Source organism: Myodes glareolus, chromosome 12 (assembly GCF_982192425.1).
Source record: "Myodes glareolus chromosome 12, mMyoGla1.1, whole genome shotgun sequence".
Taxonomy (NCBI): domain Eukaryota; kingdom Metazoa; phylum Chordata; class Mammalia; order Rodentia; family Cricetidae; genus Myodes; species Myodes glareolus.
Genome location: NC_142037.1, coordinates 15,453,263 through 15,525,351, shown reverse-complemented (window position 1 = coordinate 15,525,351; position 72,089 = coordinate 15,453,263). Strand labels below are relative to the sequence as shown.

General features: G+C 39.3%; 1 protein-coding gene across 1 annotated transcript; it reads left to right on the top strand.

Annotated features, from left to right (window-relative positions):
- The first annotated feature begins 17,793 nt into the window (after positions 1 to 17,793).
- LOC148120145 (uncharacterized) lies at positions 17,794 to 42,948 on the top strand. The gene is made up of 9 exons (XM_087912018.1): positions 17,794 to 18,070; positions 20,160 to 20,277; positions 21,012 to 21,185; positions 22,526 to 22,632; positions 32,351 to 32,425; positions 33,004 to 33,065; positions 36,608 to 36,641; positions 38,427 to 38,493; positions 42,593 to 42,948. The coding sequence occupies exons 1-9, from the start codon at positions 17,817 to 17,819 to the stop codon at positions 42,923 to 42,925; spliced, it is 1,224 nt and encodes a 407-aa protein (XP_087768144.1). The 5' UTR covers positions 17,794 to 17,816; the 3' UTR covers positions 42,926 to 42,948.
- The last annotated feature ends 29,141 nt before the right edge of the window (positions 42,949 to 72,089 follow it).

Genomic DNA, 72,089 nt, shown 5'->3' with positions numbered 1-72,089 from the left:
ATGTCTCTGTCTTTATGCCAATACCAATCTCTTTTCATTACTGTAGCTCTGTAATAGAGTTTAAAGTCAGTTCAGAGATGGCAATGCTTCCGGAAATACCTTTATTGTATAGGATTTTTTTTTTGGCTATCCTGGGTTTTTTTGTTTTTCCATATAAAGTTGATTATTGTTCTCTCAAGGTCTGCAGAGAATTTTGTTGGGATTTTGATGGGGATTGCATTGCATCTATAGATTGCCTTTGGTAGAATTGCCATTTTTACAATGTTGATTCTACCAATCCAAGAGCAAGGGAGATCATTTCATTTTCTGGTGTCCTCTTCAGATTCTTTCTTCAAAGCCTTATAGTTCTTGTCAAATAGATCTTTCACTTCTTTGGTTAGAATTACTCCAAGATACTTTATGCTAATTGTGGCTATTGTGAAAGGTGATGTTTCTCTGATTTCCCTCTCTGATTCTCTATTCTTTGTGTATAAGAGGGCAACTGATATTTTTGAGTTGATCTTGTGTTCTGCCACATCACTGAAGGTATTTATCAACTGTAGGAGTTCTTTGGTAGCGTTTTTGGGGTCACAGATATACACTGTCATATCATCTACAAATAACGAAAGTTTGACTTCTTCCTTTCCAATTCAAATCCTCTTGATCTCCTTATGTTTTCTTATTGCTGTTGCTAGAACTTCAAACACCATGTTCAAGAGCCTTGTCTTGCTCCTGATTTTAGTGGAATGGCTTTGAGTTTCTCTCCATTTAATTTGATGTTAGCTGTTGGCTTCCTGTATATTGCTTTTATTATATTTAGGTATGGTCTTTGTATCCCTAATCTCTCCAAGACCTTTATCATAATGGGGTGTTATATTTCGTCAAATTCTGTTTCAGCATCTAATGAAATGATCATATGGTTTTTTCTTTCAGTTTATTTATATGATGAATTACATTGATAGATTTTTGTATGTTGAACCAGTCCTGCATCTCTTCGATGAAGCCTACTTGATCATAATGGATAATTTTTTCATGTGTTCTTGTATTTTATTGAGAACTTTTGCATCAATGTGCATGAGAAAGATTGGTCTGTAATTCTCTTTCTTGGTTGTGTCTTTTTGTGGTTTTGGTATCAAGCTAACTGTAGCTTCATAAGAAGAGTTTGGCCATGACTCTTTTGTTTCTATTATGTGAAACACATTAAGGAGTATAGGTATCAGCTCTTCTTGGAAGTTCTGGTAGATTTATGTATTAAAATCATCTGGTCCTGGACTTTTTTAGGTTAGGGTTTTTTTTATGACAGCTTCTATTTCCTCATGACTTATAAGTCTATTTAAATTCTTCCCCTGGTCTTGATTTAATTTTGCTATATAGTACTTATCTGAAAACAAGTCCATTTGTTTTACATTTTCCAACTTTGTGACATAGAGGCTTTTGTAGTAAGACCTAATGATTCTCTGAATTTCCTCAGTATCTGCTGTTATGTCCACCTTTTCATTTCTGATCTTGTTAATTTGCGTGTTCTCTCTCTGCCTTTTGATTAGTTTGGATAGGGGTTTGTCAATCTTACTGATTTTCTCAAAGAACTAGCTCTTTGTTTCATTGATTCTTTGGATTGTTTTCTGTGTTTCTACTTTGTTGATTTCAGCCCTCAGTTTGATTATTTTCAGACTTCTACTCCTCCTGGGTGTGTCTGCTTCTTTTTTTCTAGAGCTTTCAGCTGTGCTGTTAAGTCTCTAATGTGAGCTTTCTCCATTTTTCTTAATGTGGGCACTTACTGCTATGAACTTTCCTCTTAGCACTGCTTTTATAGTGTCCCATAGGTTTAGGTATATTGTGTCTTTATTTTTGTTGAATTCAATGAATACTTTAATTTCTTTCTTTCTTTCTTTTTTGACCCAGGGGTTGTTCAGTAGTTGACTGTTCAGTTTCCATGAGTTTGTAGGCTTTCTGGGGGTAGAATTGTTGTTAAATTCTAACTTTATTCTATAGTGATCCAATTAGACACAGGTAGTTACTAAAAATTTTTGTATCTGTGGGTGTTTGCTTTGTACCAAATATGTGACCAATTTTCGAGAAGTTTTCATGAGATGCTGAGAAGAAGGTATATTCTTTCCTATTTGGGTGGAATGTTATATAGATTTCTGTGAAGTCCATTTGATTCATTACCTCTTTTAGTTCTCTTCTTTCTCTGTTAAGTTTTTGTCTGGTTAACCTGTCCATTGGGAGAGAGGAGTGTTGAAATCTCCTACTATTAGTGTGTGGGGTTTGATGTATGCTTTGAGTTCTAGTAATGTTTCTTTTACATATGTAGGTGCTTTTATATTAGGGGCGTAGATATTTAGGTTTGAGACTTCATCCTGATGAATTGTTCCTTCTCCATCTCTTCTGATTGATTTTAGTTTGAAGTCAATCTTGTTAGATATTAGAATAGCCACACCCGCTTGTTTCTTAGGTCCATTTGATTGAAAAATCTTTTCCCAACCCTTTACTCTGAGGTAATGTCTGTCTTTATTGTTGACATGTGTTTCTTGTAAGCAGCAGAATGTTGGATCCTGTTTTCGTATCCATTCTCTTAGTCTGTGCCTTTTTATAGGTGAATTGAGTCATTGATATAAGTGATATTAATGACCAGTGGTTGTTAACTCTGGTTAGTATTTTTTTTTTTGTGGTGGTAGAGTTTGTGTGTTTCCTTTCTTTGAGTTGTGCTGGTGGAGGGTTGTTAGATGTTAATAACTATAATGTTAACTATTGTTGTTAAACAATATTAATAAAATTTATTTTATCAATAACATTAATAAAATCAATGAAATATTAATAAAATATTATTAATATTAACAAAATATTAATAAAATTAATAAACATAATAAAATTATGTTAACTATTGTTAAAGATGTTGCTAAATATTATGGGTGTTGTTGGCTTCCTTGGGTTGTGGTTTTCCTTCTAGTACTTTCTGTAAGGCTGAGTTTGAGGGTACTTATTGTTTAAATTTGTTTTTCTCATGGAATATCTTGTTTTCTCCATCAGTGGTGAAAGAAAACTTTTCTGGGTATACTAGTCTGGGCTTGCATCCATGGTCTCTTAGTGTCTGCAGCACATCTATCCAAAACCTTCTGGCTTTCAAGGTTTCCATAGAGAAGTCAGGTGTAATTCTGATCGATTTACCTTTACGTGTTACTTTACCTTTTTCCCTTGCAGCTCTTAATATTCTTTCTTTATTCTGTATATTTTATGTTTTGATTATTATATGGCAAGGGGATGTATTTTTTTTTCCAATCTATTTGGTGTTCTGTATGCTTTGTGTGTGTGTGTGTTTGAGACATTTAGTTTAATTTTTTCTTTTTTTACAATTCTTTATTTACTTATTTATTAAAAATTTCCACCTCTTCCCCATTTCCCATTTACCTTCCTCTCTACCCAATCCGTCTCACCTCAGTCCCCCTCCCCCTCCCTCTTCAGTCTATAAGAGCAGTAGGGTTCCCTGCCCTTTGGGAAGTACAACGTCCTCCCCCCTCCATCCAGGTCTGTGAAGGTGAGCATCCAAAAGAACCAGGCTCCCACAAAGCCAGTCCCTGCAGTAGAATCAAAACCCAGTGCCATTGTCCTTGGACTCTCAGTCAACTTTCATTGACAGCCACATTCAGAGTGTCCATTTTGATCACATGCTCCATCACTCCCAGTCCAGCTGGCCTTGGTGAGCTCCCATTAGATCAGTCCCACCGTCTCAGTGAGTGGGCACACACTTCGTGGTCCTGACTTCCTTGCTCATGTTCTCCATCCTTCTGCTCCTCATTTGGACCTTGGGAGCTCAGTCCAGAGCTCCAATGTGGGTCTCGGTCTCTATCTCCATCCATCGCCAGATGAAGGTTCTATGGTGATATGCAAGATATTCATCAGTGTGCTTATAGGACAAGGCCAGTTCAGGCACCTTCGCCTCTGCTGCCCAAGGAACAAGCTGGGGACATCTCCTTGGACACCTGGGAACCCCTCTAGAATCAAGTCTCTTGCAAACCCTAAAATGGCTCCCTTAATTAAGATATTTACTTCTCTGCTCCCTTATGCACCCTTCCTCCATCCCATCCATCCCATTCCCCCAAACTCTCCTGGATCCTCTCCTTCTCCCTTCTTTCTACCAATGTCCTCTTACATCCACCCTGACACCCCTGTGCACCTAAGCTTTCCCTGGCAATTTTGACTACTTCCAATATCCAAGTGGATAACTATATGATTTTCTTTGGGTTCACCTTCTTGTTTAGCTTCTCTAGGATCATGAATTAAAGGCTTAATGTCCTTTAATTATGGCTAGAATCCACTTATGAGTGAGTACATAACATATTCCTCTTTTGGGGTCTGGGTTATCTCACTCAGTAAAGTGTTTTCTATTTCCATCCATTTGCATGCAAAATTCAAGATGTCATTGTTTTTTTACCGCTGAGTAAAACTCTAATGTGTATATGTTCCATACCTTCTTTACCCATTCTTCTATTGAGGGGCACCTAGGTTGTTTCCAGGTTCTGACTATTACAAATAGTGCTGCTATGAACGTAGATGAACAAATGCTTTTGTAGTATGATAGGGCATCTCTTGGGTATATTCCCAAGAGTGGAATTGCTAGGTCCTGATGTAGGTTGACTCCCAGTTTCATGAGAACCCGCCACACTGATTTCCACAGTGGCTACACAAGTTTACATTCCCACTAATAATGGATGAGTGTTCCCCTTTCTCTACATCCTCTCCAGCATAGGATCTCATTGGTGCTTTTGATTTTAGCTATTCTGACAGGCATAAGATGTTATTTCAAAGTTGTTTTGATTTGCATTTCCCTGATCCCTAAGGAGGTTGAGCATGACCTTAATTGTCTTTTGGCCATTCGATGTTCTTCTGTTGAGAATTTTCTGTTCAGTTCAATACCCCATTTTTTAATTGGTTTAATTAGAGTTTTATTGTCTAGTTTCTTGTGTTCTTTGTATGTTTTGGAGATCAGACCTTTGTCTGATGAGGGGTTGGTGAAGATCTTCTCCCAGTCAGAAGGTAGTCTTTTTGTCTTAATGACAGTGTCCTTTGCTTTACAGAGTCTTCTCAGTTTCAGGAGGTCCCATTGATTCATTGTTGCTCTTATTGTTTGTGCTACTAAGGTTCTACCTAGGAAGTGGTCTGTTGTGCCCATGTTTTATAGACTACTTCCCACTTTCTCTTCTATCAGGTTCAATGTGTTCAGATTAATATTGAGGTCTTTAATCCATTTGGACTTGAGTTTTGTGCATGGTGATAGATATGGATCTACTTTCATTCTTTTACAGGTTGACATCCAGTTATGCCAGCACCATTTGTTAAAGATGCTTTCTTTTCTTCCATTGTATACTTTTAGATCCTTTGTCGAAAATCAGGTGTTCATAAGCTTGTGGTTTAATATCAAGGTCTTCTATTCAATTCCATAGGTCGAGTTCTCTGTTTTTATACCAATACCAAGCTGTTTTCAATACTGTAGCTCTGTAATAGAGTTTGAAGTCAGAGATGGTAATGCCTCCAGAAGTTCTTTTATTATATAATATTGTTTTGGCTATCCTGGGATTTTTTGTTTTTCCATATAAAGTTGATTATTATTCTCTCAAGGTTTGTGAAGAACACTGATGGAATTTTAATGGGGATTGCATTGAATCTATAGATTGCTTATGGTAGAATTACCATTTTTCCTATGTTGATCCTCCCAATCCAATATCAAGGGAGATCCTTCCATTTTCTGGTATCCTCTTCAATTTTTTTCTTCAAAGACTTAAAGTTCTTGTCAAATGGATCTTTCACTTCGTTGGTTAGAGTTACTTCCAGATACTTTATGCTATTTGTGGCTATTGTGAATGGTGATGTTTCCCTGATTTCCCTCTCTGCCTCTTTATCCTTTCTGTATAGGAGGGCAACTGATCTTTTGGAGTTGATCTTGTATGCTGCCACATTACTGAAGGTGTTTATCAGCTGTAGGAGTTCTTTGGTAGAGTTTTTGGGGTCGCTTATGTACACTATCATATCATCTGCAAATAACAAAAGTTTAACATATTCCTTTCCAATTTGAATCCCCTTAATCCCCTTATGTTGTCTTATTGCTATTGCTAGAACTTCAAGCACTATATTGAAGAGGTATGGAGAGAGTGAACAGCCTTGTCGTGCAACTGATTTTAGTGGAATGGCTTTGAGTTTCTCTCCATATAATTTGATGTTAGCTGTTGGCTTGCTGTAAATAGCTTTTATTATATTTAGGTATGAACCTTGTATCCCTAATCTCTCCAACACCTTTATCATAAAGGGATATTGAATTTTGTCAAATGCTTTTTCAGCATCTAATGAAATGATCATATGGTTTTTTTCTTTCTGTTTATGTATTTGATGGATTACATTGATAGATTTGCGTGTGTTTAACCAGTCGTTTATCTCTGGGATGAAGTCTACTTGATCATAATGGATAATTTTTCTATTGTGTTTTTGGATTCGGTTTGCCAGTATTTAATTGAGAATTTTTGCGTCAATGTTCATTAGTGAGACTGGCCTGTAATTCTCCTTTTTGTTTGTGTTTTTCTGTGGTTTTGGTATCAGGGTAACTATAGCTTCATAAAAAGGATTTGGCAATGACTCTTCTGTTTCTATATTGTGAAATTCATGGAGGAGTATAGGTATTAGCCCTTCTTGAAATTTCTGGTAGAATTCTGCATTGAATCCATCTGGTCCTGGGCTTTTTTTGATAGGGAGGTTTTTGATAAGAGCTTCTAATTCTTCGCGACTAACAGGTCTATTTAGATTGTTTACCTGATTTTGGTTCAACTTTGGTATATGGTACTTATCTAAAAAACATGTCCATTTATTTTACATTTTCAAAGTTTGTGGCATACAGGCTTTTGTAGTATGATCTAATGATTCTCTGAATTTCCTCTGTGTCTGTGGTTATGTGCTTCTTTTCATTTCTGATCTTATTAATTTGCGTGTTCTCTCTCTGCCATTTGATTAGTTTCGATAGGGGTTTGTCAATGTTATCTGCCAATTTTCGCTCCTTTGAGTACCCTTTTGGGTTAGTCCCTGCAGGTAGCAGTGTTTGGTTACATAAAGAGCTAGTACAGCATCTCTTTAGAATCTCCTTAGCTTGTTGCCATGTAATGGAAAACTCTTTCTTTAAACCTTTGTTATTGATGTGATGTTTTTAATGATATCCTGAGGCCTGTAACATGCTTCCAATCAATAATTGATCACTTTCTGCTTTCCCTTGTGCTAGAGGACCTGGCAGATCCATATGGGATCAGATGTGTGTTATGTACATCAGACAAAGCCTATTCCTGATCATATCTTGTACCTGAACAAACAATGAAGTCAGTTCTGTATCATCTGGTATAAATTCAGCAGTTTTAATATGCAAGATTACTCTTTCTGCATATTGTGAATCAGTAACTATATTAAGAGGCTCTTTAAAATCCCTTAACACCATAAGAATGAAATATAATTCTGCCTTCTGGACAGAATTATAAGGTATTGTTCCACCTACTCATTTCGTCTGATTTGTAACCTGCCTTCCCTGATTTATTTCCATCAGTATAAAATGTACTGGCTCCAGTTATTGGAGCATCACATACAATTCGAGGAAGAATCCAAGAAGCTCCCTTTATTAGGTTGAATCTATCGCTTTTGGGATCATTGCTATTAATTTCTCACAGAAAATTAGCACAAGCCCTTTTCCATGGTTCATTGTCTTTTCATACTTTCTTTATTTCATCAGTAGTGAAAGGCACTATAATATCTGCTGGGTCTACACCTGCTACTTGATGAAGTCTCAGTTTGCCTTTTATAATTATTTCAGAGACCTTTTCTACATAAGTTGTTAATTTTTATTTGGTTTGTGTGATCAAAAGTTCCATTCAATAAATAATATGGTACCTCTGCATTAAAATTCCCATAGGAGATATTCTGGAAAGCAATATAACTAGAAAAAAATAAGATTTGGATTCACCCTATATACATGTGCCTCCTGTAATTTTTCCTCATCCATTGTCAGTTCCTTTTCTGCTTCAGTTGATAATTCTCTGGTACTATTCAAATCTTTGTCACCATCTAAGGTTTTGTTTAAATGAATTAGTAGATCAGGTGTTATCCCAACATCCTGTTGTAGACTGGAAATGTCTCCTAACAATCTTTGAAAGTCATTAAGAGTCTGTAACCAGTTTCTCTTAATTTGTGCCTTTTGTGTTCTAATTTTCTGTAAACCTCTTCTGTAACCTAAGTAATTAACAGAATCTCCTCTTTGAATCTTTTCAGGAGCAATTTGTAATCCCCATTTAGGCAAAACTATCTTAACTTCCTCAAACATTCTTTCTAAAGAATCTATGTTTGAATCAGCTAGCAAATATCATCCATGTAATGGTAAATTATAGACTTAGGGAATTGCTTACATCATCATTTCCAATGCCTGACTTACAAAGTAATGACACAGGCTGGGGCTATTGAGCATTCCCTGTGGTAGGAAAGTCCACTGGTATCTCCTAGTAGGCTGAGAATTACTATAAGTCAGCACTGTGAAGGCAACTTTTTCTCTATCCTTTTCTTGTAAAAGTATAAGGGAAGAAGCAATGCTTCAAATCAATAACTATAAGAGGCCATCCTTTGAGTACCAGAGAAAGCAGAGGAATTCCAGACTGTAGAGGGCCCATAGGTTGAATTATCTTGTTGACAGCCCTTAGATCTGTCATCATTGTACATTTACCAGATTTCTTTTGTTCTTTATTAAAAATTTTCACCTCCTCCCCTCCTCCCATTTCTCTCCTACTCCCTCCACTCTCCCTCTTCAGTCTTAAGAGCAGTCAGGGTTTTCTGCCCTGTGGGAAGTCCAATGTTCTCCCCCCTTCATCCAGGTCTAGGAAGGTGAGCATCCAAACAGACTAGGCTCCCATAAAGCCATTCTATGCAGTAGAATCAAAACTCAGTGCCATTGTTCTTGTCTTCTCAGTCAGCCTCATTGTGAGCCACATTCAGAGAGTGTGGTTTAATCACATGATTGTCAGCCCCAGTCCACCTGGCCTTGGTGAGCTCTTATTAGATCAGTCCCACCATCTCTGTGGATGGACACACCTCTCGCGATCCTGACTTTTTTTACTCCTGTTCTCCCTCCTTCTGCTCTTCATTTGAATCTTGGAAGCTAGGTCCAGTGTTCCAATGTGAATCTCTGTCTCTATCTACATCGATTGCCAGATAAAGGTTTTATGGTGATATGTAAGATATTCAACAGTGTGGCTATGGCATAAGGCCAGTTCAGATACCCTCTCCTCTGCTGCCCAAGGAACAAGCTGGGGACATTTGCTTGGAATCCCTCTAGAGTCAAGTCTCTTGCCAACCCTAAAATGGAATTCTTAATTAAGATATCTACTTCCTTGCTCCCATATCCACCCTTCCTCCATCACAACCATCCCATTTTCCCAGCTCTCCCCAATTCTCCCCTTCTCCCTTCCCTTTCCTCATCTCCCTTTACCCCTACCCCACCCCAAATCCCCGTGCTCCCACCTTTTGCCTGGCAATCTTGTCTACTTCCAATATACGGGAGGATAACTATATGGTTTTCTTTGCGTTCATCTTCTTATTAGCTTCTCTAGGACCAAGAATTATAGGCTCAATGTCCTTTGTTTATGGCTAGAATCCACCTATGAGTGAGTGCATACCATATTCATCTTCTTGGGTCTAAGTTATCTCATTCAGTAAAGCGTTTTCTATTTCCATCCATTTGCATGCAAAATTCAAGATGTCATTTTTTTTTACCACTGAGCAAAATGCTAAAGTGTATATGTTCCACACCTTCTTTATCCATTCTTCTATTGAGGGGCACCTAGATTGTTCCAGGTTATGGCTATTACAATCAGTGTTGCTATGAACATAGTTGAACAAATGCTTTTGTAGTGTGATTGGGCATCTCTTGGGTATATTCCCAAGAGTAGAAATGCTGGGTCCTGAGGTAGGTTGATTCCCAGTTTCCTGAGAAATCACCACACTGATTTCCAAAGTGGTTGCACAAGTTTGCATTCCTACCAACAATGGATGAGTCTTCCCCTTACTCTACATCCTCTCCAGCACAGACTATCATTGGTGTTTTTGATTTTAGCTATTCTGATAGGTGTAAGTTGGTATCTCAATGTTGTTTTGATTTGCATTTCCCTGATCACTAAGGAGGTTGAGCATGACCTTCAGTATCTTTTGGCCATTTGAACTGTTGAGAATTCTCTGTTCAGTTCAGTTCAGTTTTTTTAATTAGGTTAATTAAGTTTTAATGTCTAGTTTCTTGAGTTATTTATTTATTAAAAATTTCCACCTCCTTCTCGCCTCCCCTTTTCCTCCCCCTTCCCACCTTTCCCTCCCTCTCTAGTCCTAAGAGCAGTCAGGGTTCCCTGCCCCGTGTGAATTCCAAGGTCCTCCCCACTCCAAGGGTACCCAGTTTTCTTTTTAACCTTATAATGACTCCCATTACTTGTACCAGCTGCTAATAAATATACTCAGTGTTGTATTAGAATAAAAATTAATGAGCAGAGCAGAGTCACCTTCACGAATACAAGTGCCAAAATACTAAGAAAATAGTCAAGCAATAGAACTTACAGATTCTCCCAAATATCTTAGATTAAGTATAACCAAGAAATTGAATGACTTGTACAATGAAAACTCTAAACTTCATGAAAGGAAATAGAAAAAGATACAATAACCTAGAAAGCCTTCATGGTTTTGGATTGGCAGGAATAATATGGTGGAGACGGCCATTCTAAAAAAATTAATCTAGACACTCTATTCAATCCCAACAATTCTTCACAGGATTTAGAAATCAATCTTAAATTTCATATTTTAATACAAAAGACACAGATTAGTCAAAGCAATCATGAACAGCAATAATATTGCCTGAGGTATTACCATCTCAAATTTCCAGTTATACTACAAAGATATAGGAATATAAAGAGTATGACATTGTCATTCAAATATCATTGCCTAATGAAATATTAGTAAGAATCTATACATAAATTTGTACTCATATATCTATATATCATTTAACTAAAGAGAACACAGTGCAATTCAAGGAATTGACAGCAGTTTTACAAATCATGCAGATCAATTCAAATAAGTATAATGAGAAGAATGAATCTCATTCCTTTATGTAGACCCAGTGCAGAAGTCATCTCGATAAGCATCAAGGGCCAGAACCTAAAACCTAATACCATGAATTTGACAGAGAAGAATATAGGGAATAGGCATGACCTCTTTGATAAAGGAAAGGAATTTCTGAACAGGATCCCACAGACTTTGAAAACAAAAACTTAATAAATCAGACCTTGTGAAATTAAAGTTTATGTATAGCGAAGAACACCATTACTTGAGTTAAGAGGAAGATACCAGCATGCCTAAAATCTCACCAGCTCCATATCAGAGAAAGAGATAATACCTAGAATGTAAAGGCAATTAAAGTATTATCTATATAAAAAAACAAAAATAAGGGGTTGGATAGATGACTCAGCAGTTAAGAGCACTGACTGTTCTTGCACAGGACCGAGGTTCAATGCACAGCACCCACATGACTGCTCACAACTGTCTGTAACTTTACTTTCCAGAACACAACACCCATGGCCAAACACCAATGCACATAAAATTCAAACAGAAAAATAAAACAAAAACCAGAAAGTAGGGGGAAGAAAGTTGAGCTGGTGCCTAACTAGAAACTTCAGCAGTACTCACTGTGTTCATGATATGCACAGTATGTGCATGTGCATCAGAAGAGAAAGGTAAACACTAATATCAACAAACTGTAAGTACTGCGACTGAAAGTAATGACTTGCCTGTAAGATATTCTGGTACAACAGTGGCACGAATGTTATTGAAGTAACTAACCAGTCTGATTGTATTTAAGGAGACTTCATGAAAAGGAACACATGCCTGACACTGCTAACATAGCCAAGATCCCAAGAACAGATAAGTCATGAGCCTAATGGAAGACCCAATACTATTATTCTGCCAAAGTAGCAAGCCAATAAAATGACTGTCATACCCATTGATCTGTGCTTCAGTCAGCCCTCCTTAGAGAAGCATCTTCCTGAAGGAGATGGAAACTAACACAGAGACCCAAAAGTGTAAATGTACAGAGTAAATGTGCGCCCATATTTAAGTGGGATGTCTTCTGCAAAGCCTTCCCCTTAAGCCAGAGTTATCTCCATATTAAAGGAGCACAAGGATTGTAAAGCCAGGGGTGATGCATTACTCCAGTGAAAGAGTGTCTTCCAGAAAGGACACTACATAGAAGAAATATTTTACAATCAACTTTCCAGGGAAAAAGAAAAGGAAAATAGTACAGAATATGTGAAATAATATGAAGGAACCAATAGGATCTAAGTCAATAAAGAATTACCCATTTAGAAACAAAAATTGCAAAGTTAAAAATGTCCAAAATACATTTAAAGTGATCTTGCTTTTTCTGGGATGAAAAGAATACATCAAATGTTTTCTTCACTAGCAATTCTGCAGAAGCATCCCCATCCTAAAGGGGAAAATACTCTAGCCGAAAATGATCCTGCAGCTCCAGATTCTGGAAACAAGAACAGATTGCAGCCAGAGTCACTGGATAGAAATAATAAAAGATGGTCAAGGTCAATATAGCCACTTTAGAGCAATCAGAACAAGGGTGATATTAACAATATAGCCAGTACCCTGTGTACTACACAGGATTTCTCTTTACTCAAAGTTTTCAAAACTCAATATGCAAGTGTCAATTCAGGTATTTTATTACTGCATTTTTTGCATCTAAGTAAGTATGAAATATTAGTCACTTCACAAGACAGATTTATATTTGACTTACACTGACACTAGATGTATGGCAGGATCTACTCTGACTTTACTGTGTCAACTGTACAACTGCAGGATGCCCTGTGCACTCACTGGGTTTTGGTGAACAGACTCTAGGTGTGAAGAGAAGTATAACATGTCATGCATTCCCCAGGAGGTGCAATACAGAGACTTGGAACTTGAGCGGGGATAATCCACTAAAAGCATACATGTTTCTGTGTGACCACAAAATCCTGAAACTAAACCATTTTTCTTTTAGAAGTTAGGCAGATAACAGGCTTGTAACAGCAATATATATGTATATATATGCATACATATACATATTCAATGTAATCTTCAGTAGTATTCAGATGACATTTTCCAGAGATAGATGGCACAACAAAGCTACAGCTATGTGCAACATCAAATCTCTCCTGGAAGACAGCACTATGAAAATTAGACCACATTTGGAGAGATCACAATGAATGGAGTCTGCATATGCTTTAAAGTTGTCAAATAAAGCCACCACAGCACTGTCGGAAGACTGCCTGTCCAAGGAGAGCAAGGGATCCAGATGTGAAACAATGGAGCTAGAAGCCCAGGATCTCAGCAAAGGTAAAAGTTGCATTGTTGAGGTAGTAGCTTGTCACCCTTTGCCCAAAAATCAAAAAGCACTTGAACCCATGTCACCTCTTTGCTCTTCCCTCAGAAAAGTGTGTTTTCTCGACCTGAACTAACCCATCCTTATCAATTAATTTTTCCAGTTATTCATCCTCACCTATCCCTTCTCTGTAGCTTTTCACCAGATGTGTGCTTTCTCACCTCTGGCTGTTTGCAGGTACTGCCTCTCTCTGTCTTTCTGGCTTGCTTTGTCTTCACTGTTCTCCACCTTAGAGCCTATAGTGCTGGCCCAAGTCTAACACATAAGCCTTCTGTGTGCTCCAGTAGTTCCCTGTACTACACGTGCATAGAATGTGACCAGTGTGGACATTCTGTCCATCTGATTTGGGAGGGTTATATCATATGGTTGCTGAATAGTGACTCTTGTCATGAGTCTACTGCTTGTCCTAGTACATGGTTGTTGACTAGATAACAAAGGGAAACTATCTGGCATTTAGCTAGCTTATAATAAAGTCTGGATGCAACCATAAGCATATTGCATTCTTCTCGTTTTGTAATGTAGGGGTACATACATCATTTTATTCTCAACTGTGAGTGGTGCTCTCAATCTGCCTTACTGACTTATGCTAACTTAATTCTAAAGTCTTTGAGATTGAGCATATTACTCTTGCTTTTGTGTCTAGGTTCTGCTTGAGTACATCCTTGTTCCTTTTAAGCTCCCCCTTAAGAATCAGTATGCTGACATTCACAATCTACGTCAGGAAGAATGGAAACCATATAGAAATTTTAAAGAAAAGCATTTTCTGAACGATGACAAAAATTTACTGAAGTGTTTGCATATTTAAGAGTTTTCTATTAAAACGCACTAATTTGAAATCATTCATTTAAAGCTCTTTATGGTATCAGTAGCTTTTTGGTGGATTTTAAAAGTGACAACCAGTCCTTCTGCCCAAGTGCTACCCCCTTAAATATTATTCATATCACTAAATATTTTGGTAGAGAGCAAAAACAGTTGAGTAATGGTTTACCTGCATTTTTCTCATCTGTAAAACTTTCATGCTGATCTCTCACCTACCCTCCATTAACTTCTCATAGCCAATAAGCAGTGATCCTCCTTGCCCCCCCCTCTCTCTCTCTCTCTGTGTGTGTGTGTGTGTGTGTGTGTGTGTGTGTGTGTGTAAGACAAGGGAGATATGTAGAGGTCAGAGGACACCATCTGGGAGTAGGTTTAATTCTCCTATCATGAATTCCAGGAATGGAATTCAGGTTATCAGGCTTGTATGGAAAATGGTCTTAGGTGCTGAGCCATTTCAATGGCCATTTTCCTATGTTTTCTTTCCATTAAAAAATAAAAACAGAAGTGTTTCTAATATTCCTCTCCCTCCATAAATAAGCAAATGTTTGTACAATGCTAGCTAGTAGTGAAAACATAGGACTGTGCATGCAGTTTGGGGGTAGTGTGAGTTTGCCTCATACATGTAAGGCTTCAGGTTCCCTCTCTAACAATGAAAAAAGCAACAACATTTTAAAGTAACTAAATATTTTTTCAGTACAGTCAGTAATTGTATAATGCACAAGGACCTGATGATCAAGTCCATGCCTTTCTTATTTCTTTGGGCCCAGAAGAAATCAATATATATCCCCTGCTCTTTGATTTATTCCCATGTGTTGTGTGTAGTCATATATAGGCCTATAAGGAATTTTCTTCAGAATGTATAGATTTCTTATAACTCAACACTAGAATGACAGCCCAGTGACACAGAGGGCAATAAATGGATCTGAAGAGAAATTGTGTTAGTATTCAGACACACCCTGTCACAGCACCTCACACCATCTGCATGGCTGCATAGCAAATGGTATCTTGTCCCCTTAAGAGACCGTCTGCTTACCCCCAGTCTCTCTAGTGCTCTCCCTCCCTCCCTCCCTCCCTCCTTCCCTCCCTCCCTCCCTCCTTCCCTCCCTCCCTCCCTCCTTTTCCCCTTCACTCTTTTTCTCTTTTTCCCCCACTGAGGCAAGCAGATCTCAGCCTCTTTTCCTTCTACCTCCTCCCTCTCTGTCTTTCTCTGTCCCTTCCTCCCATCCCTTCCTCCCCACTACACCTCCTCTTTTAATAAAATTTTGCACTCAATCTCCATCTACATGGCATATTTGTCTGTCCCTTACCAGCCGCAGTTTGAACCTCACCCACATGCCACGTGACCTGGAAAGATTTCCAAATGTCCCACTGGCACACTGGAAGATGTTCAACACCATCAGCCATCAAGTGTTGCAAATCAAATTTTAATGAGAAGATACTTGATATCATCGAGATGGTAAAAATACAAAAGATAAGTCAATCCTGGTGATACAGCTCTGCAATCCCTGAACTTGGTAGAGGAGTGTGTGTGTGTATGTGTGTGTGTATGTGTGTGTGTGTGTGTGTGTGTGTGTGTGTCATATGAGGTTGAAGCTGGACAGCAAAATAGGGTCTAGCAATTGAAAAGCAGATGTAGCATGCTTTGGATATAAGTCACAGGTAAAGCACTTGTCTAGCATGCACAGGTGCTGGGGCACATGTTGGGGTGTAAAGATACCAGAGAACAGGAACCTACTACATTACTGTTGGAATGTAAATTAAAATGGTGCAGTCACTAGCACCTGAGCTTTTATATAAGAAAAAAGAGAGAAACCCCTATTACCTACTGCTTGATGAGTAGGTAAACAAAGGGTGGTGTGTTAATACAGTGGTCTAGTTTCTAGTCATGGAAAGAAGTAGAGAATTGATACATCGTATAACATGAATAAATATCACAAACATTAAGCTCAGTTGAAAGTAGCCAAAGTACTGAAGAATAGGACACTTCTTTATCAGATTATTTGATTTCTCTTATATACCCAGAATGAGACACTTGAAACAGAAAGTTAGATTGGTAACTAATAGGTGGTGGGGGTCTGGAGAAATGAAGAGTAACTACTAATGAATAAAGGGTTTTTTCTCGAATGACAAAAATATTTTAAAAGTAAATAGAATGATGGTTGCATAATTTTAAGAACATAGTAAAAAAAACATACTGGGTTATATACTTGAAAAGAGTGAACTTACTACATAAATGTATTACTTCTCAATATCTATAGATCACATTTATTTCATGTCTATGTATGTTTTGTCTGCATACATGTGTGTTCACTCTGTGCATGTCTGGTGCCTGCAAAGAGACAAGAGGGTTTTGGATTCTCTAGATATAAATTTACAGGTATCTGTGAGCTTCCTTACATTTGGGTGTGATTGTAGGTTGAAGGGTTTGTGCTGAGAGGTATTGAGGACTATTTTTCTCCTCCTGGAGCGTGCAGAGTACCTTCCAGTACAGTGAACTGTGGTTAGTAGGTAAATAATGTAGTTAGACATCAGCTCAACTTCTCCATATTCAGTGACAGAAGTGTTACCTCCAGAAACAAGACCTTAACAGCAGGTTGTGTGAGCAACCAAGAGCCTTGGCAATAGCCTGTGCTATTTGGTGGTTTCCATGGGTCCCTTTGGTTAATGACTCAAGAGGCTGTAACCTGTTCCTGGCACTGGAGGTTTAATTTGGTGGCACATGATATCTAGTTGAAGTCTTCTCTCCCCTGTTGTTTTTGTCTCCTTGTGGGTTCCTTTCACATGTGTACAGGAAGCTTCTGAGGGTAGTTGCTGTCCATATAGATTTTTAAAGACCTTCAATATTTGTTGTCCCTCTCCATTTCCCCTCCTTTACCTTTCTGTTCCATCTCCCTTTCATTAAACCACCCAACTCTAGTTTTTCTCTATAGCTACATAACACTATAGATTTTTTTCCTTTCCTTGAGAGATAGTGTCCTCCCTTCTGGTCCCTTACTAGGTTCCATACCTCTGTGGGTATTCAGAATTGAGGTTCCCATATCAGAACCAAAACACCCTTAAAAGAGAAAACATAACAATATTTGTCTACATGTACTGAGTACTGTATGCTTTTGTCACTGGAGTCTGACCTGGGCATGCACAGAACACACACATGGTGCTCAGTTGCTGAGTACCATTGTGAGCTCACAGTGCATCACTATGCCCATAGAATTGTGTTGCTAAGAATGAAGCAGAGTTCAGCTCACACTGAACCAAGGATCTGCCCAAGCAGGACGCTTATTTGGTTCAGTGGGGATAGTTAGTCATTGTTTTGGAACATTTACTGTTGGGTTTGTGAGGGTGTGGGTGGCTAAAGGGGAAGGCAGGGAGGGACAGTAGGGCCAGGAGGGCTGGGAGGGCCAGGAGGGCTGGGAAGGCAGGGAGGGCCAGGAGGGCAGGGAGGGCTGGGAGGGCAGGGAGGCCTGGGAGGGCAGGGAGGGCCGGGAGGACAGGGAGGGAAGGGAGGGCAGGGAGGGCCAGGAGGGCCTGTGGAGCCTTGAGGCTCAACATGTGGGAGGATTTTGAATATGATGCTTTTACAGTTAGAATCCCTCAGCGGACTCCTTGGTACACCCGCCTGTGGCCTGCCTGCCTGGCTTGTGGGTGCTTGGGTCAGAGAAGGCAGCATTTTCCCCTTAATTTAATTGGTTATGATCCCGTGGGGAGGTTTCAAAGGGCGGCCAGTGTGGGTGATGTTGCTCTAGTGGAGCGATACATGAATGGCAGAAAACATCATGTCAATGAATGCGACCGAAGGGGCAGGTAAGGGGGCCTGGGGAAGGGGGAGGGCCAGGGGGCAGAAGGGGCAGAAACTGTAGGGGACAGTCAGGGTATACCAGGGAGAAACATACCTTCCAGATCTGCAGCCTGAGGGAGGGCAGATGTCATGCTTAAGGCTCTTCTTTCATGGAGACCTCTGGGTTTTATACCTGCTTTAGGCTCCTAGGCACCTGAAACCTGCGCACCTTGGAAGGGCAGCTCCTAGGCTTTCTTTAAGAGAAGCAAAACAAAGAACTTCAGTTAGTTTACAAATCCTTTTACATTGTCTCTTTTAGAGCACTTTATTGGGGGCTTTAAAGGAATTTAGCTAAGAAAAACACATACATCTTTTTATGTGTACACTTACAATTTTTAGGTTTGAGTGTTTTGCCTGCATGTATTTTCAGTGTACTGCGCAAGTATAGGAAGAGGGTGTTGGATCTCCAGGAACTGGAACCATGGACAGTTGTGATCTGCTTTGTGGGTGCTAGGAATCAAACCCAGGTCCTCTGCAGGAAAAACTAGCACTTGTAAATGCCAAGCCATCTCTCCAGCCCTTATGTATATGGTTTTAATGCTGTTATATGCAACACAGAAAATTGTGTCATAAGATAAATTTTCGCATATTAAGTCAACTCAAAATCAAAGAAACCCACAAAGAATCACCAAGAAATCTTATGTCTGTTTCATGCTTGCTGAGGAATCTCATAAGGAAAATTTCAACTTGAACTATAACTCTATCCCCCAGCCCCTTATATACATGTTGTGTGTGTTTGGGTACATATGTGAAGGCTAGCGGTTGACATTCTCTTTGAAAATTTCTTTTCATCCTATTAAAAAAAATCACATGTGTGTGTTCACTTGTGGCTCACACATGCCCACCAAGTGTGTGAAGGTCAGAAGAGAACTATTGACAGCTGTGTTCTGCCACCTTGTGGATTCTGGGCATTGAATGTAGGCCATTGGTTCTGCCAGTAGGTGGCCTCACGTGATGAACCACCCTGTGGTTCCTCCACCTCAGCTTTTTAGACAGATTCTCTCACCCAAATCCCCACTGTGTTGGACTGGTTGTCTTGGAGTATACTGATTGACCTAGACTTGCTGGCAAGCACGCTTTGGATATCCTCCTGTATCCACATCTCCAGCACCAGTTTCTCAAGGTGCTGGGGGTTCTGAAGTTGGGGTATCAGGCTTGCAGGGCGAGTGATTTCCCAACTGAGTTTTAACTAACACTGCAGCCCTCTTTCCTTGTCCTTGTTTCTTATTTCTCAATAGATTATAGGCAGGAAACAATGACCCTCAACCGTAGATTCTCCATAAGAAGTTATTTAGTCTATCGTTATTCAGTCTTCCAAATTAGAGCTTCATACAAATAATAGAACAGTAAATTATTGTTTCAAAGTATTTTTGCTTAATAACTGTATTCTAAATAACTGTATTTCTAAAAAAAACACTGAATTTTCCAGCTGTATTTATCCATTCTGCCAGTCCACTTATTCCCTGCATGTAACTTAAATATCTACTGTACAGCATACAAATCTACTAGCTCTCAAGACCCTCTCATTCTTAAAATATTACATTTGTCCAGTCAGCTTTCCTGACGTTCTATAAATTTAAATATTGAAAACAATGAACGATGCTCAGTTGAATCCCTAGTAATTTTTGTCTTAAAGCTTTTTGAAAATCAAAGCAAGGGAGCTATGATACCATAGGTTATCTCCTTCTGGACAGATTTGCTCAGTTTTTTTAAAGTTACTTATTTATTTATTTATAAAAATTTCCACTTCCTCTCCTCCTCCCAATACCCTCACACTCCACCCACTCCCTCTCCTCCTCCCTCTCCAGTCCTAAGAGCAGTCAGGTTTTCCTGCCCTGTGGGAAGTTCAAGTTCCTCCCCCCATCCCTCCAGGTCTAGGAAGGTGAGCATCCAAACAGACTAGATGAACACCTGAGAAAAGAAATAAATAAATAAGAAAATTTTAGTTTCTTCTCTTACATCAGAAGGAAATGCACATTGGTGTCTACTATTTACACTTGAGTGTGCCTTTACATAATAATCTGTAATTTCCTAAAATGTCCTCTCAATTTGTAGGAGTCCACTACATTACGCCTCTGCCCATAATCATCCAAACGTGGTAGAGTTGCTATTATCCAACATCTGTATCAATATTAATATGAAGGATGATGAAGGCCGAACACCATTAATTAAGGTAGCTATCGGGAAACACTTTTCGTATAAAATGGATTAGAAATTATCCTTGTTTGTTTTTTGTTGCTGTGATGAAGCACTGGCCCAAACCATCTCAGGACAGGAAAGGTTTATTTGGCTTACAATTCCACATCACAGTCAGTCATGAAGGGAAACCAGGTCAGGAGTTCAATCAGGACCTGAGGCAGGAAATGAAGCAGAGGTCATGGGGGAATGATGCTTTTCCATGGCTTTGTCCAAGACTTGCTCAGATTTCTTATACTACTCTGGACAACCTTCCCAGTCATACCACCACCCCTAGGAAGCTGTGCCCGCCCATATCAACCTCAATCAAGAAAATACTATACAGGCTTTCCAGAGTCCAGTCTGGTCCAAGCAGTTCTTCAAGTGAGGTTCCTTCTTTCCAGGTGTCTTCAACCTCTTCCACGGTATCAAAACAAGGAAATGAACAAGCAACCTCCCCCACTACAGCAATGGCCAAACAGTGCTAGTGAAATGCTTTGATATCTAGGTGTGGTGGCACACCTCTGAAACTCTACCACTTGGAAAACTTTGGTGGGGAGGTTATGAATTTAGGAACATCTGGGTACTTGAGGACCCTCTCTCAAAAAGAGAGGGATAATATGCATAACCTAAATAATTGGTCTGATCCAAGGGTAACTATTCAATGGAATTGTTGGAATGCTTATTCAAGTTCTTGATTTCAGTATCTCTTTCTTTATACAATACCCACAGGCCACCGAGAGGGACAACATCGAGTGCATCTGTATCCTACTCAGGCACGGTGCTGATCCCCACATTATCGATGACAGCGGACATGCTGCCTTACACCATGCTATTTGCAGGGGAAAAACCACAGTTGTCCGCAAGCTGTTAGAGTATAATGCAGATATTACAGCAAAAACGGGGGTAAGAATCATTCAACTTCATTCACAATGTACTTCCAGCAATGACACTCAGATCACTTTCCACATTCTGAAGCTCAAGCAGTCTCACTGAATCTGTTCAGAGTCAAGCATTTTTTCCTAATCTGTTTTTCATAGTTTTGTAGGTAACTTAAAGGAACTCAGCACAGCACCTTTTGTTTCAGACTTGGGCTTTACTTTAAAATTGAACAAGTAAAGGACTTGGGCCCACACATACTTCACATACACACAAACAATAGAAAAAATAATTTTAAGATAAATGTCTGTAGAAAATACAAATCTGTTGCAATTAAGAAGCTACTGATATGACTTGTCCCTCAGAGATGAGGCTAGAGTGGGAAGGTCACAGGCACACAGGTAAATGTGGAAATTTGATCATTGAAGAAAACATACTGAGAAGACTTTTTCACTTAACTTTTTCAGATTTTATATGTACATAATGAAGGGGCCAAAATGTGATTCTTATCTTAGACAAGGAGCAACTCCATTGTAATTAATGACCTAAGCCTGAATCCAGGAAGTTCCCCAGTCAATTCCCCAGTTCCCCAATAGGCTAAACAGTTCCAAACCTGGCCTTACAAGGCTGGGAGACCAGAGTTGCAGGCTCTGGCTGCTCCTGACCATAGTGACACAAAATTTCCACAGTGGATGAAACTGTTACTAGTTCTGTCCAATCAACATGCCCCCCATGTTACTGCTCCCTGACTGCCCAATTATTAAAAAGATACTTAGAATTCCCCATGTCCTCCTTCAAAGGGCCTGCAAGTCTCTGTCCCTGGTCCTCATTAACATTTTATATGGGTGATGGACTGTTGCGTGCTGGCTATTTCTGAAGAATAAGCACTCTTTGTGTTTACATACCATTTGAGTCTGAGGTCTTCCTCCAACATTTTTTGGACCACTGCAACAGGAAATGATGTTTGGTTTGGGAGAAAATTTTTAGTTTTGGGAAAATAGTTTTGAAATACAGATTGAGAAACTGCTCCAGAGATGCCACTTGAGTTCACTCATTCAACAGATGCACACCAAATCTACCGCCATGTTTTAGGATTGGGGCAATGGAGGCACATCTCCATGGAGCTAAGAAACTTGGAACTAGCAAGCGTTTGTGGGAAGTTCTGGAAAAAGTGGTGTTCATGAGCATTGTTGGACAGGGAAAAAATGTTTCCTTTTCAAAGGAAAGGGAAGTCCTGTGTGTGTGAATCTGCAGCAAGGACTGAAGGAAAATCTATCCTTTTGTGACACATTTTCTTTACAAAATCTATGATACATTTTTCAGTTGAGAAGCATGTCAGTTTATAAAATGAAAATTTTCCTTTGCAGTATGGATTGACTCCTTACAGGCTTGCAATAAATGAAAATCAGCCTGAAATGGCGGAGTTCCTGATTCAGAATGGTGCGGATGCACATGAGGAGATTGCGCCAAATAGGTACCATTTCTTTTTTACAATCTTAGTGCCATTTTTGAGGGTGTCATTGCTTAAGTAATGAACACTAAAATGGTAGAGGGAATATGGCTTCAACTCATAAGCACCTATTGAGAAAGACTAGCTCACAGGGAGTGTGAGCTGGGAAAGAGACTGTTCCAACATAAACAAAGGAACAGTGTGTATCAGGGCTCAGATTCCCATTTAAAAACAAGTTGTCGTTTCTAATCTGACTTGATTGGCAATTTTCTACTTGTTAAGGCAACTTCACATTAGTGTTGTTTACTCTGAAATGTCTCAACTTTATTTTCAACACTGGAATGTATAATTTTATTATTTCTTATTCTCTTCCTTAGATATTTTATTCTTAAATATGTTCAACTTAAATATTTTTTTCAAATATTTCTTTGATCACTCAATCTGCTTTAAGTGAATTTTGTTATTTTGTCTTTTTTTTTTTTTTCTGAAGCTGAGGACCGAACCCAGGGCCTTGCGCTTGCTAGGCAAGCGCTCTACCACTGAGCTAAATCCCCAACCCCTTTAAGTGAATTTTGAATAAGCAAATAGATTCCGTTATCCATCAATTAGATGATATTACCAGATGCTGTTATTTTTTCTGGTGTCCTGTCTGAAATATCTTGACAATGTGTTGGTCAGATGTGAATCTGTGCACCCAAACTCTTGAAACAGTTAATCTGGATAAGGACACTTGTCCAAAATGAGTACAAAGAACAAAGACTCCATTGAGAAAATACCTCCATACTATCTGGTTGTAAGGCATTTTCTTAATTAGTGATTGATGGATGTGGACCCAACACATCATGGGAAGTGCTGTTCCAGGGCTCATGGTCCTGAGTCTATAAGAAAGCAGAATGAGCAATCCAGTAAGCAGCTCCCTTCCATGGCCTCTGTAAGCTCCTGCCTCCAGCTACCTTCCCTGTTTGAGTTCCTGCCCTGACTCCATTTAATGATGAACTATGATGTGGACATATAAGCCAAATGAATTCTTTGGTCCCAAGTTCATTTTGGTCATGGTGTTTTATCATAGAAATAGCAGCTCTAAATGGGACACTTGGTATTTAAGTTGAGTTCAGCATTAAAAACCAAACGATTACCTTTTTTGTTCATATGTGTAAGTTTAAAGTCAGATGAATTAAAAAGTAAAGTCTGTGTGTTGTGTATTTTTTATTGAAAATACACTTTTCCATATATTCTAAACATGGTTTAGCATCCCTCATCTTCATGTACTTGTTTTTGTGTCCCGTCCAAAATACAGTACAACACTGTGTGATGGCTTTGCCTTCCATCTTATTTGAGGCATGTTTTCTATTTTTTTTTAATTTATTAAAAATTTCCCCCTCTTCCCCGCCTCCCTTCCCACCCCGCTCTCCTCCTCCCCCTCCCTCTCTAGTCTTAAGTGCAGTCCGATTTCCCTGCCCTGTGGGAAGTCTAAGGTCCTTCCCCATCCATACAGGTCTTTAAAGGTGAACAGCCAAATAAACCAGGCTCCCACAGAGTTAGACCATGCAGCAGAATTAAATCCCAATGCTATTGTGTTTTCTATTTTTATTTGGCACTTGGCCACTTACTCCAGGTGAGCAGGCTGGGAAGCCTCTTTGGAATTTTACTACCTCCACCTCCTTTGTACTATAAAAGTGCTGGGATTATAGATACATTACACAGTGTCTGAGTTTTTGTTGAATTCCAGGTATTCAAATTCTGGGCTACTGTGACAATTATGTATACCCACTGAGCCATCTATCTGGCTCTAAAATACTCAATTTTTAAAAGAAGACTTTGAGCCTAAATTAAAGAAGTGGTTGTAAGTGTATTGCTATTAATTATGGAACTAAGGCTTCTGAGTGCAGAGCACTTTCAATTAAACCTCTAATCCAGTTACAGGGCCTGTGTTTCTCTCTAATAAGAACCATTTGAGGTCATTTATTCTTCCTTTAATACAAGATAAACAGAAATTTGTAAAGCTGGTACTTTTGAAGCAAATAGAGAAAGTATGCTTGTGTCTTTGACATGGAATAACACAGTTTTAGGAATTCATGACTAGGAACATGTCTCAGGAATAAAGTACTTATCACACAAACCTAAGATTTCAGAGTTCAACTCCTCAGAACACAGAAAGGGCCTCATGTGCTTGTGTGCATCTTTAACCTCAGGGAACCTCGAGGGCCATGGGAGATGGAGACAGGAGGCTGTCCGGAAAGTTATACTTTAGTCTTGCTTTTACAGCAGTTAACAACAAGAAACTCTGCCTCAAAACTGAGTTAGGAGGTAAGAACTGACAGTCAAATATGTCCATTGACCTAAAAAACATGCACTAGGATCAACAGACACAAATGCATACACACTTGTGAACAGGGACGCATATCAAATATGAAGATGAAAAAGTTACGTTTAGATTGTTGATCTAATAAGACTGGGGATCATTATCTGCTCAAAAGACATTGAAAATAGTGGTCAAGGTTGAAGGTTTTCCTACAGTTTGCTGGAGATCACTTCAGCAGCAGTGCTATTTTGGACAAGGTTCACACCGCAGGTGAAAAGTCCCATGACAAGCTCCAAGACCGTGATGACAGCCAAAGCATGTAAAAGGAACGGCGAAAGCAGAAACTAGGAGAATAAAGCTGCTGGTCCAGAGTATACTGACAATAGGCCCCGAAGTCCAGCAGTCTTAGCTGTGACCTGGGAAGAATATCGCTGACAAAAGAATGTTGCTTTCCTTGAGTTTTGAAGCTGGTCGTGAGTTCCAAAGACTCAGGATTACACAAAAAGTCACTAAATAAAGAAACAGCCAGGCGGTGGTTTCAGCTTTCACACATGAGTGAACTGTTAAAACAATTTGAAGGTACCACAACTGTCATGGCTTCTGAGAATGCAGGCAGAAGGATGCTTAGAAGAAAAAAAAAACTTTTTCATATACTGACCATTGAGAGCATAGTACTCAACAGAATGCCTCCAAAGAGTTCTGACAGAGTTAGGACTGTGGGGCCATAGGGACATGCAGGCAGATGAATGGAACAGGAGCACTGACTCCACGAGCATATAATGCAAGGTTAAAGCAAATCATATGAAAAAAGCACTGCTATCATTCATGTGTGTGTGTGTGTGTGTGTGTTTTATTTTTTTATTTTTTATTATTATTTATGATTTTATTGTGATAAAGTATCAGAAAATATTAAATACCAACATTAATATTTACTTTCACAAGTCTGAAATAATCAATTAATTCAGAAATGAGCAATTATATCCAGGTAAACAATATATACATGAGGAGCTATGTCCAATCTTTGAATGTTTGTTATTTTATTGATGGGTCTCTAATGCCTTATAATTTGAACCTTATTCTTAAAGGACTTTTCTTTTTGTCTTAATCTATCAAATAAAATTGTTTTTCCTGGAAGAAACTAAAGAAGAACTATTCAGGAGTCTCATTACCTGGTCATAATCTCAAAAAGAGGTCACTAAATTCAACATTGGGAATTCATTTAAATCTCTCTCCCCACTGTGTGTGTGTGTGTGTGTGTGTGTGTGAGAGAGAGAGAGAGAGAGAGAGAGAGAGAGAGAGAGAGAGAGAGCGAGCATGTGTGTGGTTGCTTGTGAGATAATATGCAACCATGAAAATAGCAAGGGACAACTTTGAATGTCAATCCTTTCCTCTCTCAGTTATAGTATAAGCTCTTGCCTGGACATATATGGCCTAAAACTTCTGGATATTTTCCTGTATGTACCCTATGTTGCCATATGCACAGTAGAATTTCAGATGAGTGCGATTCTTTGAACTTCTCTGGGGATCTGAGCTCCCATGCTCATGAATGTGTTGAAAACATATTGTTCACTAAGCTCTCTCCCCAATCCAGAATTAGGGTGGTTTAAATTTTTATTATTTTAATGAAAATGGCTTATATTAATTTATAAATATGAATTTCAGATACTATAAATCATTATATTTTGAATTGTCTTAGATCTTCTTTCAAAGCACTCATAATTGAAGCCACTGTCCTTTTCTCTTACCTGAGTTGCTAATATGATGTGATACATGATATTTGTTTTCAGAACACTCTTGAAAGTTTCTTGAGTAACCAAAATACACTTTACTTGTCTTTTTGTGTTCATATTTTTTTCTTTTTTTTTCCCGTTAGACTTGTTTATTCAAGTATCCGAAAACACTCTTTCCACTTCCTCCCCTCCTCCCAATACCCTCCAGCTCCCCCCACTCCCTCTCCTCCTCCCTCTCCATTCCCAAGAGCAGTCAGGGTTTCCTGCCCTGTGGGAAATCCAAGTTCCTCCCCCCTCCCTCCAGGTCCAGGAAGGTGAGCATCCAAACAGACCAGGATCCCAAAAAGCCAGGCCATGTAGACGAAACAAGACCCAGTGCCATTGTCAATGGCTTCTCAGTCTTCATTTGGACCTTGGGGGCTCAGTCAGCCCCCATGTCAGCCACATTCAGAGAATCCGGATTGATCACATGCTCATTCAGTCCCAGTCCAGCTGGCCTTGGTGAGCTCTCATTCGATCAGTCCATTGTATCAGTGGGTGAACGCACCCTTCGCGGTCCTGACTTCCAGTGCTCCAATGTAGGTCTCCGTCTATATCCATCCATCATCGGATGAAGGCCCCCTCTGATTTTGCTTTCCTTGCTCACGATCTCCCTCCCTCTGTTTCTCATTTGGACCTAGGGAGTTAAGTCCAGTGTTCCAATATGTGTCTCTGTCTCTATCTCCATCCATCGCCATATGAAGGTTCTATGGTGACATGCAAAATATTCATCAGTATGGTTATGGGCCAAGGCCAGTTCAGGCACCCTCTCCTCTGCTACCCAGAGTACCATCTGGGGACCTCCCTTTGGGCCTGGGAACCCCTCCAGAATCAAGTCTCTTGCAAACCCTAAAATGACTCCCTTAGTTGAAATATAAACTTCCCTGCTCCCATAACCATCCTTCCTCCCTCCCCCTCCCATTCCCCCAAGCCATCCTCAATCCTCCCCCTCTGCCCTCTCCCTAACCATCTCCCCTTACTTCCACCCTCCCACCCCCGTGCAGCCAATTTTGCCTGGCAATCTTGCCTACTTCTAATATCCAGGAGGATAACTATATGATTTTCTTCAGGTTCACCTTCTTATTTAGCTTCTCTGGGATCACGAATGATAGACTCAAAGACCTTTAACTATGGCTAGAATCCACTTATGAGTGAGTACATACCATATTCCTCCTTTTGGGTCTGGATTACCTCACTCAGTAAAGCGTTTTCTATTTCCATCCATTTGCATGCAAAATTCAAGATGTCATTGTTCTTTACCGCTGAGTAAAACTCTAATGTGTATATGTTCCACACCTTTTTTTAACCATTCTTCTATTGAGGGGCACCTAGGTTGTTTCTAGGTTCTGGCTATTACAAATAGTGCAGCTATGAACATAGTTGAACAAATACTTTTGTAGTATGATGGGGCATCTCTTGGGTATATTCCCAAGAGTGGAATTGCTGGGTCCTGAGGGAGGTTGACTCCCAGTTTCCTGAGAAACCGCCACACTGATTTCCACAGTGGCTGCACAGGATTGCATTCCCACCAACAATGGATGAGTGTTCCCCTCACTCCACATCCTCTCCAGCATAGGCTATCATTGGTGTTTTTGAGTTTAGCTTTTCTGACAGGTGTAAGATGGTATCTCAAAGTGGTTTTGATTTGCATTTCCCTGATCGCTAAGGAGGTTGAGCATGTCCTTAAGTGTCTTCTGGCCATTCGAAGTTCATCTGTTGTGAATTCTCTCTTCAGTTCAGTACCCTATTTTTTAATTGGGTTAATTAGAGTTTTAGTGTCTAGTTTCTTGAGTTCTTTGTATATTTTGGAGATCAGACCTTTGTCTGATGAGGGGTTGGTGAAGATCTTCTCCCAGTCAGAAGGTAGCCTTTTTGTCTTACTGACAGTGTCCTTTGCTTTACAGAAGCTTCTCAGTTTCAGTTGGTCCCATTTATTCATTGTTTCTCTTATTGTCTGCACTCCTGGGGTTCTGCTTAGGAAGTGACCTCCTGTGCCTATATCTTGTAGACTACTTCCCACTTTCTCTTCTATCAGGTTCAAAGTGGACAGATGAATGTTGATGTCTTTAATCCATTTGGACTTGATTTTTGTGCCTGGTGATAGATATGGATCTACTTTCATTCTTCTACAGGTTGACATCCAGTTATGCCAGCACCATTTGTTAAAGATGCTTTCCTTCTTCCCTTGTATACCTTTAGCTCCTTTGTCGAAAATTAGGTGTTCATAGGTTTGTGGGTTAATATCCGGGTCTTCTATTCGATTCCATAGGTCTACTTCTCTGTTGTTATGCCAATACCAAGCTGTTTTCAATACTGTAGCTCTGTAATAGAGTTTGAAGTCAGGGATGGTAATGCCTCTGGAGGTTCCTTTATTGTATAAGATTGTTTTGGCTATCCTGGGTTTTTTTGTTTTTCCATATAAACTTGATTATTGTTCTCTCAAGGTCTGTGAAGAAGTTTGATGGGATTTTAATGGGGATTGCTAGAACTTCAAGCACTATATTGAAGAGGTATGGAGAGAGTGGATAGCCTTGTCGTTTTCCTGATTTTAGTGGAAAGGCGTTGAGTTTCTCTCCATTTAATTTGATGTTTGCTGTCGGTTTGCTGTATATTGCTTTTATTATATTTAGGTATGATCCTTGTATCCCCAGTCTCTCCAACACCTTTATCATAAATGGGTGTTGAATTTTATCAAATGCTTTTTCAGCATCTAATGAAATGATCATATGGTTTTTTCTTTCAGTTTATTTATATGATGGATTACATTGATAGATTTGTGTATGTTGAACCAGCCCTGCATCTCTGGAATGAAGTCTACTTGATCATACTTGGATAATTTTTCTAATGTTTTCTTGGATTTGGTTTGCCAGTATTTTATTGAGAATTTTCGCGTCGATGTTCATGAGTGAGACTGGCCTGTAATTCTCTTTCTTGGTTGTGTCTTTGTGTGGTTTTGGTATCAGGGTAACTGTAGCTTCATAAAAGGAGTTTGGCAATGACTCTTCTGTTTCTATATTGTGGAATACATTAAGGAGTATAGGTATTAGCTCTTTTTAGAAGTTCTGGTAGAATTCTGCATTGAAACCATCTGGTCCTGGACTTTTTTTGGTAGGGAGATTTTTGATAACAGCTTCTAATTCTTCACGACTAACAGGTCTATGTAGATTGTTCACCTGTTCTTGGTTCAACTTTGGTATATGGTACTTATCTAAAAAATTGTCCATTTCTTTTACATTTTCCAAATTTGTGGCATATAAACTTTCGTAGTAAGATCTAATGATTCGCTGAATTTCCACTGTGTCTGTGGTTATGATCCCCTTTTCATTTCTGATCTTATTAATTTGCATGTTCTCTCTCTGCCGTTTGATTAGCTTGGATAGGCGTTTGTCAATCTTGTTGATTTTCTCCAAGAACCAGCTTTTTGTTTCATTGATTCTTTGGATTGTTTTCTGTGTTTCTATTTTGTTGATTTCAGCCCTTAGTTTGATTATTTCCAGTCTTCTACTCCTCCTGGGTGAATCAGCTTCTTTTTTTTCTAGAACTTTCAAGTATGCTGTTAACTCTCCAATGTGTGCTTTCTCCATTTTCTTTAATTGGGCACTTAGTGCTATGAACTTTCCTCTTAGCACTGCTTTCATAGTGTCCCATAGGTTTGAGTATGTTGTGTCATTATTTTCATTAAATTCAAGGAAGACTTTAATTTCTTTCTTTATTTCTTCCTTGACCCAGGGGTGATTTAATAGTTGACAGTTCAACTTCCATGAGTTTGTTCGCTTCCTGGGGGTAGCATTGTTGTTGAATTCTAACTTTAATCCATGATGATCTGAGAAGACACAGGTGGTTACTTATATTTTTTTGTATCTGTGGAAGTTTGCTTTGTTACCAAGTATGTGGTCAATTTTTGAGAAGGTTCCATAGGCTGCAGAGAAGAAGGTATATTCTTTCCTATTTGGGTGGAATGTTCTATAGATATCTGTTAAGTCCATTTGATTCAAAACCTCCAATAATTCTCTTATTTCTCTGTTGGGTTTCTGTCTGATTGTTCTGTCCATTGGTGAGAGAGGTGTGTTGAAGTCTCCTGCTCTTAGTGTGTGGTTTGATGACTGCCTTGAGTTCTAGAAGTGTTTCTTTTACATAAGTGGGTGCCTTTATATTAGGGGCATAGATATTCAGGATTGAGACTTCCTCCTGATGAATTTTTCCTGTTATGAGTAGGAAATGTCCATCTCTATCTCTTCTGATAGATTTTCGTTTGAAGTCAATTTTGTTAGATATTAGAATGGCCACACCTGCTTGTTTCTTAGGTCTGTTTGCTTGGAAAATCTTTTCCCAGCCCTTTACTCTGAGTAGATGTCTGTCTTTGTGGTTGAGGTGTGTTTCTTGTAAACAGCAGAATGTTGGATCCTGTTTTCGTATCCAGTCTCTAAGTCTGTGCCTTTTTATAGGTGAATTGAGTCCATTGATATTAAGTGATATTAATGACCAGTGGTTGTTGACTCCAGTTATTTTTGAGGGGGGGGTAGTAGAGTGTATGTTTTTCCCTTCTTTGAGTTTTGCTTGTGAAGGGTTGCTAGATGTCTGAGTTATTTAGGCGGTGTTGGGAATGTTGGATTCCTTGGGTTGTGATCTGCCTTCTAATACTTTCTGTAAGGCTGGATTTGTAGCTACTTATTGTTTAAATTTGTTTTTATCCTGGGATATTTTGTTTTCTCCGTTGATAGTGAATGATAGCTTGGCTGGGTATAGTAGTCTGGGCTTGTATCCATGGTCCCTTAGTTTCTGCAATATCTCTATTCAGGACCTTCTGGCTTTCATGGTTTCCATAGAGAAGTCCGGTGTAAGTCTGATAGGTTTACCTTTATAAGTTACTTGACCTTTTTCCTTTGCAGCTCTTAATATTCTTTCTTTAATCTGAATGCTTTGTGTTTTGATTATTATATGGCAAGGGGATTTTTTTTTATCCAGTCTATTCGGTGTTCTGTATGCTTCTTGAACCTTTATAGGGATATCATTCTTTAGGTTGGGGAAGTTTTCTTCTATAATTTTGTTGAATATATTTTCTGGACCTTTGATCTGCAATTCTTCTCCTCCTTCTACCCCAATTATTCTTAGATTTGGTTTTTTTTATTGTGTCCCACATTTCCTGAATGTTTTGTGATGAGAATTTGTTGGATTTGCTGTTCTCTTTGGTCAGAGCGTTTAATTTCTTTATGGTGTCTTCCGAGTCTGAGATTCTTTCTTCTATCTCTTGTATTCTGTTGGTTATGCTTGTTTCTGAAGTCTCTGTTCGTTTACCTAGATTTTCCATAGCCAGCCGGCCCTCAGTTTGTGATTTCTTCATTGACTCCATTTCAGTTTTCAAGTCTTGAACTGTTTCCATTACCTGTTTTATTGTTTTTTTCTTGGTTTCCCAGAATTTCATTTATGGATTACTCATTTCTTCAATCTTTTTGGTATATTTCTCTTCCATTTCTTTACTCATTTCCTCAATTTTTTTGTTATACCTATCTTCCATTTCTTTACACCAGATTTTCACCTCCTTTTTAAGTTCCTCTATTATTTTCATAAAGATCCGCTTAGAGTCGATTTTTTCTATTTCTTCTGGAGCAGAGTGTTCAATTCGTCTAGTTTCGTGATTCCTGGATTCTGGAGATATCATGTTGCCTTTCAGGTTGTTGGAGGAATTTTTTCATTGGCGCCTGACCATCTCCTCCTCTGTGGATGAAACTCCTCAGCACTGCAGCAGGTATATCTGGTATTTCCAGGACCCAGGAGACAAAAGGGCAGCAGCAGTGGGGGCAGGGAGGGGTCTCGTGGAGCACCAAAGACCCTGCCACAGAAGCTAAGGGGGGAGGGTCTGTGCTCTCTTCGGGAACAGACCACCCAGGTGAGCACCCACTCACCTCTCTGGATAGAACTTCTCAGCACTGCAGCAGGGATATCTCTCTGTGTGTGTTTTAATCAAGAGCTGAATTTTCACTGTTTCTTCTCCATGAGGAAAGGTGGAAGGACAGCAGTTATTAATCATCACCAACTGTTGAAGAATGAATTTAGAGTTATTAGGCTGGGCCTTGTTGCCCATGCCTTTAATCCCAGAACTTGGAAGGCAGTAAACACAGAGATCTCTTTGATTTCAAGACCAACATGATGCATATAGTGAGTTTAAAGTCAGCTGGACGCTTAATGAGATCCTGTTTCAAAAAATTACTTGTATGTATCTAATGTAAGCTATATTAGGGACTCAAAAATAAAAAAATTAGAAAACATGCTAAGTGTTTTTATATGAATAGTTAAATGATGATCACTTTTAAACATATGTCACAGTGGAGAAACAGCTGCAGCAGAATCTGAACAAACCAAGAAACAGTGTGCTAACATCAGCAAAGGTAAGAATGACTTCAACTGCTCCTGCCTTCCCTAAAGAAAATAAGGAAGAGTAAAGATTTTAGATCCCCTAAAGGAGTTATGGAAATCAAGTATAAATGCAGGTCTCTGGTTTTCAAATATTCTGAAAAGTCAGAATTAATTAAGAAACTATTTCAAATAATTTTCAATTGTGAAAGTTTATTGTCAAAACTCTGCTTATTTTACATTAATGCTGATATCTGTACTGCCTTTGAATAAAGGAGAAATCAACTTTTCGCAGCACGTGTCCTACATAGTCACATTACAGCAAATAGGATAATTAGAAATACATATTCTTCTTTAGTTTTATGACAAAAGCCTTGTATTTTGTACTGCATACCAATACACAGGTAAGTGTCACTAGAATGTAATTATGTCACAAACAAACCTCAGTAATCAATAACTTTCATTAAATAATTTTTCTACCTTATGATATAATTAAAATCTTCTGACGTCTTTAATTTCTGTGTAGTTTCTCAATTTGGACAGTTTTGTCCTACTGTATAATTGTTTTCTTTAGAAATCTCCCATTTTAGGGTGAAAGCTTTGTTCTTTAGTGAATGTATTGTTTTTATGAAGATTTATCAATTCTAACATGTTTTCCTTTTCCCTTCCTTCCTTCCATTATTTCTTTTTTCCTTCCTTCCTTCATTCATTCCTTCCTTCCTTCCGTCCTTTCTTCTCTTCTTTCCTTCTTTTTTTTGTTTTTGTTTTTGTTTTGTTTTGTTTTGTTTTCTGAAGTGCTAGACATTGAACACAAGGTTTTGGGAGCATTCTACACAAGCACCCTACCCGTTATCTCTGCCTTCAGTACTTTTCTCTTTAGTTTTTCTTAAATCGAACACGGTAGGTGTGTGTATCATTTCCATGCTGCAAAGCATGATTCAGAAATAAAAATTGGAACAAAAAGCAGAGTGAAGAAAATGACATCATTCTGTATTTCAAAGAATTAGCTGCCTCTCCATTGAGTCTGGAGAGCCTTTGTGGCAGTGGAGGGAACACCACATAGTATTTACTTTCAGCAACTGTCATCACAGTGTCTTTTATATCTAACTTGGCAGTGGCAACCACACTAGGTAGTGAATCCAAAACCCTCTTCCCACAAGAGTAAGATGAAGAGAATCAATATGATTGTAATGGGGACAGCTTTGTGTCACTTTATTATGAAGTTATTTGTTCATGGCATTTGTGGTGGTGAGAACTGACTGAGGCCTCCTGCATAATAAGCATAGGCTTTCCTACTGAGTCACAATCCCAGTCCACTAGTTAGTGACTCTACTGACCTTCCTGAGTCACCATAGTTGGTGAGTGAAAGCTTTGCGGAGTGTAGTAGTCTTGGCTTGCATCCATGGTTTCTTAGTGTCTGCAGCACATCTATCCAGGACCTTCTGGCTTTCATGGCTTCCATTGAGAAGTCAGGCATAATTCTGATAGGTTTACCTTTATATGTTACTTGACCATTTTCCTTAGCACCTTTTAATATTCTTTCATTATTCTTATGTTTTTTGTTTTGATTATTATAGGGCTAGGGGATGTTATTCTTTTGATCCAGTCTATTTGGTGTTCTGTAAGCTTCTTGAACATCGTAGGGATGTTCTTTAGGTTGGAAAAGTTTCCTTCTATAATATTGTTGAATATGTTTTTTGTGCCTTTGAGCTGAAGTTCTTCTTCTTCTTCTTCTACCCCTATTATTCTTAGTTTTGGCCTTTTCATGGTGGCCCAGATTTCCTGAATGTTTTGTGTTAAGAATTTGTTGGATTTAATGTTTTCTTTGACCAAAGAGTCTATTTTCTTTATAGTATGTCCAGTGCCTGAGATTCTTTCTTCTATCTCTTGTATTCTGTTGGTTATACTTGTCTCTGTAGTTCCTGTTCATTTACCCAGATTTTCCATATCCAGGATTCTTTTGGTTTGTGTTTTCTTTATTACCTCTATTTCAGTCTACAAGTCTTAAACTGTTTCTTTCACTTGTTTGATTGTTTTTTCATGGGTAGTTTTGGGTTTCTTTGTGGGATTTATTAATTTCTTCCAACTTTGTTTGTCTTCTCTTCAATTTCTTTAAGGGAGTTTTTCACCTCCTCTGTAAAGGTATACATCATTTTCATAAAGTTACATTCAAAGCCATTTTCTTCTACTTCTGGGTTAGGATGATCAAGTCTACCTTTTCATCCACTGGATTCTGGTGTTACCATGTTTTTTAGGATGTTGGAGGAATTCTTGCATAGGCACCTACTCATCTCTTTTTTCCCCCATCTCTTCCTTCAAATGGGGCCAGCAGTGTCTTGGCATGTTGGTACAATCCTTGCTGTGGCTGTCTCTTAGGTCTCCTCAGTATTGGAGCAAGCTGTGTTTCAGAGTTCCACAGAGCTCACAGGCTCTTAGGTCCCCTCAGTATTGGAACAAGCTGTGTTTCAGGGTTCCACGGAGCTTGCAGGTGAACAGGAACCACCTTGAATTTTCTTTGTGATGAAGAGGGTTGATGGAGGTCTCCCACATGCTAAGCCTCATTGCAACCCATTTGTTGGTGGGACCAACACTCTGCTTCAGCCATAGGCAATGCCAACGAAGTTAAATTACAGTTTATATACTGTGAATAAAACAAACAAGTATTTGCTTTATTCCTTTTCAGAGGGCGGGCTTTTAGCATGCAGTGGGAGCTTCATGCCTTGTCTGTGGGAACTCCAATGTTTCCTGGAAGGGACTACTACCATGAAGTTGCTGCTTGGTTCCCACGTTTCTTCCATGCTTCTCACCCCAGAGATAGAGTTTAGGGTGCTTAACTACTGCAGGAGGCTTTCCAATAGCTCTTACCATGGTAGGTGATAGGTACTGGTGCTGAACTTCTTTGCACTGCCCATGAGTGAGGGACCAGAAGCTAGAACTGAGGGGCTACTGCAGCTTCCTCAGAAGCACTTGAGGATTGTACACACAGTGCCCTCTCTCTCTGTAGCCTTGCCACCCTGGCATCTGGAGATTCTTTGCCCTTGGTCTACCTGTGTTTTTTAAGTTTTGCTATGCTGCAAAGAATGATCCTCATAGACTTAGCTTCCTTGTGTCTGGAATTTTTATCTTCAATGGAATAAGTTCAACTCAAACCTTAGAGAGACTCTTTTCACTTCCATGCAAGATGAGTATGCTCACTTACAATTCTCCTAACAGCACTTTTCCAGAGACAGAATCAACAGCAGCAACACTGTGCTACCATGTTAACACTTCAGCTTGTGATATTGATTCTGGTTAAGATGTCAGTTTCTCTGTTTGATAATGCTAATGCTCATGATCATAGATGCTTTGTACACCAATTTATTATTAGTATTGACTTTTGAGAAAATTGTCTCTGTATTTGAACCTTACATGAGGTGTAAATTAAGAGTTATCCTTGTATTTTTTGTCTATAAATCAGTATTCACTTTAAAGGCTACAAATATTCAAAGTATATGTAGTAACAAAGTATTAGCCTCAGCATTCAATGCTCTTTTTTTCTACAGTTGCTTATAACATATTTTGTGTTTCTGCTCTGTAGATAATGGAGGAAATAAAGACCAGCTTTCACTCGGGTAAGAATGTCTGGATTTTAAATACAATAAGTATGTAGAGACTATAAAGTTCAGAAGCTGGCACCATGTTTTCCTCTGTATAAGACAATTTTAGCTTTTTGATTAGTTGCTAATCAAAGCTGAATTATGCCTCAGATACAGCTTGAAATGCTGTTAAGACTCCCTGTCTGTGGAGGTGATTCATCAGGTAAAGTGCTGGCTTTGCATATGGGAAAATGGGAGAAGGAAGCCCAGGGTCCACATGAGGCCTGTTGGTCTTGTGCGCTTCTAGAATCCTGGGGAGCTTATGGTGAGATTGCAGGTGGAAACAGAGCATCTCTCACATTGTCTGGATGGCTTGTCTGGATTGCTAGCCTGGAGCTTGCATTCATGAATGAGATTCAGTCATATAACTATGGCCAAGGGTGAGGGTCGACATCCAAGTCTGTACTCCAATCACCACACCTACACACTGGCATGTATGTATCTGAAATCACACATACTTACAAATACACTGCACATAACATATCATGTACATGTATATATATATATGTATACATATATGTGTATATATATATATTAGTTTTCAGGCAATTAATCCTGTTAACTTGTATGTTTAAGGCAAGTTGCTGGGAAGAGTGTGGGCAAAATGGCAAGGTTCAAAACTCTCCCAGACTTTGCTGAGATGATCATCTCAGAATGGCCTTATAGACATGCTTCTGTTCAGCAGGTTTATTTCCCTCTTAATGAGTTCCACCTCTGTGGTGAATCCCAAGGTAGGTGAAAGTTAGAAAAACAAAGTGTTTGGTCCAGAGTTTGCCAATCAGAAACCCTGAAATTTGGAGCTTTTAGCTGTAGTTCAGATGAAGCAGAGCTGAGGAGACAATGTTGCTCTCCAGTGTCCTATAAATTGACTTAGAAATACCCTTGACTATAAAGAGTTTCGACATATGCATGTGGACATACTATCAAAACATAGCTTCAAGGCACCAAAATATGGTGACTTTTGAGACTGATGGCAGCTTAGTGCTTAGACATAGAGTACATTTCATGTTTTCCCAAAACAAACAACTCCTTGGGAGAGTGAAATGAAATGAAATGCCTTATTTTTTTTAATTACAGAAAACAGGCCATGGTGCTTTAGGTTTAGGGGAACAAATGAAATGGGAGCATTCAGTGCTCATAACAATCAGTTACTGCAACCATCAGAACAAGTGTTTGCAAAACCCGCCATTCTCCCCTCTTATGTGTTTGGGTGTGTGTGTGTGTTGCATGTGTGTGTGTGTGTGTGCCTGTTGCATGCTTTGCATATTTCTCTGTGCAGACATGAAGGAAAGAGGAGGACATTGGTGTCTTGTATCATTCTCTAACTTATACACTTGACATAAGATCTCTGACTGACCCTGGAGCTGGTCTGGCAGCCAACAAGCCCAAATGGTACCCTGTCTCTTCCATCCACAGTACTGGGGTTACATGCATGTGTCCATGCCCAGTTTTTTAAGTGGATGCTGAGGATTCAAACTCAGGTTGATCTGTGTTGGCAGCAAACATTCTTATTGACTGAGCCATTTCCCAAACCACTGGCTTTTTACATTTTTATTTTTAAATAGAACTATGAGTGAGTCTTCACTGAATGTTACATAGATTGAGACAAGTTGAAACTGCAAAAGCAAAAACTTTTTAAAACGGGGTCAACGTTGAATTACATAAATGCAAAAATGTTACTTAGTACACAGATAATAAATCTTTCAACAGAGATGCTCTAAGGACCAAACTCACCCCTCATTGCATGTTTTTATTCTAAAGGCTCTCTGGAAAGGCTCGTGTTCCATCATCTTCAACAGAGGACAAGGCCAGTACCTCTGGTATTAAGGTAAAATTCTTTGTGAAATTTGTTTTCTTATGAATTTTGTTAAAATGCAGCAGTAGTCTACCTATCACAGTTTTATATGGAAATTTGGTCAGAGAAAAGTGTTTGGTATCAGTGAGCCATCCTTTCTATAAATTCCAGTGAGCAGTAAGTCCTTGCTGATAGCAATGACCCAATAAGAGAATGAACTGGAAACACAGAAAGTGGAAGATTGCATGCAGTTCTCATGTAATAGAAGGTGCCTTGTGCTTGACCAAGGATGGTTTGCAGAAATAAATACACATTACACTGATTTTGAAAACAACTGTGGTAATACATCTGAATACATTTTAAAGAGTCCAGTTATTGAATTTAATGAAAATGAATGCATGACATACCCAATTCTTCGGGATACTTTGAAAGCAGTACTAAGAGAAAAATTCATAGCACTAAATGCCTACATAAAGAACCTGGAGAAATCTCACATTAGCATCTTAACGGCACACCTGAAAGCTCTAGAACAAAAAAAGGAAACTCACCCAGGAGGAGTGGACACCAGGAAATAATCAATTTGAGGACTAAAATCAATAAAATAGAAACAAAGTAAATGAAACAAAGTGTCACTGGAACAAAGAAATGCTTTTTTTGAGAAAATCAGCAAGATAGACAAACCCTTGTTCAAACCAATCAAAAGAAAGAGAGACAAAATCCAAATTAACAAAATCAGAAATGAAAAGGGAGACCTAACATCAGACACTGAGGAAATCCAGAGAATTATCAAGTCTTACTTCAAAAATCTGTATTCAAGAAAAATGGAAAATGTAAAGGAAATGGCAATTTTCTTTTGTGTTTTAAACCCCTCAGAAGGTATAAAGCAAGCAGAAGAGCTAGCTCTGTTTGTAGACCCTACTTACACCAATTGCCAGTTTCCATTACAAATGGCTGACAACTAGCTAATTACCTTGAACCATCTAAGTTCAACATTAGGAGAGACAGGGGCAGACTTGACATAATTATTACGCTTAATGAAACCATTAGTACCTAATTTTAATTTTGTCAGAACCAAACTCAAATGTTCTTTCTTTTAAGCCTAATCCAATTTGGTTTCTAAATCAATATTAGCTATTATGTATCATGAAAGTGAGTAATTGGTCAAGGGAGGTCTTAGTGGGGAGACAGATCTCAAGTGATTTTAATAAATAGACATTCAGTTGCCAGACATCTTCCAAGATTTCAGTGAAAAAAATCATTAGCATATAAATTGACATGATTAATACAAATGGAAATTTTAAACTAATGTAGAAATTTTAGGCTGATACAGAAAGTAAATGGTAATGTGACGAGTGTGGCGACCACGGAGTGTTGCCCTTGGTATTAAGGGAGCACCATCTTGGATATGCCAAGGACTAGAATACAAACCACAATATCACTAACAGAAGTGAGATCTTTGCATATTCTTGAGGCAAATAAAGCAAAAGGGCAGTTGTTTCTATCCTTCAAAGATGTGACTGAAATAAAAGCAGACATCACTTTTATGATGTTAGATTTGCATAAAACCATATTAACACATGAGTTTTCCAGAACCCATTACCTGGTGATTGCAGTGTAATGAGTATAAAAATCACCACCTGATCTAGATAATGTCGGTTCCTCATGCTAACAGAATGCTAAGTAGAAATCTTCATGAAGAGCTACAGTCAGACACTCTGATAAATGACACAGGCCCCAAAGGCACAAAGATGATGCTTAGCTTAGGAGAAAGAAAAAGCTCACATCACAATGAGTTTTTCTCTATTTTCTTTCTGAACTGATAAAAATCAATCTCTACCTCTATCTCCGTTTCTTTCTCCTCTCTCTCTCTCTCTCTCTCACTCTCTCTCTCTCTCTCTCTCTCTCACACACACACACACACACACACACTACTTTGCATTACAAAGCTAGAACACACACACAGACACAGAGAGAGGCATACACACACACATGCCAGCAGTTCAGAGCCCTTACATTGAAAACCTATTGATCTGAGTTCCATCCCAGAGAAAACAGCAAACAACAAGTGTCTCACATATGTAATCCCAACATCCCTAAATCCAGATTGGAGGCTGAGAGATTAGAACAGCTTTGAAACCTACAAACCAGCCAGACTGGAATGCACAGAGGCTTAGAAACATTGAGAGACCCTGTCTCACCCAGTGAAAGCAGAGAACCACCTCCTGAAGGTTATCTTCTGCCCTTCACACACACACACACACACACACACACACACACACACACACACTAGCATAGCACAAACTGGCATATTAAATCAAGCACATAAGCACACACACACTCAGATAATAAACAGTGTCGATATATCCATTGGTGCTCCTGTTGTGTGACTAGCATATAAGGAAAATATTTTCAGGGTCTTCTCAGTCATCTTCAGAGTTTCTGTTTTCCATGTGGCATGCATCCTGGAAAACTATACTTGTACCATGTGGCCCTTTCATTCCCTTTTTATAACTGGCTTAAGCATACTTAGTTAATGATGGAGCAATGAGAGAAACATACGGCATGTGAAAATGTGTCTAAGGCTCACAGATATCTCAAGCTTTGATGTTTTCAAGTTCATCATTCTCAAGGAAACCAATGAACTGAACATTTTTACATGGTGCACTGAGCAGTTTGGACATACATGTAGGATGTGTACTTCCTCATCTGTTTTCCTTTGACAAATGATGCTTCTTAAGCTATTTTGTTTAATCATCTCCATGTTACACTGTTTGATGATGTTGGGTAAGCCTTGGAACGTTTGAGTTTTTCACACAAGTAGAACAAAGTCTCCTCAAACCTGGTACAGAAATGTAAACATAGACTGCTAAGTTAGGAATTTCCCTGAGATGTCATGAATGATTACAAGGTAGCATCATTATTTGTAATTGAAATAAAAGTTGATGAGGCTCCCCTTCTGACAAACAGCATCAAATGCATTTTCAAAACTGGCACTTCCTAAATGTATCTGATTAAATCAGGTGGTGTTCCATGTATCCTATCTAAGCAAACATTATGGATTGTCTCAACTCTTTTGGCATAATCCACTGCTAAATACCCCTTCAGCCTTCAGGGTATGGATCCTTCAGGCTCTGTCCATGTCATTGGATGATGGTTATATTATTTTCTATTGCTGTAATAAAACACCATGCCCAAAGCAACATCTAGAATGAAGGGTTTATTCAGAGTGTGGCACATGGTTCCAATGGGATACATACAGTTTCTTCACCACCATGATTCAGGCCGGCAGGCATGGTGCTGTAGCAGCAGCTGACAGTTACATTTAGCTCTATACAAAAAACCGAGAGCTCACTAGAAATAGCACCAGTCTTCTGAAACCCAAGACCACACAACTACTCCAACAAGGCCACACCTCCTAACCTTCCCCCCAAATAGTTCCACTACCTGGAAACCAACATTCAAATATATGAGCCTATGAGTCTGTTCTTCTTCAAGCTACCATAGAGATGCTGGAACAGGCCATTATGTTCATCAACCATATATAAAAAAGAGTCCTAGCTAAGGAGTAGGAATTTGGATGGCATCTCCCAGAACCCTTACTTCAGCTCCATTGTTCCCATCTGCTGTGGGTAGTGGCACACTTTATTTCTGCATTTCAAAAGTCGCCCTCACTATTCTATTATCCTGGGAACCTAATGGGCAATTGTGAAAGGCCATGGGGAGAGCATTAGTGTGGTGCAGAAGAGAGAGGTTTTTTTTGTTTCCAAAGCCCCGGATTGTCACATTATCTTAATCTGGATGGAATGTAAAATCCTTGTCATAAAGACAGGAGAAGACACATTGTGTCTTTTTATTCATCTTCCCAGTATAGAGAGGTAGCAAAGAACAGTAGAAAAGAAGGCATAAAGCTGAGCAGATCCCCTTTCAAGATTCTCAAACTCTGGGCCTTTGACTAAAACAGAATGGAAGCTAAAGTTTCAGGATATCAGCAGTTATAGTGATAAAATTAGCCTGAGCAAACAAACATTTGGGTACTATAAATCAAGACCCTGACATGAACAGATAAGATCTAAAATGAATAAAAATAAGTGAAATTTTCAATGAAATCTAACATCTCCAAATTTCCTTAAAGGTTGACAAAAAGAAGGAAGAATGTTTCCTTCCTCCAGTTTATGAGCATGACATCGTGCCCCAGCCTCCTGCCAATGCTCACTCAACATCAACATCTCATGCTACTGACAGAGGTGACAATCTTCAGGCATCTGAGGAAATTACTGTTCACAGCACCACTGTGGATCACACACGTTCCTTAGTTACTTACACTGGGCATGCAAGGGGGAGAACACATGCTGACCCTGCGCTTGCTCCTGGTAGCCACAGTGGTGACACCATGGACCCTGTGCAACATTCTGACCCTGTTCTTGATACCTGCTTAGAAGAGAACAGTGTCTTAGCTGAGAACTGATCAGGAATCTGCTCTTCTTTGTATCCCAGGCGACACGTTGGACCCTCTTCAGAACTCAAATATGTGGATTTTTGATGCAAATCCCACTGACTCCCCCTGTTATGTAATAATTACTCACCCCGTGGTATTTTCAAGTGGGGCAGCGACCACATCATTGCTGTTCCTCATATCATCAATATTGTTGCTGAAATTTGTGGCTTTGGTGATAACGTGGGTATTGAACCTTATTTAGCAATCCTGCACAGTTAAAGTTACAAGGAGATTAACAAGGTAAGTTAGACCGTAACAATGGCTTAAAACAGATAAATATTTCTGTGCTCAAAATCCAATTCTCTTTGGCTCTAATATGTATGATAAATACATTTCATACTTTGTATCGGACTCTTTAGATATTACCTAAAAGTACAAAAAATGATTATCTTTTCCAGTCATATTGAAAATGCATCACATAAAATTAACAAAATCAGTTTAGTCCAACCAAACTGATCAAGTAAAGTTGGTAAGCTCACAGTTGTCTCCCATGCTGGAATGAGGAAATGTTTTTTACTCTTAATGTGGAACTTGTATTTTCTGAATATCTAAGCTGGGAAATGTAACTGTTAGATATTAGTTTCTATTTTTCTGTGTCCATACACTATGACTTATGTGGACAGCATCGTTTTGTAAACAAACACCCCAAAAGAAAAAAACCTCTGAGAATAAAATCAATGAAACAAGACTCCACCTTCTCACCATTCTCAATACAATGATATTCATTGTGACATGACACTACATAGGATTCTACTGGTGATGCCTCTGTTACTGCTTATCCTGACGATGCCACCCATGATGTCCTTGATACTACTGATCATTCTTGTTTTTCTTTTTAGTTTCCACTGAAGCACCTATGAGGAGCTACTGGTATCTACTGATAGTCTGTCAGAAATACTTTATAAAATTTATAAATTTTAATGTTTAGTTTTTTTGAAAATTGAATTATATATATATATCACTTTGTAATAGCATTTTATTAAAATCTATTATGAAAATATTTTAAGCTGTTTCTTTGTGTTCTGCAAGCTGATGCCATGACCTCTTGGTGACATGTTTAAAGAGAAAGCTTCAATTTTAGCTGTCAGAGTTAGAACAGAAAGAGGCATATCAAATCACCCAGAGAAGAAATAGATGTTGGCTGAACATAGTCAACTGCACCTGCCTATGACAGAAGCAGAAGCAGAGCAGAGAGCCAGAGGGAGAGAGACACAGGAGGAGACACAGAGGCAGAGGAACATAGAGACAGGAGGAGAAAGAAAGATAGGTTTAGAAAGAGAATGAGAAGCTGGGATAGGGGTGCTTCTGAACTAGAGGGAGTTTAGGGTAGGGGAGCAGGGTAGAAGACCTAGAACACGAGCATGGACTCTGAAATGTACAGTGGGTACTTGTGCTCCTGGAGGAGCCGGGAGGCTAGTCTGTACGTTATTATAGTAATAGACACCACAGGTAGTCAATTTTTCCTACTGCCAGTGAGAAGAGAAATGACCCCTTTGAGAAGAGGAGGTAGCTTCACAAGTTTTTAAGGAATGTTGGATTTATCGACCCTCCAGAAATCCTCCAAAAGTCCAGGTTGAGGCCATTTCTGGGTATCTGGGCTAGCAATGTCAGTTTTGGAAACTGGACAATTTTAGTGGATTTTGCCAAGGCACAAACCAGCCTTGTTGAGGTTTCCATACTCAAACTGCTCTCACATGAGTAAAAACACCACCCAAACTGCTCTATTGGCCTTAAAACCCAGAGAGTTAAAGTGTGACTTCTTACCTACATTACCTTTTTCTTTAATTTTTATGACATCCCATGCCCCGGCACACATTAAGTGAGCAGAATCCCTCACTGAGGGTGGGGCCTTATGACCCCCTTCCTGTGTATGATTATCATTGTGTCCTGGACACTGTTTCACAGAAACCATCTACAACCTCTTCCTCTCTCTTCCAAAGCAGTCCCTGAGCCTTGCAGCATGTTATGGTTCAGATGTCCTGCTGAGGTTTGAGAACTGCACAGTTGTGCATTCTCTAAACTTTGGCCAGGTGTGAGTCTGTGCATTCAGCAGAGCCCACTTTCTAAAGAAACCTCTCTCATTAGGCATCACAGTTGCTCGAATGTATAGGTGTCAGCGAGAGTACTTAGAAGGCAGCTTGATGCCATTATAATTTTAACAAAACAACAGAGGGCCTATTGTGTGGCTTCAACACTTCAGTGATTAACTCAGGCTCACCAATACCACATCAGTGTGGCAATAAGAGAAGAAATAAAAGCACTTCCACCGGATGTCATTTCCAGGTTGAATTTTCTCCATGTTTTTTGTCTTCTCTCCTCTGTTTGTTGCATGAATCCAAAGCCATGTCTTTCTGAAGTCTGTCTGTCCCTATGTCCATTTTTTGTGTCTGAGTCTGTGTCTGTCCCTATGTCTGTCTGTCACTACATCTGTTCTTGTGTGTGAATTTTTGTATCTGCCTCTTTTGTTGCTCTCTCTTTTATTGAATTTCCCCATAAGAATCACATGGGGAAGGAGTGGGATACTTTACAGAAATCATTCATGGAGTCTTACAGGGGATTAAGGTAATGAGCACAGCTGAACTCAACTCACCCAGACAGGAAAAAAAATTACAAATACCACAATTGCCCAGTAATACTGATGTGTTCAACTGTTTTAGTCGATAGTCACTTAAGAGTGTTTTCAACCTCTATGTTTGCTCTTTTATCCAAGTGATACACATGAATTGTTCTGGATCAGGGGCACAGAAAAAGACATAATTTAACATGACAATTAAGTAATTAGTTTAGTTTGCAAAAGGTGGCTATGTAGGAAGATCAAGGAAAGTGGTGGTAATTGTTACATTTTTCTCTTAAAAGTGGGCTAAGCAATCAATTTGAGTACACAGTAGGAGAGCAGCTTTACGTCTTAAGTGACCTAAAGGTATGTTATGAACTCTGGCTGTGATGTCCAGCAAAGGTTCCAGTCTCTAGAATAAGAGATATTTCCATATTACATCACCATGGCCTCAGTTATTGGGCTCTTAACCAAGTTTACGGAACCAGCCAAGAGTTCCCTACTGTGTGGTAGACCTAAAATCAAATCCCAAAATTCATTGTTCCTATAAGAGTCAACACACTATCACATGGAGAATGTCTTTCCAGGAAGTTATAACATGCAGGGTCTACAGATGGATAGAATCATTGTCAACTTTCCTCATCCAGTAGCTTTCATAGAAGCTCTAGGACTGCAAAAGCTGGCCAGCACAGATACAACATGACTTCTAAATGTCCTATATCCCAAGGGGTGTAGTGTGTTCAAAAGAGTCATACAGTCTAACTCTCATGTGTAAATGAGGACATGGGCAGAAGCCTGTAATGTTTGAAAGGAGCCCCCATTACTTCACAGCTCAGAGGGAACTCTCTCACAGTATTGGAACCTTTGCTTAGTTAACTTAATCTTCTGTGAGGAACTTTATCCATGCATGCAGGGCTCCATCATTCAGTTGTTTTACTTAGGCTTCCAAGGATGTAGCTCTATTCATTAGGCTTGGTGACAAACCATGATCCATGTGTGGAGGTCAGAGGATCATTTCCTGGATCATTTTCATACCTTTCACTATGTGATTTCCCAACATCAAGCTTAACATTATATGGTTGGCATCAAGCACCTTAACATGCTAAACTATTTAACCTGTCCCTCAAATGTTTTTAAATGACTTAAAATGTAACATTTTTCCAAAATGATTTTTTTCCTCTATGCTTACTCTTGGTTAACCCTTTCATCATCACCACACATCTCCCATCCCTGGTTAAACCTCTCCACTTGCAAGATTTCCTTACCCCGTCCACAGTGCATTTCCTCTGCCATCCTACTTCCCTCCAGGCCTGTTCTCCTCTAATGATCTATTTCATGCTTTCTGGCTTTTACAGGCACTCTAAACTAAAAACACTAATCTGAGGATTCAAGGCTTGGAACCACATGTAAGACAAAAGGGGCACAGAAATATTCAGTCCATACAAAGAACCAGGGACATCATTGGCTGCATGACAGCTCCTTAATTACCAAGGCGTCTGGGGCAAGCTTAAATTCAAGGGCATATGGGCCACACCCTCAACTCATTTGACCTAGAACAACCCTAACCACAAAGGATCCAGGACCACAGTATGGCATGAAGCAAGAAAAGGACCCATTTTAATGACCAAACAACATGGCCATGCCTTAATACAAAGAGTGTATAGGCTGCTCCAGACCTTATCCTGACATCAGATGATACTTTTTTGCCAAATCAGATGCTTTTTTGCTTGAAAAATATTGTGAATGTCTAAGCTGTGAAGAATGAATAAACTTTGGAGCATTAGAGGAAAACAACATTAGAGAAGGTGTTACAATGGGCTAGAAGAATAACGTCATGCATGAGAGAATTAGGAGGGAAACACCAAGAGTAAAGATAGAGGAGGGTAGCAAAGGAGCACCCTGAAAGCACCATGAGAGAATACAGAAGGAATCTATCAGAATAAGTCTGAGTGTACATTTCCTAAGCCCCTCAGATAAAGAAGTTTCAGTTTGTGCTACATAGTGGACTTCCCCTTCAGTGCTGTCAGCAGCCTGGAAGCTGGTTCTTTCAAATGGTTACAGGCATTTTGCAGTGCACATGCCTTGCTTGCTGGTATACAAGTGTCAGTCTCACACAGGATACACACCATGAGTGCTGCTGCAGTTGTGTCAGCCTCCTGCAGTGCATGCAGCAGAAGTGCTGGGTTACTGGTTTTCATTTGCGGCAGTGTGTTCACAATGAGTGGTAGGATATAGACATGAATCTCTGACAGTACCTGCCCCATGAGTGATAGGTGAGCTATGTGAGTCTCCATCCACACAGAAACCATTAGTTCTTCAGTCTCAGTACATTCACATTATTGCTGGAGTTTAGACATAATCCTCCCACAGTACATGCGTTATGATTACCGTGAGACACATCTAAGTCTGCCACAGTACATTCATAATCAGTGCTGGTTTCCACCCCTAAGCCCACAATAATTCATGAACAATGAATTCTTGGTTTTAAGTAAGAGCTTCCAGCAGGACATGAGCCATGAGTGCTAGATACAACCATGATCCTAGCACACTACAGGGAGGCTCATGCTTATAAACCTGTACTCCTTGTGAATAAAATGTGTGAGACTCAAACAAGTAACTGAGCACTAATCATGTGTGCACAGCAAGATTCTCATGCCTATATCCAAGCCTTCACAGTGCAAGCACTATTGTGGACTCATGTCTAACATGAGGGCCAGGCTGTTGGGGTTTCTGTCCCACCCGGTACCCCACAGATGGCAAGTCCCAGAGAAAATCACACAGAGATATCCATAAGTTATAAAACTGATTGGTCCATTAACTCAGGCTTCTTGTTAACTCTTGTAGCTTATATTAACCCATTGTTCTTATCTATGTTAGCCACATTGCTCAGTACCTTTCTCTGCCAGGCAGATTACACCCTGCTTCTTCTGTGGTCTGGGCAGGACTGCAAGTGGAGCTTCCTGCTTCCCAGAATACTCCTGTTCTCATCGCCCCGCCTCTACTTCCTGTATGGTTGACCCACCTATACTTCCTGTCTGGCTAATCAGCATTCATTTAAAACATGATTGACAGAATAGAGATAATTCTCCCGCACCAGCATCGTCATGCTTGTATCCTGACACTCAATGTGCATGTACTGTTGGAGGCTGACACATTTCCAACCACTCATGGTGCATGTACTTTGACAGTAACATACATACATCCCAACGTGTACTGTGGTGCTCTTACAGCTAACACTCAGCATTAATCGTGCATTTACAATGGGGGCTTAACAACTGTATTGCAGCACTCATGGTAATCTACTGTATGAGGCTCAAACCATTAATCCAGCATTCTTATTGAACATACTGTAGTGGACTTGTGGCTGCAGCCATGTTCTCATTGTAAATGTGCTGTGCCATAAATAACTTCAAATTCAAGCTGCATGCACTGTGGCTTGCTCATGCCAATAACCTGCATAAACTATTGTAGTTTTACAGCTATAACCAGAACTGATAGTGTATGGTTTGTTTATTTTTTTTTGATAGGATTCCTTATTATCCAGCAGTCATGATATGCAGCTGTGGGCACATGGTTGTAACCCAGCTCTTATGGTACATAATGTGGGAGTACATATCATGAATGTATCTCACCTGTCATGGTGCATATACTGTGGTGGGCTCATGGCTGTCACACATATTTGATTGTGCATATAATGTGGAAGGCTGATGACTGTATCTCAGGAGCACTTGCGTGGAAAGACATGCTGATGTAACCCAGGAATCATTGTGATTGTACTATGGAAGGCTGACACATATATCCCAGAACTCCTTTGAATTGTTCTGGGTGATCACCAAGAAGTAGCTCAGCACTCAGAGTGCACACTGTGAGAAGCTGATGAGTGTTTTCCAGCACTCATGTTGTAGATACTCTGGGAGGCTGAAATGTGTATCTCACCTCTCATGGTGCATGTACTGCGATGGGCTCATGCCTATAGCAGTCATGGTACAGGTACACTAGAAAATTACCCAACTACATATGTATTCAACTCCATTAAATACAAAAATGTATCAATATCAAATAAAGTGATTCAGACTTTGATCTCCTAGCCATCTCTTTTGTCACTATGAATACGTTAACTTTGCTCAGGCTTATTAGAACTCTTGGACAGTCTCTCTTCCAGAAAGTGCCCACTAGGTTCCCAATGTCATTAATACAAAATCAGAGTCCATTAGAAAATTAGAAGCATATAAGTTACAATGGGAGATTTATGTTATTATATTCACATAAGGTATTATATTATGCAAAGCAGAAGACTAGAGAGTGAATAGTAATACATACGTAGATAGGTTTGCATTCTGCATTTTTTAGGGAGATCATAAAGACATTGTCTTCTAGCATTAAATTAAAGCAAAGGCTACATAATTGAATTCAGTTAGTTTCAGCAGTCCTGGATGATGGGTCTCAATTAATGTTTAAAATTTATTTCAGGGAAGGGGCAAAAATTTTGGAACAACAGAGAAAACCAAAAGGCCTTGAGACTTCCCAACATCAAATTCTTGGTGTAGGCCCTTTTGCTGATCCACAATTTCAAGCTCTTTATGATGAATTAATCTTGTCCTGATGCCACAAAGCAGCCTTCAATGCTCAGGACAGAATTCAAGAACTAGGGATAAAGTTTGAATCATATACCAGTGTTATACAGGGTCAGAGAGAAACTGTTCCTGACTTTTTGTTGATTAAGACTTTACAAGTCATAGTGAGAGACCCTGAAGCTAGATGTGTCCTAATTGAATTCTTGGCTTTTGAAAATGCCACCTTAGAATATAAGAGGATACATGGTCTGTTAAAGTTTAGATCAGCACCTATAGATGAGTGGATCCTGCATACAATGAACACTGAGACTCTTGACTATAATACTGTATCCTGGGTAGGAGAAGCAATTTCCAAAGTAATGAGGAAACATCAAAATGCCATATTTTTAATTGTGTTAGAATAGGATATCTGAGAAGGATCCTTTAGACAAAGAATTCTGACTAATATCTCCTCTGGGAATGGCAAGAAGAGGAAGAGTCAGCCTTCAGGTATATGTAGAAGACATGACAAAGACTGGCATTGGACCAATGAATGCACATTAGCAAAAGACAGACAAAGAAAACCAATATTATCAGGAAATTCTTAGAAGAGACTCTCAAATGCCCCCTAGCCAGCCACTGTGGAGGACATGTCTTACTAGGAAAATTAAAATATCCAGATCCTTCTATAAAAGACCATATTGTTTTAGATGATGGCATAAACATGGAGAAAAAGTCAAATTTCTAATATAAAATAGGAAACATATATTCAGGCAGACTTCTATAAATGATCAAAGACCAAAACAAAGAGTGCCTGTAAATGGCATTGTAATGGTTGGTTTGATAGACACAGGTGGGGATGTGACTTTCATTACTCCAGAATATTGGCATCCATATTTACCTTTTCAAGATGCAGATGTTCAATTACTAGGAATTGGAACCATATCTCAAGTTAAGCAAACCATGAAATTGGTTGACTGTATTGGACCAGAAGGCCAAAGAGGGAAGCTGAGGCCATATGTAGCTAATATTGCAGTAAATTTCTGGGGTCGTGAACCGCAGCAGCAACGGAATACCCAGATTAACATTCCTGCAGTCCGAGGAACTCATAATTCTGGGAAAAGTATTATAAGGTACTATACACAAAGGTCACCAGCCAATCAGGCTGTACAAGAACATAAAGCAACTAGCAAACCTTTAGAGGTACCACAGCCCTACCTTTAAAATGGTTAACTGAGAAACCTATATGGGTTAAGCAGTGGCCTCTAGCTGAAGGTAAGTTGCAGGCCTTATAACAGCTGGTACAAGAGCAACTAGATACTCACCATATTGAAGAATGAACAAGCCCTTGGAATTCTCCTGCATTTGTTGTAAAAAAGAAATCTGGTAAATGGAGAGTGGTAACAGATTTAAGAGCTGTCAATAAGTCAATTCAACCTTTGGGCCCTCTACAATCTGGAATTTCTCTGCCTTCTCTATTATCAAAAGGATGGCCTCTTAAAGCTATTGATTTGAAAGATTTTTTTTTCTTCACTATGCCTTTACAAAAAAGAATGGAAAAAATTTTGCCTTCACAGTGCCTACTTATAATAATTCTCAGCCTACTAGGAGATGTCAATGGACAGTCCTTGCACAAAGAATGCTCAATAGTCTCACTCTGTGCCAATACTTTGTAAGTCAGACATTGGAAATATGTAACCAATTTCCTAAGTCTATATTTTACTATTACATGGATGACATTTTGCTATCTGATTCATACATGGATACTTAAGGAAGAATGTTTGAAGAAGTAAAGAAAGTTTGGCCAAAATGGGAATTACAAATTGCACCTGAAAAAAATACAGAGAGGAGATTCTGTCAATTACTTAGGTTATAAAATAGGTTGAGGAAAATTATGACTAAAAGGCACAAATTAGAAGAGACTGGTTTCAGACTCTTAAGGACTTTCAAAGATTGTTAGGAGACATTTCCAGTCCACGACCGGCTGTCGGGATAACAGCTGATCCAATCATTCACATAAACAAAACCTTAGATGGTGATAAAGACTTGAAAAATCCCAGAGTATTAACACCTGAAGCAGAAAAGGAATTGACAATTGTTGAGGACAAATTACAGGAGACACATGTAAAAGGGTGAATCAAAATCTTGAATGTATTCTAGTCATACTGCCTTCCAGACTTTCTCCTACAGGAATTTTAATGCAGAAGGAGCGACAATATTATATTAGAATGGATCTTTTTTACCACATTAACATAAACACTTAAAACATAAAAAATTAAAACATAAACTAAAATATAAGAAATTAAAAACTTATGTGGAAAAAGTCACTGAATTAATAATAAAATATAAATTAAGACCTTGTCAATTAACAGGTAAAGACCCAGCAGAGATTATAGTGCTTTTCACTATAAAAAAATAAAAAATAAGATATAAAAAAGATTATGGAAAGACAATGAACCATGGCAAAGAGCATGTTCTAATTTTTTGGGAGAAATTAATAGCATTTTTTCCAAAAGCGATAGAATTAGCCTTATAAAGAGAACTTCTTGGATTCTTCCTTGAATCGTATGTGATGCTCCAATAACTGGAGCCTGTACATTTTATACTGATGTAAATAAATCAGGAAAGGCAGAAGAATTAAGTAAGGTGGAACAAACCACTTACAATTCTGTCCAGAAGGCAGAATTACATGCTATTCTCATAGTGCTAAGGGATTTTAATGAAGCTCTTAATATAGTTACTGATTCACAATATGCAGAAAAATTTATCTTGCATATTGAAACTGCTGAATTTATACCAGATGATATAGAATTGAATTCATTATTTATCCAGGTGCAAGACATAATCAGGAATAAGCTTTGTCCTATATACATAACACACATCCGATATCATATGGGACTACCAGGTCCTCTACCACAAGGCAATTCAGAAGCTGATCAATTATTTATTGGAGGCAAGTTGCAGGCCTCAGAATTTCATAAAAAACATCATCACATTAACAAAGTTTTAAGGAAAGAGTTTTCTATTACATGGAAACAAGCTAATGAGATTATAAAGAGATGCCCTCTTTGCTCTTTCTATAACCAAACATGCAGGGACTAACCCAAAGGGTTCTTAAAGGAATGAAATCTGGCAGCTGGATGTGTTCCACTTTGCAGAATTTTGAACATTAAGATATGTACACCACAGCATTGACACTCAGGTTTTCAGTGGGTGACTGCTTTAAGCTCAGAAAAGGCTGATTAAGTATTCACACATTTATTAGAATTTATGACCAGCATGAGTATACATGCACAAATAAAGACAGACAATGATCCAGCATATGTCTCTAGGAAAATGAAACCATTTTTTTGTTTATTATAACATTAAGCATATTGCAGGTATAACACACAATTCTATAGGTTATAGAGAGATCAAACTGAACTACAAGGGATATATTAAACAAACAGAAAGGTGTGGAAAATGCCCCCAGAAATAGATTACATAATGCTTTATTAACATTGAATTTTCTTAATGCTAATGAGAAAGGGACAACAGCAGCAGAGACATATTGTAAAATAGAAGTATTCTGAATGAAATCAACCAGGGTTTTTTCTTGTTGCCACAGGAGAAGAAAAACTATGGATACCATCAAAATTACTAAATGTTTGGTTTGAAAGGAGAAACTTCTTGAAAAAGAGAAATGACAGCTCATCCACAATGGTGAAAATCATACAGATGGTAAGAAAATCTCATAAGGATTGGGGAAGGATTCTATTCTTGTCTTTTCAGGAAAATAATCATCTTCAAAACTTCAAGAAACCCTGGATGTTTGGATGCTGACAGAATGAAAAATAACTATCCAATAAGGATCATCAAGAAAAATAAATATGACTCATAAGTACAGATGATAAAACATATACTTATATATATATATAAACATACATATGTATGTCTGTGTATACATATGAATATAGAAAGCTTGCTTTGGAGTTGGACACTGACTCTGTACCTCTCTACATCCAAGCATGTTGTAAAAATATGTATTCATTATTTCTGTCTCATGTCAGGAGCAATGGTATGGGATAGAAAGACAAAAGAATTTAGAACAAAATTACTTTTCTTCACATCTATATTTGTCTTATACTTTTTATTGAAAATATATGTCTGTGTATGTCTATATAAATAATGTTTAAGTTTTCCACAATGAACAATGAATTTTCCTGCAGAAATTTTTGAAGTTTCCAGGGGCCCCACATCAATAACTCCACCCGGTAGATATGACATCATGACGCTGCTAGCGTTACTATATGACCTGTTTTTTGAGTACCAGTTGCTCAAGATTGTTCCACCCTGGTTAGCTGAAATGTTGAACTCTTTTACAATGTTCTGGATAGACCTTCAAATAGGAAGCTCAGAAAAACCATACAAATACTCAGAGAATATTTGCAATTAAACAAACAGTAATCTTTGAACTTAAGCATCATTTTACTTTCACAGGATCCCATAGAAAGATCATCAGCCCCGTGACAACTGGGAGTAATTTTAGAATGCTGTCCCCTCTCCCAAGGAAGTTTGCTCTCAGAGTTAGGGATATCATTTAGTGGTTGATTATAATTGCTATAGGGTTGGGGTTGAGGAAATTTTATAGGCTCAGGGATCTCATTGAGAAAAAAGGGGAAATTGGATGGGATAATAGATTAGTATTAGCTTACTCACACTAATAATAATAGTGAGACAGGGACTTACAGGGAAATAGATTTCCTGAATTTCAGAAGAAAGAAGCTCAATACTTACCCAGAAATAGATGGAACTATGAAAGACTATAGAGACTTCTAATGTTGAAAATACACACACACACACACACACACACACACACACACACACACACACACATGAATGGATGTTTTCTTTATTACATAATTGTTTTTTTAAAAAAGAAAACAATCTTTTTTCATTATACACACCAATCCAAGTTCTCTCTCCCTCCTGTCCTCTCATGCCCTCCACAAACCCTCCCACCCCACCCTCATACAACCCTCAGAGAGGGTAAGGCACATTGCTTTGGGGAAGGTGCAAGGCCCTCCCTACTATACAGAGGCTGAACAAGATATCATCCACAGAGAACAGATTCCCCAAAAGGCTGTGCATACAGTAGGAATAAATCCTGGTGCCACTGCCAGTGACCCCTTAGTCTGCCCCAGCCATGCAAATGTCAACCACATTCAGGGGGACTCATTTGGTTCTATGCTTGTTCCTTCCCAATCTGGCTGGAGTTGGTGAGCTCCTGTGAGCTCTGACTGTTTCAGTGGCTATACTCATCATTATCTTGACCTCTTTGCTCAAATTCTCAATCCTCCCACTCTTCATCTGGACTTTGGCAGTTCAGTCCAGTGTTCCGATGTGGGTCTCTGCCTCTGTTTCCATCAGTTTCCTTATCCAAATTTACTAAAATAAAGAGAGATGAATTTGGAAGAACTGTAACCAAGAAACTGAAACACTTGTATAATAAAAACTGGTATTTAGGGGAGAAATTAAAGAGGAAATCAGAAGATGGCATAATCTCTCATGCTCATGGATCAGTGGGATTAATGCTAAAATGGTTATTCTACCAATAACAATTCTTAATAAAAACAATAAATCAATATTGTTGTATATATTCTGAATGTTTTGTATTTTCATACAAAGTTGGAGATTTTTATTTCAACTTTTTTGAAGAATTGTACTAGAATTTTTATGGAGATTGTGTTTAATATGTAGTATACACTCAAGAAAAGATAGCAACTTTAACAAATGGATGGGTACTTGCAGAAGAATGAAAATTAATGCTTATCTACCACTTGGCAGAAAACTACAAAAGGATCAAGGACCTCAATACAAGATCTGATATCCTGAATCTAATAGAAGAGAAATTAGGGAAATAGCCTTGAACTCATTGACACAGAGGAAGACTTTCTGAACAGGACACTGATAGCAGAGGCATTAAGAACAATTATTTATAAATGAGACCCCACAAAACTGAGAAACTTCTATATGATGAAGGACACAATCACATGGGCAAAACAGCACCTGATAGAATGAGAAAATCTCTTCACCAATTAGACATCTGGTAGATTGTTAATATCTAAAACATGCAAATATAAAGCTGGAAATCAAAAAACCAATTAATCCAATTCAAAAGTGGGATAGAGAAGTAAGCACAGAACTTAGTTCTCTGAAAAGAAATGAAACAAAAAATGGCCGAGAAATCTTTAAAGACCTGTTCAACATCCTTAGTCACCAGGGAAATGTAAATTCAAAGTACTTCGAGATTTCATCTCATACCAATCCCAGTGGCACGTGCTTTCAATGATGTAGGGAAAAGGTAACACTTATTCATTGCTGATGGGAGTACAGTCTTCTCTAGCCACTATGAAAATCAGTGTGTTTGTTTCCCAGGAACCTAGAAATTACTCTACCTCAAGACTTAGGTAAACCATTCTTAGATATATATACCCCAAATACAGAAATACTTGTTGATTCATGTTCATTGCTGTTCTATTCATAATAACTGGAAACTGGAAGCAACCTAGATGTCCACCAACTGATGACTGGATGATGAAATTGTGATACATTTAGACAATGGAACATTATTCAGCTATTAAAAATCATGAAATTCTCAGGTAAATGGATAGAGCTAGAAAACATCATCTCAGCTGAGGTAAAATAGATTCTAAAAGACATTTTATGTTTTCTTTCATATGTAGATGTTAGCTTTTAAGCTTTCTATATGGGTGTTGGATCCCAGGTTTTTCCCCTGCTCCCTGAGGCACAGAATGCAAAATGCCAGGACTGTTTAAGCTAACCAGCCAAGCTTCCTGCTAGCTTCTGTGCTACCTTCTGTCAGCCCTGTGAGCCTCGTTTTATCTTTGATGTGGTAATTTCCCACAGCGCCTAAACCTATCCTGTCTGTCACTATGCCTGCAGAGGAATTCCTCACAGGCGCCAAGCTGTTCCTGCTGTGGCTGGGAGGGAGTTTTGCTCTTCTGGGGAAAAAGAGTATTTAACCTGGTGGAAACTAAATAAAATTGGCGTTTACTTTTTGGCATATGACCCAGATCTCTCTCTTTCTCTCTCTCTTTTTCTCTCTCTCTCTCTCTCTCTCTCTCTCTCTCTCTCTCTCTCTCTCTCTCTCTCTCTGTGTGTGTGTGTGTGTGTGTCTGTTTAACTCCTAGACCCTTGCTCCAAGCTCGAGGCGAGGTACGGAATATGGGTATACACACACACACACACACACATTTTACTGTGTTCAATTTCTGCTGCCAGTATATGGACAGGAGTTGGGAGTTGGGCCCCCACTGAGACAAGGTTTACCAAAAGGGTTCCAATTGTTAAACTGACTCTCTTTCTCCAGGAGAGATCAACTGTTAACAGCTCCTCAGAAGCCCCGCCCCCAGAAGAAGCGTTCACTGGGGGGCTCAGCTGTCTACTGAAGGTCCACAGGCAGCAGCACATGCGCGGGTGGGCGGGGCTGTATGCAGGGGGAGTCAAGGAGGCCCCTGTTAAGCTTCTGGGCTCCTGCACACCGGGGAGGCTCGACCTCTCCTCAGCTACCACCAAGGAGCTGCTGCCTATCATCCATCACCGCCAAGACCTGGAGCTGCTTGACCACGGGTGAGCCCAGGGAGCCAACCGGTGAGGGTTCAAATTAGTTGAGGGAAGTCAGGGCATCTGAGGACTGGTCGTGCGCAATGGACTCAATGCTTCGGTTGCCCTCGGCCATGCGCGAGATACAGGACCGGAATCAGGTGAAAGCATCCATGGCCAGGGGTGGGTGGCGCATCCACCGATCCCAGACTTCATGGATCAGCATTTTCCTGCTACCAACTTCAGTGGCTCCTGCTGGGACTTTGCTCTGAAGGACAGGTTCTTGGCAGGGACATCGCAGGAAAGAGCTCCCTGGTACAGTGGATCAGTCAGGTAAGCACTACATGCCCTGGCAGTCTTAGGGCATTTTCCCACGCTTTCTCTGGGGAAGGGGGTGTGACCAATGCTCAGAAAACTGCATTCAGATCCTCCTCTCATGGCCCTAATGCAGAGGCTAACACTTTCAGACCCAGAACGTTGCTGCTCTTGGTAAATAGGACTCTCAGGATGCATGAAATAATTGATGTAGAAAACCTTGTTTTCTTCTAGTTGAGAAACTGTCTACCCTCATTCCCACCCCATCTTGCCTCTGAAAAACTGGATCACATTAAGTTTCTAGACTCTACTGTGAATTCAGGAATTCAAGGAAAATTGGATTGAGCAACATTTTATTATTCGGTCTTTGCTTTTCCACTCCACAGTGAAACTACTTTGGGATTTCATTGCCACAGTGATGTGTCTTTTTTGGTTACTACCGTCACCCCCCTATCATCCCCTCTTATTTCCCAAAGTCATTTATTCATTTTTTTAAACCTTTGGATTGCCCGGGTCTGGAGAAGTGCTACAGTTTTTTAAAGGTCATTGTCTGTAAAGACGTTCCCATGAGTTCAGATAACTGTGAAATAACTTGGTGTCATTTGTTCACCTTTATTTTGGGGGGATTTTGTAACTGCATTGAGCACTTGCCTTCTTAAGTTTGGGGTGGATTCATTCCACTGCATTTCCTTGGCTGGACTTATGCTATGGTTATGATTCTGTTTTAATTCCCAAGTGGAACTAGTTTAAGTATCCTGTCATTCATATTGAAGCATTATGGCCACGTCATTTCATGTTAATTTCAGTTGCATCTCCTTGGCATCTTATAAAGTTAAAGTTTTCTGTGAAAAAATACTGCAAATGATATTTTGTTTTATTTTCTATGTAAATAACGTAGAGAAGAGTGGCTTGGGTTTTCTGGTTTGTTTGGCTTTTATTGACTTTAAATTCAGCTTTGTTCACCCAATGAAACCAAGGGAAAATATTCTTACGTCGCAGGAATCCAGGACTCACGGTCTTTGTGCTTAGTTTTCCTGTCCTGGGCGGGTGTGGTGAGGAAAGGAGGTTGGCAGAAGTGGGACGTTGTTAAGGAGTCACATAATGCAAACATAATTGCCTTCATAGTCAGGTGACCAGGACTCCAGTTGCTTTCCTTCCCTGGACTGTGATGACACGTGACAACACATAGTTTTGTGTTAGGGTTTCTTAGAATTTAACCTGCTTCACTAAATGCAGACAGTATGTAGTATAAATGGTCTTTCCTAGTCTTAAGGACTCTGATGGGCTGTATTTTGCTATGTGCTGTCTTTACTAGAAAAGTCTCTATATACTGTTGGTATCGAGCATTCGTTTGATTTGGGTGAAGTGATTTTTACCAGCTATTGATAGTGTACACAGGAGAGACTTAGTAATTTTTGGGCCTTGAACAAAATGATAATTAGCTTGCTCATCTGTGGTGAAATTTAGATTAGGAAAATTTGCTAAGGCTTCTCTCTGTTTTGAGATAGGATCTCACTATGTAACCCAGGCTGGTCTTGCACTCACGGAGATCTACCTGTCTTCTGAGGGCTGGAATTAAAGGCCAAGCTCCTCTCTTTCTCTTTGTTTCAGTGTTTGTCTTGTAGTGTAGGCCAGCTTTGAACTCAGGGCTTCCTTGCCTCAGTTTCTTTAGGGCTACATAGGTTTATATCACTTTCCCTAAATTTCAGAACTCTTTATTTGTTGATTAATTTGTTGATTTGTTCTAGAAGATGATTGGGGTTTGGACAGTACACTGTGTACTTCCAAGAAAAGATTGCAGTTTAGAAAATGAGTCCCTCATACTCTTCCTTCTTGAGACGATTAAACTGTGAAATAAATTCATTCATAGCTCTTCCTATTCCTCTCTTGTGAAATTGGATGAGAACATAATTTAGAAGAAATTCAGTTTTTCTATTTATGTAAATTTGATTTTAGATCCTTATCTTCTCTTCATCTGGTTTTGAAGCCTTGAGCATCCTACTTAAATTCTGAGCTTGTTTTTTTCCTTGTAAGGGGGAGTAGCATTACATGTTCTTAGGAATGCATGAAACAGTAAAAGGGACTTAGTACACTGTCCAATATTGTGTCGTGCTGCTTTCTGGTGATTAAAATGATAATTTTGATGTATTTTACATGACTTTATGAAGTGTTTTTAAATGATGTTTCTGGACAGATTATAGCTCAGTCAGTAAAGACACTTGCCACCAAGCACGATGACCCGAGTTCAGCCACCAGAACGCCACATGAGAGAAGAAGAGAACCAACTCCTGAAAGTTGTTCTCCAACCTCCACATTCGCACTGTGACACTTACCCCCACTCTAAACTCACAACTGACTGTAAAATCACAAAAGATGTCATTTGACCAGAGGACGATACACTGTTTCATCACCTATTGGCCTTCTTCTCAGTGAGATTCCAGGTGGTATGGAAGGAAAGAATTCTGTACAGCTGTGTAGTTTGGGAAATGACAAGAGATAATTTTGTTCAATACTAGCAATAGTGTGTCTTGTCCATCTTAGTGTTCTGTTGCTGTGAACGGATACCATGACCATGGCTACTCTTAAAAAGGAAAGCATTTGATTGAAGATTACTTACAGTTGCAAAGTTTGAGGTTTATAATCATGTTGGGAAGCATGGCAGCATGCAGGCAGACATGGTGCTGGAAAAGTAACTGAGAGTTCTATAGCTGGATCCACAAGCAACAGGAAAAGAGAGACTCTGGGTCTGGCTTTAGCTTCTGAAACCTCAAAGCCCACTTCTAACTACATACTTCCTCCAGCAAGGCCACACCTCCCCTCAACAAGGCCACACCCCCTAACCTTTCAACTAGTGTCACTACCTGGTGACAAAACATTGAAATCTAAGATCCTGTGGGGGCTGTTATTATTCAAAGTACCACAGTGTCTTAAGTTACAGACAGTTTAACGTTTACATTTTCCATTGGACTTGAAAACAATACATTTGGCTTTCTGACATCTCTCAAGTTTGCACAAGATACAATTGGATTGAGTGTAAGCAGAATACACAGTTAAGAGACTTAAGCACACCACTCACTTTCCTTTCCAAATGCCACTATTTACAGAAGGAAACTTTGATTAAAGTGGGTTGTACCAACTTAGTTTAGAATATTTTAGATACCAAATGGAGTAGATATGTTTTAGAATTGTTTACCTGATGGAACCTAAAGATTGTGGGTATAAATATCCTTGACCAAATTACCTTGGAAAGCTTGGACTTTGATACTTGCTTTTCTTAATGTTAACTTTTAAGTTCACTCGAAGAGTCTGAAACTACTGTACAGGTAGCAAGATGTCTCTGTTATTTCAAGAGTTTTGAAAGGTGTTTACTTCTTGTTTACTTAGGTAATATATCCTTCTGGAGTCTTTGATGGAGTTGAAGAATAGATAGATAGTTATAGTTATATTTTTCCTTTGTTATGATAAAAGATAAAATAGATACAAATATAATTGTAATATTATAATGCAAATATATTCTTGCTTGATACCTATTATATGCAATTTTACTATGTTAAAGTGAAAGCCTTTCTTATTTGATTAAACAAAAAAGGGAAAATGGTATAGGATATCCTTCTGTTTATGTGTTGCTTTCATTGGTTGAATAAAGAAACTGCCTTAGCCTTTTGATAGGGCAGAATTTAGCTAGGTGGAGTAGACAGAACTGAACACTGGAAAGAATGGCAGAGTGGCAGACACCATGGTTCTCATGCCTGAGATGGACACTTGTTAGAATCACATGACAATACACATGACAATACACATTAATGGAGATGAGTTAAACTAATATTTAAGACTTAGCCAATAAGAAGTTAATGGGCCAAGCAGTGTTTAAATGATTACAGTTTCTGTGAGATTATTTCAAGTGTAAGCTAATCGGGCAGCTGGGACAAACAAAGGGACCCCTCCTTGCTAATTATTACTGACAAGGGCCTTCAAGTGAATACTTGTCACTAGCTTCACTGTTATTTTCCCCCATGGAAAGTAACTGAACTACTATAAGACATCTGTCTTTCCTATTGCTTGGGAAAACTGTCCCGTTTTCATTTTCTGTTTGGGTCTTCTCACATTTTCTCTCCCTGAATGTTTATCAGGGAGTATTTTTAAACTAACTTTTAAAAAATTAGAATTCAGAATGAGTGTTAGATGCAAAGCACAGTGAATGCATCACAGTGGAAGCAGCTGACTCAATGCTGTGGCCTGGTGTCAGGTGAAACAGTGGTAAGCAGTGAACAGTGTCAGGAAATTTAAAGCAGACTGTGGAGGAGGTCAGTGTAGCTGTTGTTCTTTCCTATCATTTTCATACTTATCATTTACAATTAGTTCACTCAGTTTTCTTCTGTGCTAGGTGCCCTTTATATTATCTACTTTCATCATTTCATTCTCAACATCCTCCCTCCTGTGGTTGGGGACCAAAAAAGAATCCTGAGAATGAAATTATTTACCAATTTTTAGGATAAGGAAAAATTACCTAGTAGGCCTTAATGTAATATTGAATTGATTATTATGACTCAGAAGTCAGGCTTTTCCATATCATTGATGCTATCATATGAAAATTTCAACTTCATTTTAAAAACAAATCAAGTTTGTTGAGGTATTACAGAATGCAATAAATACACCCATTTTAAGAACATAAAGTATACATGCCTGTAACTCAACAGGGTGAAAACAACATTTTTTTTTTACCATTTCAGGACTGATACACCTGCCACCTTCTAGGCTAGTCTATTTAATGCACATCTGTTGCCTGCTCTACCATAGGCAACCACTAGGGTACTCTGTATTTTTGATACTGTAGTGCTATCTTCTCTGGCCTGCTGCCTGTTTCTGTAAATAAGGTTTTAGTGAGATGCAGCCATACCCATATTGTCTATGGTTGCTTTGGTGCTATAGACTTCTACATAGGTAAGTTGTTGAGCCTTAATCATACCTAACAAGACTCAGTTATTCACATCTAATGTGAACAATACTATATTTTTCATCATATACTTGATGTTTCAAAAAACTATGGAGGGGCTGGGTAATTGGTCAGTGGGTAAAATGATAAATGTGGTAAGCTTGAGGACTAGGCATGACACCATGTGTCTGTAATCTGAGTGCTAGAAGGTGGAGACAGGAGGATCCCTGAGGCTCCTAGCCAGATAGTCTAGCTAGTCTATGAGCTCCATTTTCTCTGAGTGCAGTAAAAGGAGTGGTGGGCTGTAGCCCTGCCCCTGGCTAGCTTTACCCAAAATAATTACATGGAAACTGTATTTATTTAAACATTGTCTGGCCCATTATATCTAGCCTCTTCTTGGCTAACTCTCACATATTAATTAACTCATTTCTAATAATCTGTATATCACCACGTTACTGTGGCTTACCAGGATGAGTCTGACCTATCTCCATTTTGGAGAGGAAAGCAATGGTGTCTGCCTGACTCTGCTTCTTTCTCCCAGCTTTCTATTCAGTCTACTCCACCTATCTAAGCTACTGTCCTATCAAATGCCAAGGTAGTTTCTTTATTTGATCAATGAGAGTAACACATAGACAGAAGGCCCTCCTACTCCATCTGAGTGACTATCTCTAAGACTAAGAAGGAGAGTGATCAGAGGAAGACAACTGACACCCACCTGTCCTCCCTAGGTACACACACTAGTATGCGGCCTGCATCATAATGCACACACCACACACAGATGTGATCTAGGGACAATCAAGCTTCACCCAATACATTGTTACTATGTCTCCTTAGTCTCCCACTTCTTTCATTCTCTAAAATTAATCCTTTACATTTATTCAAATTTGCTGACTTTAGTGTATAATGCCTTACAGATTTTGACAAATGTGTATATTCATTAAACCACTGCTTAAATTTAAATAATTACTTTGTCCTTCCAGATTAGTCTGTATCTTTTGTAGTCATCCAGTTTTTAATTCCTAATTCTCAGAAACCATTACTCTGCTTTCTGTCTTCATGTGGCTTTTGTTTGTTCCTTGTTTGTTTGTTTTTGTTGTTGTTGATCCTTTTTAGGAACGTTTAGGTCTAGAGATGTATGGAAATTTGTATGTATCTCATATGTACAAAAGCCTATGTTCAATCCCTAGTAGCAGATAACCCTGTATGTGGTGGTAGATGTCTATAATCCCTGCATCTGTGGTTGGGTAGAGGAGGTGGATGCTAGAAGATCACACATTTGAGATTATCTATTTCTACACAGAGAGTTCAAGGCTACCCCGAATTATATAAGTTCTGTCTCGTGTGTGTGTGTGTGTGTGTGTGTGTGTGTAGGGGGTGTCATAAAAATGGAATTATATAGAATATAACTTTTTGTTGCTAACTTATGCTATCATTTTATGTGATTATTTGTCATCCCTTGATGAGATATCTGTTCAAAGCTGTACACCCTGAATCTTCAGCTGATTGAACCATAACTCTTACTCTCACCCTGTATACGTGCAATTGATCATTATTTGAAAATGCTATCTTCTAATATGTTGCTTATGTTTTTATTCCTTTCTTCCACCCACCTCCAAGGTCTTGTATATTGTATATTGGACTGAAAGTCTGTACTTTAGGATGAATTTGAACTTCTGATCTTTCTGTTTTTATTTCTTGAGTACCTGGAATACAGGGGTATGTCACTGCACTGGGTTTATATGGTGCTGCGATTGAACTCAGCATCTTTTGTATTCTACTAACTGAACTGTATTTCATCAATTTTTATTATTTTCAAGTGTGCTAAAGAACACACCTTCGACTAGCATAATAGGTAACACCCTAATTAACACTGAGCTATATGCTTCCTGATCTATAGTTTAGGTTTTGAAGAACTGGCATTATTCCTAGAGCCCCTTACATGTTAGGGGAGGCCTCTGCCATTGAGTTAAATAGATAAATCTAGTCAGAAGCTATTATAAAACTTTTGATTGACTTGGATTGAATCTGTAAATACTTAGGGGTAACTGTTGTCTTTGCGTTAGTGAGTCATGAACATGGCTGATCTGCTTATCTAGATCTTTGGTTCATTATTGGTGTTGTACTATTCAATAGTTGAATCCTGCATTTTTGTAAAGCTTTATTTATACAGCCCTTAGTTTCATATATGTGGTTTCCAGATCCATGATTTCAGTATCAGTAAGCAGGGTGAGTATGGTACAGTAGGATATTTTGAGGGAGAAAAAACCAGGAGTGCTGGTTAGTAATTTTATTTGTTTTTTTTCTTTCTTTTTTGTCATCTTGACACAAGCTAGAAGAGGTGAAATCACCTGTGAAGATTTCTTTAGGGTCAGCATACAGAACCTGTGGTCCAGAGTGACCAAGCTTGGTAATATGCAAGGGACTCCCAGGTAGGACTGCTTTTAGCAGCATGTGAGTTTCAGTATTGAGAGGCCCATGGTGAGAAGCTGAGACTTGGCATCATGTAGCTAAATCAAAATTTCTCAAGAGACCAGGACACCCTATTGATGAAGATGTAGCTTTGGTTCTAGTGAATACCCCAAGGACAGTGAGAGATGTGGAGCTCTTCTGCAAGATGAGTTTTTTATTAAAAAATTCCATCTCCTCCCATTTCCTTCCCACTCCCAACACTCCCTCTTCCCCTCCCTCTCCAGTCCAAACATCAGTCAGTGTTCCCTGCCCTGTGGGAAGTCCAAGGTCCTCCCCCTCCATCCAGGTATATAAAGATGTGCATCCAAACAGACTAGGCTAACACAAAGATAATACATGCAGTAGAATCAAAACCCAGTGCCATTGTCCATGGCTTCTCAGTCAGCCTTTATTGTCAGCCACATTCAGAGAGTCCGGTTTGATCACATGCTCCCTCAGTCCCAGTCCAGCTGGCCTTGGTGAGCTTCCATTAGATCAGTCCCACTGTCTCAGAGGGTGGGTGCACCCCTCACAGTCCTGACTTCCTTGCTCATGTTCTTCCTTCTTCTGCTCCTCATTTGGACCTTGGGAACTCAGTCCAGTGTTCAAATTTGGGTCTCTGTCTCTACCTCCATCCATCGCCAGTTGAAGGTTCTATGGTGATATGCAAGATATTCATCAGTGTGGCTATGGGATAAGGCCAGTTCAGGTGCCCTCTCCTCAGATGCCCAAGGAACAAGCTGGGGACATTTCCTTGGACACCTGGGAATGCCTCTAGAGTCAAGTCTCTTGCCAACCCTAAAACGGCTCCCTTAATTAAGATATCTACTTCCCTGCTCCCATATCCACCCTTCCTCTATCCCAACCATCCCATTCCCCCAAGCTCTCCCCATCCTCCCCTTCTCCCTTCTCTCTCCCCATTTCCCCTTATCCCCACCCCACTCCCACCCCCAAGCTCCCAATTTTTGCCTGGCAATCTTGTCTACTTCCAATATCCAGAAGGATAACTATATGTTTTTCTTTGGGTTCACCTTCTTATTTAGCTTCTCTAGGATCCCAAATTATAAGCTCAATGTCCTTTATTGATGGCTAAAATCCACTTGTGAGTGAGTACATACCATATTTATATTTTTTGGTCTGGGTTACCTCACTCAGGATAGTGCTTTCTATTTCCATCCATTTGCATGCAAAATTCAAGATGTGAAGAATATTTTTTGAGAAATTTGTAAATCGTGTCAATTAGGACCACACACTTCAGTATTTAAGTGTTCATTGTTTTTAGGGTTAATAATCATTTATTTTATTGGAGATACATAGGATGTAATTCACGCCCATGATTGTGAATCTAGCTTACCACCATTGTTGTTGAGATCACGGATCACAACATCCTTCTTAATACAGTGTTTGAAATACGTCCAGAATTTAAGATTCCAGGTCAGTATTTTTCAACATTCTTCAAATATTTTAAATTATGACAGTTTTTCTTTGGCTAAATTTTAATATTCATCACTAGAATTTTTTCCTGTAATAAAAACCAGTGAATGTATTTTCCACATACACCATCATTCTTCTATAATGATTCAGTTTAGTTAATGTTCTTTTTGGCAGTATAAATAACACAATAAGCTCTTTTTTTCCTCTTTATATCAAACATCTTAACATTTCTTTTTCATTTTCATCAAGACTCCTTATGATCTATTTTACTAAATATTCTCTTCCCTCATTATTTTTTCACACAAATATTTTTTTATTCAAAAATTTACATTTCCTCCCCTCTTCCCATTCCCCTCGTGCTCCCCCACTAACCCTCCTCCCTACTCCTCCCTCCTTAAGAGAGGGCAGGGTACCCTGCCTGTGAGAACTTCAAGGCCCTCCCCCCTCCATCCAGGCCTAGGAAGGTATGCATCCAAATAGATTAGGGTCCCAAATAGTCAGTGCATGCAGTAGAAACAGGTCCTAGTGCCCATTATCGATAGCTCCTCAGTCCGCTCCCATTGTCAGCCACATTCAGAGAGTCCAGTTTGATCACATGCTCGTTCAGTCCTGGTTCAGCTGGATTTGGTGAGCTCCTATTAGAACAGGCACATTGTCTCAGTGGGTGGACAAAAACCCTAATGGTCCTGACTCCATTGCTCATATTCTGCCTCCTTCTGCTCTTCAACTGGACCTTGGGAGTTCAGTCCATTTCTCTGCTGAGGGTCTCTATCTCTAGCTCCATCCATTGCAGGATGAAGCGTCTATGGTGTTATTGAAGATAATCATCAGTGTGATAGTGGGGCAAGGCCAGTTCAGGCACCCGCTCCTCTGCTAATAAGGACCTAGGTGAGAAATCCCCGTGGACATCTGGGATTCCCTCTAAAGCCAAGTCTCATGCGAACCCTAAAATGGCTCCTTTAATGCAGATATCTTCTTCTCTGCTCCTATATCCACCCTTCCTACATCTCCACCTTCCCACTCTCCAAAGCCCTCCCCAATCCTTCCCTTCTCCTTTCTCTCTCCTCCTCTCCCCTTCCTCCAACCCCACCCCAAGCCCAACTGCCACCCCATGCTACCAACCTTGACCTAGCGATCTTGTTTGCTTCCAATTTCTAGAAGGATCTATATATGTTTTTTCTTTGGGTTCACCTTCTCTAGGTTTGTAAACTATAGGCTTAATGTCCTTTGTTTATGGCTAGAGTCCTCTAAGGAGTGAGTACATACCATATTCATCTTTTTCGGTCTGGGTTATTTCACGCAGGATATTGTTTTTTATTTCCATTCACTTGCATGCAAAATTCAAGAGGTTATTCTTTTTTACCACTGAGTAGTACTCTAATGTGTATATATTCAACACTTTCATTATCCATTCTTCCACTGAGGGAGATCTAGGTTGTTTCCAGGTTCTGGCTATTACAAATAATGCTGCTATGAACACAGTTGAACAAATACTTTCAGAGTATGATTGGGCATCTCTTGGGTATATTCCCAAGAATGGTATTGCTGGATCTTGAGGAAGGTTGACTCCCAATTCCCTGAGAAACCACCACACTAATTTCCAAAGTAGTTGCACAAACTTGCATTCCCACCAGCAATGGATGAGTGTTCTTCTTACTCCACATCCTCTCCAGCATAGGCTATCATTGGTGTTTTTGATTTTAGCCATTCTGACAGGTGTAAGATGGTATCTCAAAGTTGTTTTGATTTGCATTTCCCTGATTGCCAAGGAGGTTGAGCATGACCTTAAGTATCTTTAGGTCATTTGAATTTCTTCTGTTGAGAATTCTCTGTTCAGTTTGGTACTCCATTTTTTAATTGGGTTAATTGGACTTTTTTTGTCTAGTTTATTGAGTTCGTTATATATTTTGGAGATAAGACCTTTGTCTGATATGGGGTTGGTGAAGATCTTCTCCCATTCAATAGGTTGCCTTTTTGTCTTAATGACAGTGTCCTTTGCTTTACAGAAGTTTCTCAGTTTTAGAGGTACAATTTATTCATTGTTGCTCTTATTGTCTGTGCTACTAGGGTTCTACCTAGGAAGTGGTCTCCTGTGCCCATGTCTTGTAGACTACTTCCCACTTTCTCTTCTATCAGGTTCAGTGTGGTCAGATTAATATTGAGTTCTTCAAACCATTTGGACTTGAGTTTTGTGCATGGTGATAGATATGGATCTATTTTCATTCTTCTACAGGTTGACATCTTTTATGACAGCACCATTTGTTAAAGATGCTTTCTTTCTTCGATTGTATAATTTTAGCTCCTTTGTCAAAAATTAGGTGTTCATAGACTTGTGGGTTAATACCTGTGTCTTTGATTTGATACCATTTGTCAACATCTCTGTTTTATGCCAATACCAAGCTGTTTTCTTTACTGTAGCTCGGTAATAGAGTTTGAAGTCAGGGATGGTAATGCCTACGGAAGTTCCTTTATTGTATAGAATTGTTTTGGCCAACCTGGTTTTTGTTGTTGTTGTTGTTGTTGCTGTTTTTCCATATAAAGTTGATTATTGTTCTCTCAGGGTCTTTGAAGAATTTTTTTGGGATTTTGATGGGAATTGCATTGAATTTATAGATTGCCATCAGTACAATTGCCATTTTTACTGTGTTGATCTTACCCATCCAAGAGCATGGGAGATCCTTCCATTTTCTGGTGTCCTCTTCAACTTCTTTCTTCAAAGCTTTAAGTTCTTATCAAACAGATCTTTCATTTCCTTGGTTAGTGTTACCCCAAGATACTTGAAGCTATTTGTGGCAATTGTGAAAGGTGAAGTTTCTCTGCTTTCCCTCGCTGCTTCTCTGTCCTTTGTGTATAGGAAGGCTACTGATTTTTTTTTTCGGTTGATATTGTATTCTGCCACATCACTGAAGGTATTTATCTATCAGCTGTAGGAGTTCTTTGGTAGAGTTTTTGGGGTCACTGATGTAAACAATCATATCATCTGCAAATAATGAAAGTTTGGCTTCTTCCTTTCCAATTCAAATCCACCTGATCTCCTTATGTTGTCTTATTGCTACTGTGAGAACTTAAAGCACTATTTTGAAGAGATATGGTGAGCATGGACAGCCTTGTCTTGTTCCTGTTTTTGGTAGAATGGCTTTGAGTTTGTCTCCATTTAATTTAATGTTAGCTGTTGGCCTGCTGTATATTGCTTTTATTATATTTATTATATTATTTTTATTATATGATCCTTGTATCCCTAATCTCTCCAAGACCTTTACTGTAAAGGGGTGTTGAATTTTGTCAAATTATTTTTCAGAATCTAATGAAATGATCATATGATTTTTTTCTTTCAGTTTGTTTATACGATGGATTATATTGATAGAGTCAGAAAGCTAAAAAGGACCAGTTAAAGAAACCATAAATTCAAACCCATCTCTGCCCCTGACCAACTAAACTATCCAATCCCTAACAAAAAAAAAGCTAAATAGGACCAATAAGAGAAACAAAGTTTGACCATAAAGGTAAAGCTTCTCTGCCCCTTCAGTTAAAGGTGCCTTTAATCCCTCCCTGGAAGAGGCAGCCACTCTCATGGACTCCTCCTTCCCAAATAAATGTCTTTCTCAAAATAGTCTTGGGTGACGTCCTTCATTTGCCAGGGAAGAATAGAAGAACCAAAAATGGATGTACCTTAAGGGACTGAGCTGAAAAAAACTTGCTGAGTCACTCCCTAGGGGATCTCACAGCAAGGACAATCTGAACTGAAGTACTTTGCTATGATGTTACTTTTGGGGGGCTGAGCAAGGCCTGGCAGAAAAAAAAATAGCAACTTACACCCGCGACAGGGGAGATTGCTACATTTCTGCAGGGGCTTCTTCTTTAGTAGAGTGTTAGCATAGGGGAAGCATCTTGGGCCAGAGAAGAAGTATATAACTCTGCTATGATGTTCCCTTAAGGGTACAGAGCTGAATTCAGCTGTAGAAGCTCTCCAGGAGAAGAGCAGAATCACTATATCCTGTGGTGAGACCATGACCCACCACACCTCAGCTTCAGTTAGCCTGGCTTCCCAATAGTCAGGACACCTTTTCTCCAGGATTGAGCTGTCATATTGAAAATCTAACCTCCAGGGTTGAGCTGTCCTACTGAGGGTCTAGCAGCCATAACTGTCCTATTGCAACTCTAATCGCTAGTGCTAAACTCTCCTATTGTGGCTCCAACCTCCAGAGCTCTTTTATTGTGACTCTATCACCCAGGCCTGTCCTCCTGAGACTCTACAACTCCAGAGCTGTTCTACTGTGAGTCTACACCTCCAGAGCTGTCCTATTGCATCTCTAAATGTATCCTGGCTTCCTGATAAATCAGGATACCTCTGTAATACTGCAACTGTAACACATTCCCCTACATATACAATCTCAGCATAAAGAAAGTGTTGACCAAGGCAAATAAGTGTACAACTTAATTTCCAGCACTGGGAGACAGAGGTATGTAGATTTCTTCAAATTCAAAGCCTGCCTGGTGTACAAAATGGGTTGCAGAATAACTAGAACTGTTGTGTGGAGCAACCCTGCCTCAAATAACCAAAAGGAGAAAAGAAAAGGAGAGACAAGAAGAAGAGGGAAGGGGAGGGGAGGGAAGGAGGGGAGGGGAGGGGAGGGGAGGGGAGGGGAGGAGAGGGGAGGGGAGGAGAGGAGAGGAGAGGAGAGGAGAGGAGAGGAGAGGAAGAGGAGAGGAGAGGAGAGGAGAGGAGAGGAGAGGAGAGGAGAGAGAAAGGAAAGGAAAGGAAAGGAAAGGAAAGGAAAGGAAAGGAAAGGAAAGGAAAGGAAAGGAAAGGAAAGGAAAGGAAAGGAAAGGAAAGGAAAGGAACCTCTCTGAAATGCTATAGCCATGTGATAGAGACAATGATAGTCAGAGTTATTGATGACATATTCAAAGAAGCCTTGATGTTTGAGTCATGCACACTTTCAGTGTGAAAATGTATGCCACACAAAGTCTCCAGAGCTATGCTGAGCTCCTTTCCACCTGCATGTGACTGAGATAAGGCCCCAAGATAACCCATGGGAGAAGGTTGCATAATGAGACCTAACCATATCTTAGCAGAGAGTCAGTTTCCATAGAGTGGAAGGCTCCTTACAAGCACAGTGTGAGAGAACCAACACCTTCATTGCATACTTGATGCAGTGTGGTATCAGTTGCTAAGTTATGTCCATTGTTGTAGGATACAGAATGATTGTGTTATCCAAAGCCTAGAGAATCATACAGTTGATGTGTGCTCTATATTCTTTTATGGAAATGAAAACACTGATTAATGGGTTG

Excerpts from the sequence above, each read along its gene's own strand:
- LOC148120145 (XM_087912018.1), top strand. The coding sequence starts at position 17,817 with ATGTGGGAGGATTTTGAATATGATGCTTTTACAGTTAGAATCCCTCAG. Across the intron at positions 32,426-33,003 it reads ACTCCTCAGCACTGCAGCAG|TGGAGAAACAGCTGCAGCAG; the intron begins GTATATCTGGTA and ends CATATGTCACAG. Across the intron at positions 33,066-36,607 it reads GTGTGCTAACATCAGCAAAG|ATAATGGAGGAAATAAAGAC; the intron begins GTAAGAATGACT and ends TCTGCTCTGTAG.